The 72,089-nt window shown below is 39.9% G+C and overlaps 1 protein-coding gene across 2 annotated transcripts; it reads left to right on the forward strand.

Annotated features, from left to right (window-relative positions):
- The first annotated feature begins 696 nt into the window (after window positions 1-696).
- Window positions 697-22,058, forward strand: trap1 (TNF receptor-associated protein 1). 2 transcript variants are annotated; one of them, XM_060892371.1, is made up of 18 exons: window positions 697-881; window positions 1,129-1,290; window positions 5,124-5,206; window positions 5,771-5,911; window positions 6,017-6,088; window positions 6,195-6,355; window positions 9,403-9,512; window positions 9,619-9,692; window positions 10,275-10,430; window positions 10,522-10,642; window positions 10,794-10,863; window positions 11,028-11,175; window positions 12,219-12,404; window positions 16,042-16,180; window positions 17,144-17,223; window positions 20,214-20,359; window positions 21,620-21,692; window positions 21,806-22,058. In XM_060892371.1, the coding sequence occupies exons 1-18, from the start codon at window positions 776-778 to the stop codon at window positions 21,905-21,907; spliced, it is 2,130 nt and encodes a 709-aa protein (XP_060748354.1). In that variant the 5' UTR covers window positions 697-775; the 3' UTR covers window positions 21,908-22,058. The 2 variants fall into 2 exon arrangements, with proteins under 2 accessions (XP_060748354.1, XP_060748355.1); XM_060892372.1 differs by having other exon boundaries at window positions 858-999.
- The last annotated feature ends 50,031 nt before the right edge of the window (window positions 22,059-72,089 follow it).

Raw genomic sequence — 72,089 nt, forward strand, 5'->3', positions numbered from 1 at the left:
AACCGCAGTAGGGTCGACAATAAAGTCAGCCTCCTTCTTGTGTTGGATACTTATGTGGAAGGTGTCAAACACTCACAAACAGAGAACTGTTTCAGTTTGAGTGAGTCCCTGATCAAAGTAAAAGCGAAATCCATGATGATGTGTAACTGCACTTTTGCTGCCTTTAGAACAAGCACTTATGCTGAGTTCGCAAGAAAATGAAGTTGTGATCACGAGAAAACAAGAAAGAAAAAATATAATAATGCCTGTCCTCTTAGGACTTCCATACAAACTATAGTAACCGTACATCCTTCTAAATGCAAGCTGAAGTGCGTTTTCTTCCGTGTACAGGTTTTTGGAATGATTTGGAAGTATCTCTGTCTTATCAGAATGTAATAATAGAAAATTACAAGTCTTCCAGTCTTTCATATCATTAACACACTCAGTTAACCTACTGTACACAATTTATATATTTCATCTACTTTTGTTGACTTCTGTCATATTCCTTACTATGCGATGTTGTGTCTAAATAAATAAATACATAAATAAATAAATATGAAGTCGGGAATGCCCTACAATACTTTACAGTCGCACTTTAATTTTTACCACCTTTAAAATATCATCGTTACACGTTTAAGTAAATTTATACTTGAGCTGCAGAAATACGCTTAAGTACAGGCACATTCAAAGCGTCCGATAACGTCATCAGTAAGCGCCACGAGAACGTCCTTGTTTCATGGTATTTTTCCCACACGCCTTTTCTTAGAGTAATAGGTCAAATCGCAACTTAGGAGAGATGTCTCGGTGTTTGACACTACTTAGATTTGTTCAGCACACCCGTGGAAATGCCAGACCTTTCTCATGTAGCCGAAATTGGAGAGGCACAGCGACATTCATTCGAGGTAACGGTGAAATTGGCATCTTGGAGAATTCCGATTAATTACTTGGACATTAATATACCAGTCAACCAAATACAGTTTTAATTAGGCTCGCTTCTTAATTAAGACGTCGCCACCGCAGGTGATATAATTCTCGAATTAGATTTTTATTTTCTATCATAAGAGACAAGTATTATTATCTGTGTAGGATTAGTATAAATATGAAACATTCTGTGCACTATAGTGTGACATGCTGACTTTTGTTTTCTAGGCAATGAAAGACCAAGGATGAAACAGTATAGCACTGAACTCAGACTCTGGAGCCCAAACCATGTTGGTGTGAAGTTAACCTTCCGTTCCCATAGCACTCAAACAGAAAGTGCTGAAGACGAAATTCTCAACAATATTATTAATGACACAGAGAAAATTCAAGGTAACTGTTGATTTACTACTTATATAAGTTGCTGTATTATGTTGTGTGGTGGAAATCTGAGAAAAATAAGTCAAAAAGACCAGGGAGACTGGTAACAGATGAGATAACAGCAAATAAGTTTATTCTCTGCAGAGTAACATCTGCCATACACAAACAATATTGAGCATATGAGAGAGGTGCCTTCCAGTGCATTTCAAAAATAGTCGCTCTTCCATTGTAACTAACTCATCACTGTTCCCATGAGAAACAGGAAACCCACCTATGAGTGAGGTTAGAGAGTAAGGCACGTGACCTGCTGCAGGAAAACAAGGAGTGCAAACTCCACACAATGTTTTTTTTAATATGTATAAGAACATGTTGGTTATTTTTCCCATCACAATGCCTCTTTTTTTAGTATTGATTCCCTCCTTTATCCCGCCACTTCAGTATTGGAAACATAATTACTTACAAATTTACATACAAAGTTCTGCTAATAAAACATTTCTTTATTTTATATATATCCCTGCCTGTCAGCTTTCAGATATGTCCTCACTACCTAAGGATTTTTGAAAAGTTATATTGCTTTTTTGGGGCAGACAGATAACCCTTTATTTAGCCCCTATATATTACTAAGTTAGATATGTTAGATATGTAAATAAAGTGCAAACAATTAATTTACTCTTCCAGCATCAAAAAGAGTAAATTAGGAGGTTTAAGGTAGAAACACTGTTGTTGCTTAAGGCGAGTCTCAGTCCCGCTGACCCATCCCGCTCCATTATAGTGAATTTTTGTCTCTCCTCTGTCAGGGCTGTTTCTGTCAACTTGTTAGTTAGACCTCATGCACATGGAATAACACAACATCCACAGAGATTCAGGACACCAATTAGATAATTGCTGCTACCAAGCCAGAAAGGATCAGTCATTTCCACTTTCCAAACCATGTTTCCAAAAAGTTTGTCAAAGAGTCACCTACACCTGAATTTTCTGCAAGTTTATTGGCTAATGCTGTAAGTCCTTGATGGACCCTGGTTATTGAGCCTTCAGGGGCAGTGTTATTTGGAATGAAGGTACAGCACACAGCGCCAAACATCACAGGTCTATAGCAAATCTATTTTGCCATGCCATGAGGCTTGTGGCATCCAGATGTTTGGCTATACCTTTAAGACCATCTCTGGTGAAATTTATGAATCTTTGCTGATTGTAGTATATGTAGTTGATCCAGTCCACGTTCTTATTTATGGTGACCCACCAGAAGATGGATGATTTGAATCCCAAGGCAATTAGATTTCTTGGTTTAAACTTTGTAGAAATTCAATAGCAGAGTTTATTACTCCTATATTAGTATCAGAACTTGGGGTTAGCTTAAGCGTGTCGTCTTTGCCAAGCATAGGAAAATCTTTACCTCACATTTCTGGACAACTCTCTGCACCCATCAACCACTCTCAAATTAAATTTATTTGAAAAGTGCTTTTAACAATTAATTGTCTCAAAGCAGCATTTACAGAAGTATAGAAACAGATGAGAGAGAGAAAAAATTATAATTTTATATAAAAAATATAACAATGTTTCAGATCATTGAACAATTTTAAATAACACAAGTAAACACAAAATGCAGTTTTTAAATGAAGGTTTTTATTATTAAAGTGAAAACAAAATCCAAACCCACATGGCATTGTGTAAAAAAGTGTTTGCCCCCTGTTAAAACATAACTGTGGATTATCACACCTGAGTTCAATTTCTCTAGGCCTGATTACTGCCACACCTGTTCACAATCAAGAAATCACTTAAATAAGACCTGACTGACAAAGTGAAGTAGACCAAAAGATCCTCAAAAGCTACATATCATGCAGAGATCCAAAGAAATTCAGGAACCAATGAGAGAGAAAATAATTGAGATCTATCAGTCTGGAAAAGGTTATAAAGCCATTTCTAAAGCTTTGGGGCGCCAGCGAACCACAGTGAGAGCCATTATCCACAAATGGCGAACAGTGGTGAACCTTCCCAGGAGTGGCCGGCCGACCAAAATTAGCCCAACAGCACAGCAACGACTCATCCAAGATGTTACAAAAGACCCCACAACAAAATCCAAAGTACTGCCTCAGATAAGGTTTGCCTTACTTGCCTCAGATAACATCAGGGTCCATGACTTCACCATAAGAAAGAAACTAGACAAAAATGGCCTGCATGGCAGAATTCCAAGATGGAATCCGATATGCTGAGCAAAAAAGAACATAAAGGCTCATCTTAGATTTGCCAGAAAACATCTTGATGATCCCCAAGACTTTTAGGAAAATACTCTGTGGACTGACGAGACAAAACTTTTTTGGAAGGTAAAAGTAAGGTCCATCCAGTCCATCACACTACCACCACCATTTTTTACCGTTGGTATGATGTTCTTTTTTCTGAAATGCAGTGTTATTTTTACTTACATAAGTAAAAAATGTAAAACTGTAAGTAAAAAATAATACTGCATTTCAGAAAAAAGAACATCATACCAACGTTAAAAAATGGTGGTGGTAGTGTGATGGACTGGGGCTGTTTTGCTGCTTCAGGACCTGGAAGACATGCTGTGATAAATGGAACCATGAATTCTGCTGTCTACCAAAAAGTCGTGAAGGACAATGACCATCTGTTCGTGACCTCAAGCTGAAGCAAACTTGGGTTCTGCAATCCCTTAATTCTACAAACTTTTTTTGTCAGAGAGATAACTAATAAACACTTTTAAATGTAAGACTATTTTCAACGTATTCCTAGTGACAGAGGACCACACTAGACAAGCTGAAATTTTGCTTTAGTAAGTGTTTATGATAGAGACATGAAACAATAAACATATTACACAACATACCTTAGAAAAATAATATTTTTCGTCTAAGATACTATCTTCCAATTTGGAAGATACATTTATGCTAGTTGTAATTAGACAAAAACAAAAGCATTTTCCAAAATACATAAGGAGAAAATGAAAAGTTCAAATGAAAATGACTGTACATAATCATTGATTGGAAATAAAACTTAATTTACACACTGAAACAGGCAAGAAACATGTGGCAAATGATTCAAAACAAAAATGCAGATTTAGTAACACTTTTCGTTGCACAGGTTGCACAGGAGTGGAACCCAGTGTGGTTGTCTGCTGTTATAGCTCATCCTCCTCAAGGTTCTGTGTAACAGTGACGTAATTTCCAGAAAGAATAATGCATATCTCTGAATGACCTATGGTGATTTCACATAGATTGACCAAATTGAAATTTGCAAAACAACTTTATTCAACAGCTGAACCAGGCATTCTATGGCACTATATATATGGCCTCCTGGTGGTCCAGTGACAGGATCCTGTTATCTCTATCCACGGCCCGGGTCCGAGCTAACCCAGCCATTGAAGTGTGAAAAATGGGAGGGTTGCGTCAGTAAGGGCAGCCGGTGTAAAAACCTGAGAAACTATTATTAAATTGCTCATGTCTACAGCCTAAATAACATTTGATCAGATTTACTTAAATTTTTGTTAGATTTTATAAAGAGCAGAACATTTCAGAATCTTATGCTGGAACACATGAATTTTTTTTTTTAAGTTTAAATGATCATTAAAGAATGACAAGAAACACTGAAAAAAAAATCTGCCCTGGAAATAGCATGCAGCCTGTGGTGTGTTGAGCAGTGGCTACATCTTTTGTTACACTCCAGATAACCAACCAACAGAATACAAGAACAATCTGTCTTGATTGCATCTGTTTTTGTATTCTTTTTGAACTGTTTAGTCTGAATACCGTATATAAAAGGTTTACCTCCCTAATATGGGCTAAATGTTTCCACAAGGCAAAATATTTAGTAACTTTATTTCCCCCCTTTTTTTTAAGGGTCCTATTCTAAGCATGAGTTCCAGGCAGAAACTAAAAAGTTGCTGGACATTGTGGCCAGATCTCTGTACTCTGAGAAAGAGGTAATGAATAAAGCAAACATATTTATCAAAATGCTTTTTTATCTAACAGTATGACGTGTAATAACCCTGTGATAAATTAGGTCTGTGAAACTTCCATTTAACGTCAGCAAAATAGGTCTTTCATAAGGTATGAAAATAAACTTCCCTTGATGTCTTAGAAAAAATGCTTGGTAACACTTTTTTGCATTGAAATTATATAATTATAGATATATACATAAATTATATTGCCCAGTTTTAGGGTCTAAGGTGCTTATCAGTATTGCATAGTGATTACTGACTCAGATTGAAAGAGCACTATTTAAATGATTCTTATTTTAAGACCCTGTGTTTGACCAAAACTAAAAAGTAGTGTTACTAAATTTGTAATAATTTAATAATCAAGAAAGAAATCACTTTATCATCATGAAAATGTATGTTTTAACATTTTCCTAGTTTATTCCAATTTCTAGTAACAAATTTCAAAGTAAAATTTGGATTTGAAATATGTTTAGGTCAATATGCTTTAGCCTTAATTTCATGGCTATGTTTGTAACATGTCAGAATTTAATGACTGCTTCCTTTCAGGTGTTCATAAGAGAGCTTATCTCAAATGGTAGTGATGCGTTGGAGAAGTTGCGATATAAGCTTATTACAGGAGGAGGAGATTCTGAACCTTTGGAAATCCATCTACAGACTGATGTAGCTAGAGGCATTTTAACTATTCAGGTGTGTTTCAACTGTAAAGATGTTTTTTTTCTACAGGTTTTATTAGATTGTTTACTGCATTATGTACAGCTAATTTAATTCGAATGTTGAAAAATATTACTTTAGGACACTGGCATTGGGATGAATGAAGGGGAACTTATAAGAAACCTGGGCACCATTGCATGCTCTGGCTCTAAGGTTTGTCACATTGCACACTGTTGTCTCTAATCAGCAGATATATTTCAAAACCTCCTTGACAATATTATATTATTGTATTATATTGTTCATGTTGTTTGTTCTTCAGGCTTTTCTGGAGACTCTTCAGAGCCAAGCAGAGGCCAAAAGCAACATAATCGGGCAGTTTGGTGTTGGGTTTTACTCTGCATTTATGGTGGCTGACAAAGTAGATGTTTACTCTCAGAGTGCAGAGCCTGGTGTTCCCGGATACAAGTGGTCCTCAGACGGGTAAAATAAAAAATCAAAAATTTATGGTGTAGGGTCTTTTTGATTTTCACTCTAGTTCCTGAATTTCACTGTACACACACACATTTAAGCATTAATTAATTTAAATTGTATTTATATAGCTGTTTTAATAATAAAAATTGCTACAAAGCAGCTTTATAGTCATATATACAGTGCATTCAGAAAGTATTTAGACCACCTTGAAAAGACTGAAATATCACATGTACATAATTGTACATGTACAATGTACATGTACATGTACATAAATGTACATACAGCCTTCAGTCTTTTTGGGTAGAACATTAACAAGCAATGCAGTCCTGGATTTTCTGCCATTCTTTGAAAATTCTCTCAAGCTCGGTAAGGTTGGATAAGGACCGTCATTGGACAGCCATTTTCAGGTCTCTCCAGATATGTTCAAGGCCTTTGGCCCAGTCTGAGGTCTTGAGCATTAGTTTTATTGAATATCTCTGCTGCTGAAAAACACCCCAGAGCATGATTCTGTCACCACCATGCTTTAATGTGGGATGGTATTGGGAAGGTTATGAGCAGAGTCTGATTTCCTCTCGACATAACGCTTAGAATTGAGGCCAAACAGTTTAATCTTGTTTTCAACAGATCAGAGAATCTTGTTCCTAACAACAAGATCTTTCATCTAGCCACTCTGCCATGAAGCCCAGATTGGTGGAGGGCTGCAGTGACTTTTGTCCTTCTGGAACTTTGTTCCCTCTCCACACAGGAACTCTGGAGTTCATTCAGATTGATTGCTCAGTTTGGCCGGGCACCCAGTTTTGGGAAGAGTCCTGGTTGTGAGATTTGAGATTAATTTGAGATTAATGGAGGCCACTGTGCTGCTGGGAATCTTCAGTGCAGCAGAAATTTTTTGTAGCCTTCCCCAGATCTGTGCGGTGCAACAATCCTGTCTCTGAGTTCTGCAGACAGTTCTGTTGACCTCATGGCTTGGTGGTTGTTCTGATATCCAATGTTAGCTCTGAGGAACAATCAGGAGAAATAGGAGGCACCTGAGCATTGCTGCTGAGGGTATAAATATTTATGTACGTGTGATCTTTGTTTTTCTTTTCTCATACATTTGTAGAACACTTCTAGAATCTGTTTTCACTTTGTTCATTATTTTGAACAATCAGGCTGCAACATATGCAAGCCATATGTCGACAAAAGGCTCCTTGAAAAGATCCAGTCCCAAGGAAACCCATCCTTTTCTGAGAAACATAGTGTCTTTATGAATCATTACGAGATTAGGGTCATTTTATTTATTTATTTATTTTTTCAATATAGTTTTGAAGCCATCTACTTTTCAAAGACTGAGACTTGAGTGTAAACTCCTCTTCTTAGCAGGTGCAGTCTTTAGTCTCTTGAATGAAAACTTGTAGAAAGGACATGGTTTACATTATTTGCTGTCCACGGTCACCCAAATGAGGATGGGTTCCATACTGAGACTGGTCCCTCTCAAGGTTTCTTCCTCATATCATCTCTGGGAGTTTTCCCTTGCTACCTTTGCCACGGTCTTGCTCATTAGCGATAGATGTTAGAGATAAATAGTAACTTAATATGTAAGATTTTTTAAGATTTTTTTAAGAAATTGAATTGAATTAGGGAAAGCAGGTATTTTGGGCAGCTGTAACTAACATGTGGTTCAAAAGGGGGTTTAGATGGGAAGAGAAGAGGCGGATTATTATGCACTTTTCCTGTAATGGGTCAATCTGGTTTAAACCTACAGCAAGATTAGCTATAACAGCATAAGTGAAGGAAAAAGTGGCATAATCTTTTTTCTATACAAGATGAAGAAAATGTTTTCCTAATGTAATCTACATGAGGTTTAAATGAGAGATTTGATTCATACTGGAATTATACCAATGTGTTTTAATACTGTGCTTAGTGCAAATTAAAGGCAATCCAGATTTCCCTGGTCTGGGTCCCAGCTTCAGAAATAATTGATCACCTGGTAAATGGTCCTCCCCTTCAGGTGTTTCTGGTTTAACTATAGCCTATGAGTAATATAATTTTTGACATGAGCAAAAATAAGTTTTGTTAATAAAATAAATCATGTACAAGCAAAGATTACAGCATCAATTGTTCACTTGGATTTGTCTCCACCAAATGGTCATACTGACATGCTGTCATTACAGTCCTTGCATGAACTAATTAAAAATACTTGTTCCTAGCTAACAAAAAGGTTTTTTAAACTACTGGCCTATTTTATTTACCATCGCTTGTCATCTGGTTGTGTCTATAATCGCCAAACCTGTCCTTTAGGAAAAAACACTGGTCTCTATCATGCTGAGAATTATTGCAGTACGCCTGAAAGGAGATTCCTTATATGTTGTGATGTCCTTGGATTTTCATGCATTGTGCATTGTGAGATCATGTGGGTGGAAATGTATTGTTGATATGAAAGGTCAGGAAAATGGCCAGGTTGCCAGAGCTGCTAGGAAAGATTTATTTATTGTGGTGAGCAGAAAAGCATCTTAGAATTCTCAAAACATCAAACCTTGGGGCAAGTACAAGAAAAAACTAAGCTTTTTGGTTTATGGTATACTATGATCTGAAACCTAGTGAACCAGTGTTAATGTTTTAATTGATAACTTTTAAAGCACTTTTTTAAAAAGTCTGCTAAATGATGTAAATGTAGATCTGAGGTTATTGGCACACTTACTAAACTAAGCAAATGAGGACTACAAAAATAGTCTGAATGTGATTTTTTTTTTTCTTCTAATCGTCACTTCTTCACTTTCTATGAGTTTTGATGTGTTGTGCATTCTTAGATTCTTTTCTGATCATCATGGTTCTGTAGTGTGTCATTTGGTTGCAGTTGGTAGTAGTGTGTCATTTGGTTGCATTTGGTTCTTGGTGTAAAGTTGAGAAATTTGTGTGTTACTAGCACAAGCTAACTATGCTTTGCTGATATATTTGGCGCAATACATTCAATATACATATGTTAAAAGATAAACACGCATTTTGGTGACATTGGGCAGAAATGAGAGAGAGACATGTGGTTATAGTTAAGTTTTTGAAAGAAAAATTTTCTGCAGCTCAGGAGTGTTCCAAATTGCTGAGGCCAGTGGGGTGAGACAGGGCACTAAGATTGTCTTACACCTGAAAGATGAATGCAAGGAGTTTTCTTCTGAGGACCTTGTTAAAGGTAACCTTCATAAATAAATGATTAGTTGTTATTTATATGCTGTCTTTTTAGCAGCAGTCTTATAATATTGTTTGTGTTTATCATTATTTAAAATTATGTCCTGCAGCGGTTGTGAACAAGTACAGCAACTTTGTCAGTTTCCCCATTTACCTGAATGGCAGAAGACTGAACACACTGCAGGTGAGTAGCTCTACCTAAATATACTCGACCTATTAGGACATACTCTTTATTTCACTTATTTTTTTATGATTTGCTCATGAAAGAAATTATTTAGTGACGATTTTTAATGTCTGGATTACACTGTAATTTTGAGTCATGTTAGGTGCATTATGTTTGCTAATGTTAGATGCATAATAATGAACAAAAATTATTCAAAGTGCATTATTTTTGTATAACACAGGCTGGAGTGTGTTATTTCTTACTTATTATAGCCTAGCCAGTGCTTAATTGCAATTGGAAAGAAGGTGTTGATAAACAGAAAGGGGGATTAGACCAAGAACGCTTGCAAATACAACTTGAATCACAATCAAATTTCATCAAATAATCAACACAAAACAAAAAAAGTCACTACATCAAGGATTATTAGAATTACTTTGTTAAACTTGTTTATAAACCTATAATTCAATTTTGTTTTGTCTTAGCTTATGTGGTGAATTTGCTGTACAAGTCCCTATGAATGACCGAACAATAACAGTTTAGAACAACTGTGTAATGTGAGCTTTATTGTTTGCTTACATTGAAACCTGTGCATTTCCTCTCTAGGCTCTCTGGATGATGGACCCCAAAGAGATCAGTGATTGGCAGCATGAGGAATTTTATCGGTATATAGCTAAGGCATATGATAAACCTCGCTACATACTGCACTACCGTGCTGATGCTCCCCTCAACATACGCAGCATTTTCTATGTTCCTGAGATGGTGAGTTCAGTATGATGTATAGAATTAGCAGCAGCACAATGTTTGATTTCTTGGTTCCATGAAACTTTTGATTGTTCATGTCTGAAAATAGAAACCAAACATGTTTGATGTGAGTCGAGAGATGGGCTCCAGAGTGGCTCTATACAGCCGGAAAGTCTTGATCCAATCCAGTGCTTCAGAAATTTTGCCCAAGTGGCTGCGCTTTATGCAAGGTTTGCCCAGTTCTCATTTCAACAGCTTTCAGTAACCACTCAATTGTACAGTTTTAGTCATTATATGATCCTGCTATTTCTTAAAAAAAGGTATTATTTAAGCAGAAGTACAGTGTGTATGTATGCTTTTATTTGTTTTTGTTTTTTTTAGGAGTGGTGGACAGTGAGGACATCCCCTTGAATCTCAGCAGAGAGTTACTACAGGAAGGCTCTCTCATCAGGTAAAACATATAATCTAATTTACTTCATTTAATGACTGCCACTTAAAGTTTTGTCTGTTGTTAAACATTCCTCATTCCTGACATTTTAAATGTTGCTGTTTAACAAAAAATATTTTTTCCAAAAATATTAGGCCATTATTTGCTCTTTTCTCTCTGTTTGTCAGGAAATTGAGGGATGTATTGCAGCTGCGAATCATCCGTTTCCTGTTGGACCAGAGCAAGAAAGAGCCTGAGAAATATTCTTGCTTCTTCGAAGACTATGGACTTTTTATACGAGAAGGCATCATCACCAGTGCTGAGCAGGACATTAAGGTTGAGCATTTAATTGACCTATAATAATATCTTGTATTAAGAGGTAAATATGAGATGATGAATTAAATTTCAGTTTTAGTTTCCTGATGATTAAACATAGCACCTTTCATTGCAGACCATCTGTTGGTGAGGAAAGTATATAAGGGTATAGTCTTAACACTGCTCTTTGTTGCTTACCTTTTAGTAAGTAGTGTAGCTCATTTTAAAGAAGATTGTAGCACAGCTTCTTTCATTTGTTTGTTTAGCAGTGTTCCTCTTTACAGTTCAAAAGGTCTGGTGATTGATTTGGCCTATCTAAAACCTTCCACTTTCCCCCTTGTCTTCATTTGTTGTGTTGACATTGTCTATCATCTTGTTGAGTAAGGAAGTTTCTCACAATTAGATCAGATGCATTTTCTGTAAATTCTTAATTAATTTTCAAGACTTCTGAATTAATTCTACTGATTAAATCATTCATCATCAATACCGATTAAGATTAGGCCTTTCCACAGGTAACCAGGCAAGCCAAAGCCAAAAGACACTACATCCACTATGCTTTCCTCATGAATCAATAAAGGGCAACAAGAAACACCTGGCAGTCACTTTACATTAATTCCGATTACTTAAAATATAAGTGGGTTCAAACTATTTCTTGCAATGTGCATAAGCAGCTTGGTTATTGTATTTATTATAGTTATCATCTCATTCAACTGACAACTATCATGCCACAGTGTGAGTGGCTTAGTTTCTGTGGTTGGGGTACAACAGTACTTTTGAAATTCTGCTATGACCTATACAAGGTATAGGTCATAGCAGAATTTCAGAATTTCAAAAGTACTGTTTAATTTCAAAAAGAATTTTAAAAAGCATTTCAAAAGTACTGTTTAAGTATTCAGTGAATACTTAAAATAACATTATCCAAGTTAACTAGATAATTAGCACAATTTCTATAGCTAAAACCTATTTAATTATGTCCATTTTGAATACAGTATAATATTTCCCATTCATGTTTAAACATGCTATCCTATCCTATGTTTTAATTAGTTTAATTTACCATTCATCAGGAGGATATAGCAAAGCTGCTTCGTTTTGAGTCCTCAGCATTGCCAGCAGGGCAGCAAACTAGCCTCATGGACTATGCCTCACGCATGAAGGCAGGCACCAGGAACATCTACTACTTGTGTGCTCCCAACCGCCATCTGGCTGAACACTCTCCATACTATGAGGCCATGAAAATGAAGGACATGGAGGTGAGTCCAAAATCTTTCAGGTCAGAAGACATCAAGAATAAATAAAAAATGGTTGTTTAACTATGGGTAAAAAGTAACATTTGTGCATTCCAGTCTTACAGTTTTTACAAAACTTACCTGGGTTAGAATAGCACATAAGAGGTGACAAATGGGGTGAATTCTTTGCAGTGTCTGGGGAGGACAAGAACCTGGAATTTGAGGTATATGTACGTGTATGGCTACATTACTTCCAGCACAATACTTTGGAGGAAAAGGCCCAGTCCAACCAATTGCTTAGTCAAAACGCACCCTGTGTGTGTTTTGACTAAGTTAAATAAGATTTTAACATTGTGTTTTCTCTGCTCAAGTATATCACCCCTGTATGCTTGGTGCATATCTGGAAGATTACCATGTGTCTGTGCATTCAATTGTTAGGCTCAGAGGAGGGTGTTTTAATTATGTAAAAAACAAATATGGCAAACCAAAAAACCCATAAACCCAGGATGGTTGAACTATAAATGATGACTCAGTTACTGGATGTATTTACTCTCAAAAGAGTGAAAACTGGCAGAGATTTATACTCTTATAATTAGGGATGTACCGATCCGATATTTTGGATCGGTATCGACGCCGATCCAAGCATTTTGAGTGGATCGGGTATCCGTGACCGATCCTAATCCGATACCCGTGGTCATGGGCATCAGAACATTATATGTGGGTGGGACAGGACCGACCCATTTTTAAGACCAATAATATTGGACCCACCCACTTTTACCGTCTCTATTCAGCGTATCTGTCTTTTTTTATATTACTTTACAGAGCGCCGCCAGTCGAATCCATTGTGCTTGAGGAATGCCCTAATAAATTAAACTCCATTCCGCGTTTTACCTACAGCATTGACCACGCTCCTGCTTCCTGAAATCCATGGGCGTCGGAACCATTATATGTGGGACAGGACACGCCCACTTTTTATTTGCTTCCGACGCCCGTGGTGGTTGATTAATGAACAACAAACATCATAGACTATTGCTTAAACTAAAAAAAAAAATACACTTGTATATTAAATTGCATTAATGTAAATAAATTTTATGGGTAATATGTTGCACAACTGCCTGTGACAGACAGGCAAATTTAGCAGGCACCCTTTCCATTTACCTCAGCACGTTAAACGTGTCGCTCATTTGGGTGCAAGGTTTACCGTTTAATGCACTTTGCATTGTGTTTCAAGAGTTCTAATTTAAGATTCACTTTAAAATATTGGCTTTTCTTCAAAAAATAATTAAATTTAATAATTGCAGTATATATAGTTTAGATTGTTATACCACTAAAAGTTAAAAGTATTGTTTGCTACTGCATTAATACTTTTTTTAAGGTTTCTTGTGTTTTCATTTTTCATCCAATAATCTGCATTTTTGTATTTCTTTGCCAGAAACAAATAAATCTTAACTAAGCGAGTTGTATAAATTCTTCAGTTTTAAAAGGTAGAAAAGAACACAGATATCGGATCTTTATCGGCCGATACGGGCAAACGCTGTTATTGGAATCGGATCGGAAGAGAAAAAGTGGTATCGGTACATCCCTACTTATAATCACAAGTAACAGACATGCCTCTTACAAAACTATCCCTTTTGCAATACAGAAATGCACTCTAGTCATAGCAGGAACAAGAGGCTTTTTTTAAGAAGCTTTGGTCTGGACAAATCATAGTAGAATGCAAAAAAAAAAAAAAGCCATGCTGAAACAGCTTGTGCACAAACATGCTGGCAGATGTTCAGATAAAGGCTTTTTATAACTGATCACTGAATAGCAGCAATACATAAAGGAGTCATACTAAAGAGCTACATGATATGGAGGAGGATGAAATAACAGGAGAAATAGCTGTACAAGGTGTAATGAAAGAGGATCACTATAAAAAAAATGAACAATTAATTGAGAGAGATACATACATCTTAACGTTTAATGAAGTTCCTCAGGTCCTTCTGAAAAAATTCAGATTGGATATACGAGTGTACCAGTCGGTATTTTTATTCCAAACCTATTAAGATGCTACAAGTCCCAGAAATTTGGCCAAGGCTCTGCCTACCGCAAAGAAAGCAAATTTGCTGCAACTGTGAAGAAGGACATGAAATAGGATGTACAAAACCATCAAAATGTAGCAACTGTTCAGCCAACCACCCAGCTTCAACAAAAGTGTGTCCAACCTGCAAAAAAGAGACCCAAAGAATAAAACCAACTGTTATGTCATATTTCAAATGTGTTTGATGTTAGTCGGTCCTTTGACAAGCATTCAAATAAATTATAAATTGTACCTTCGAAGGGGTGATATGGATGGATGGTAGACAGGCGGATAGGATAGCAGATAGGCAGGCAAGCAAGGTGGCAAACATGAATAAACAAGGATGCTCCAATGGCTTAGAAATGATTAGCAGGCAAGATGATTAAAGTGGTACAAAGTATATCCAATGAGAGATCAAAACAAACAAAAATATCCAAAAGGCTTGTAAAGAACTATATGCCTCAACGTCTTTACTTTGTTCTCTAGATTAAACTAAAAGGTGTGCGGCGGCCATCTTAACTTTAAGGCCCTCTCCAGCTCTATCAAACTAAAAGTCCTATTCAAAATAAAAGTATCAGCTAAAGGGTATGGGTGCTCCTATAGCACATATTACCATTTTACCAAAAAAATGGCTCTTACACCAACAATAATGAGAAACCTCATAATATCAATTGCAGAAGAATTATCAGAATTAAAAAGAGAACCTAGGAACACAAAGTCACATAATGACAAATGAAATAAAAACCAAAGAAGATGAAAGAGCATCAAACGAGCACAACCATTCCTCAAGAGGGAAAAAGATACCAAAATACCAAAACTCAAATGGTAAAACTGAATCAACTTCAAATCAAACTCAGAAGATCGAATTTCCAAAGAATAATGATCATCCAAATGTTTATCAGGAGGACTTTGCAAATATAAGATTCAGCTTGCCATCTCATGTACACGGACAGATCAAAGTCAGACAGGAACGTATGTGCAGTAGTAGTTATTGGAACAAAATGTTTTAGGAAGAGAATCCCAGGACAGCAGAAGCTTATGCATTATCCTTTGCTCTGGAACAATTAGAGAAAGAACAATGGATTAAATCTGTACAGACAAATTTGTTTACAAATCAAGTCTTTGAAAATGGAACATCCTACAATCACCAGAATAATAGCAGCCTGGAGATAAAATTAGCTAACACGGAGTGATCATGGTTTCTTAATTTGTGGTTGTACTACTGCATGCTTAAAGTCAGCAGGTGCCACACCAGAGGATAGACTGCAATTAATAATGTGGAGAACCAACTGCCCTATACAAGGAAAAACCTCTTTGACAGATCTAGGGGGAACATCGTCATGAGGAGAACCTGAAGAATTAATATGAAAAAGCACATCCTCCAAATGTGACATAGTTACTGGTTGAAAACAATCAAACACAGCACAACAAGAATATAAACAGAGGGGACAACAACAGGAGGTGAAATAAAAGCCCTGATAGTGGCAACTATTTGACAGTATTCTGATCATTTTAAATGTAATAAGGCTTGAGTGTAAAGGTGATTCTAAATTGTCCACTGATGCCCGGCTTTCATCCTCTCATTTCTGGCTCACCCTGCAGGTGCTTTTCTGTTATGAGCAATTTGATGAGCTAACGCTGCTCCACCTCAGAGAGTTCGACAGGAAGCTACTCATCTCTGTGGAAACTGACATTGTTGTTGACCACTACAAGGAAGAAAATTTTGAAGCCAGCAAGCCAGGTAAGAGGAATTCAGTAGTATGAACTTAGGACAGAACTGGTCTTTTTATTCTGCAGCCTCTTACTCCTGTAATTGCTGTATGCAATCAGAATCAAATGTAATTTACAACAGGTTATATTGAACACTGTTGTTCCAGTAGCATTACATATTAAATATATAAAATCATGTAAGTACTGGGAAGGGTTCAGTGTTTTCACCAAATTGACCGTCTGTTTAAACATCTTTTTAGAAACATTTGATTAGGAGTACACATCAATTGCCAAATCTGCCATTTTGTTCTAACTATCTGCAGGAAAGTTCTCTTATGCCATAAATGAAGTATGGTTGAAATTCTGGGTAAAGGAATTTTCAGTAAATTTTGTATTCAAATGAAAAGAATGAAAATGGAATCATGAGGAAAAGTATATTGAGGTGTTTGTGGAAAGCTTCTTTAGTACCTGTCTTAGTCAAAAAGAGTACTAATCATTTGACTGAAGTTAAGACATTAAAAGACAATAGCACCAAATACAAAATGTATGACATTTGACCCACTAAATATCAGAAAATTAAAGCTAAATATGTCTTTTCACTATTTTTATTGTGACCTGTTATGATGCCCTAATTGAGGAAACCTATGTCAACTTAAATGTGTTTGAGAAAAAGTTTGAGAAAGATTGAGTTTGAAGTAGCCTTTATGTAAACTTTCAACCTTAACGGTAATATTGAATATTCACCAAAAATCTGATTATAAATACCCTTTATTCATAAATACCCTCTAAAATACCCTTTTTGTCACTTCAGTTACTATCTATATATTGTTTTGAATCATTGGAACAGTTTTCTTTATTCCAAAACAAAAACCTAAGATAAAATAGGAAATAACATCAAATGCCCAGCAGAATATTAAGGATATTCATTAAAAGTCACACCTCAGTTGTTTCTCAGATATTATCTTTATCACTTTACCACCAATGTTTGGATCAGAACAATTATGCGAGCAGCATGCTGAGGATCTAATGGCATGGATGAGGAACTGTCTTGGTCGGAAAGTCACAAACATCAAGGTAAGACAAATAGTTGACACATAACTTGTTCTAAACACTAGAACCTAAAATGTGAAGATTGAAAGCATTTGTCTAACTAGATTTGTAAAGTTCGTCGAGACAAACATTGATGTTGGCTTTGACGGTGCAAGTATTCCGGTGCTTTTTGGAGGTGAGTGGACATAAGGGTCAGTGTTACTTTTGGAGGCAAGCGGACAGAAAGATTGTGAAAGCTACTGGACCGCTAGGGTGCCAATACTTTTGGAGGCGAGCGGACATGAGCATGTGACGTGATCCGAATACCCGTGAGTTCCCCTCATTGTGCTGAGTGTTTTGATATGTCACATGTCCATGTTGTGCAATTTTTTTATTTTCACGTGACGTCACGTGACGTGACCAAAATACACGTGAGGCAGTTCCCCTCATTGTGCTGAGTGTTTTGATATGTCACATGTCCATGTTGTGCAAATTTTTGATTTCGCTTATTTTGGGGGCGGGGCTACACGTGACGTCACGTGACGTGACCAAAATACACGTGAGGCAGCTCCCCTTATTGTGCTGAGTGTTTTGATATGTCACATGTCCATGTTGTGCAAATTTTTTATTTCGCTTATTTTGGGGGCGGGGCTATACACGTGACGTCACGTGACGTGACCAAAATACACGTGAGGCAGTTCCCCTCATTGTGCTGAGTGTTTTGATATGTCACATGTCCATGTTGTGCAAATTTTTGATTTCGCTTATTTTGGGGGCGGGGCTACACGTGACGTCACGTGACGTGACCAAAATACACGTGAGGCAGCTCCCCTTATTGTGCTGAGTGTTTTGATATGTCACATGTCCATGTTGTGCAAATTTTTTATTTCGCTTATTTTGGGGGCGGGGCTATACACGTGACATCACGTGACGTGACCAAAATACACGTGAGGCACTTCCCCTCATTGGGCTGAGTGTTTTGATATATGACAGGTCCATATTGTGCTCATTTTTGATTTCGCTTATTCTGGGGGCGGGGCTACACGTGACGTCACGTGATGTCACCAGTATACCCGGTGGGGTGCCAATACTTTTGGCAAAAAGTGGCTACTGAGGGTTTGGACATTTCATGTCAATACTGCAGTTATTATGGGATTCTACTTATTATACTGCATAGAACACAGGAGAGAAGCCGTGCCTGAGCTCTGCGCACGCTGTGTGTGTGAGAGCTTAGAGGAATTTTAGGAATTCCCCATTCAAGTCTATGGGACGTTCCATCATCGACTACGGGAAAACCGAAAGTTCCGTCGGAACGCCGAGACAAAAACTTCGTCCGGAGTAACGTCCTAAAGAACCTGTCCGAGTTTGGTGTAAATCGCTCGAAAACCTGCCGAGTTATAAACCTCCAAAGTTTATAATGGAAGTGGATATGAAAAAAGGCCATTTTGAGCTTCCGTACCGGGAATGCCGGAATTCCGATCGCTTAGAAAAGTAATAGCAACAAACTTCAGACCAGGGTCTACGACATATCCGAATTTGGTGCATGTGGCTCGAAAGCCCTAGGAGGAGTTACTCTTGATAAATTTTTGTCTAAGAATAATAATAATAATAATAATAATAATAATAATCTTATAAAGGAAAACAGAATGTTGGCTTCTATAAAGCCAACATAATAATAATAATAACTAGAATGTACATTTCCTGAAGAAAATGTGAATGGTGCTTGCACGTGGCAAGTTCCCCTCATCGTGCTGAGTGTTTTGATATATGACATGTCCATGTTGTGCTAACTTTTGATTTCGCTTATTTTGGGGGCGGGGCTACACGTGACGTCACGTGACGTGACTAAAACACGCGTGAGGCAGTTCCCCTCATCGGGCTGAGTGTTTTGATATATGACACATCCATGTTGTGCAAAATTTATGATTTCGCTTATTTTGGGGGCGGAGCTACACGTGACGTCACGTGAATACCCGGTGGGGTGCCAATACTTTTGGACAAAAGTGACTACTAAGTGTTTTGACATTTTAAAAGTGACTACTAAGTGTTTTGAAATTTCATGTAAAAACTGAAGTCATTATGGAATTCTACTTATTATTATACTGCATAGAACAGTATTTTGGGGGCGGGGCTACACGTGACGTCATGTGAATACCCGGTGGGGTGCCAATACTTTTGGACAAAAGTGGCTACTAAGTGTTTTGACATTTTAAAAGTGACTACTAAGTGTTTTGAAATTTCATGTCAAAACTGCAGTCATTATGGAATTCTCCTTAATATTATACTGCATAGAACAGTTTGTTGGGGGCGGGGCTACACATGACGTCATGTGAATACCCGGTGGGGTGCCAATACTTTTGGACAAAAGTGTATTGACTGGGGGCCAATGCTTGTGGAAACATTGGATTGATAGTGTGGAGTTGATACTTACATGTATTGAGAGTGTGCTTTACATCTACAGAGAGAACAAAAGAATTTAAAAAAAAAAACCTTTGAGCTTCCGTTCCCGGGAATTCCGGAATTCCGATCGCTTATAAAAGTCATAGCACACCTGTCCTCAATGAGCCGGTCGATTTGACACCTCATTCATGGGTCTAGGACAAAAGCTGCGATACAAGTTACGCGCCGAATAAGTGTCCGGAAGAAGAATAATAATAATAAGTATGCAGAATAACAATAATGATGCTTTTCAAGCACCATTAATAATAAGCTTATAAAGGAAATCAGAATGTTGGCTTCTACAAAGCCAACATAATAATAATAATAATAATAATAATAATAATAATAATAATAATAATAAGCTTATAAAGGAAATCAGAATTTTGGCTTCTACAAAGCCAACATAATTATTGAATTTAATTAACTAAATTTAATTTCATTTACAGGGACAAAGTAGTTTAATAAAAATTACAAAGTAGGTCGAAAGATATCTCTCTCCCTGTTCAGTCGTTGAACAAAATGTTACGCCCTATAAACACTCTAAAAACAATGTATACATTTAAAAACAAACTTTAACATGCTACATGCTTTATCAGGTGACTCCTCGTCTGAATGCTCACCCCGCCATGATCACAGTGCTGGAGATGGGAGCAGTCCGTCATTTCCTTCGCACTCAGCAGCTGGCACGTAGTGAGGAGGAGAGGACGCAAATCCTTCAGCCAACCCTGGAGATCAATGCTGGGTAAGAGAATTTTGAGCTGTGGATGGAAATGAGCCCTTAAGACAGGGTATAGCAACTAGTCTTAAACTAGTGTTGGTTTAACATTAATCTTTAAAAATTAACAAAAACATGTCTCTCTGACTGGCAGGTTGGCATTAATGTCTCATCACAAACTCATAAACCCTTTATCACAGGGAACTGTGACTTTTGAAATGTGTTATATAACAAGGGATAAACATGTTTATCTGCTAAAATTTTTCAGTTTAAATTCAAATTTTTTAAGTTCAAATTTAAAAAAAAATCAGTTTAAATGTAAAAAAATTTAAAAACAAAACATGGAAGGACAGGTTGAAAGGACAATTAATACATTACAATCCTAACAGATGCTCTATCCACACCTAACACTTACCAACAAAGTATCATGTTTTTGTCTTGATGCTGACAGAGGAACTATACTTGGAATAATAGAAAGGAATTTTGAATTTGGCCATAACACCAACATAAAACTCAACATTTCACCATGCACAGAAAAAGTTTACAGAAATCATTATATACAATACATTCTGTCTGCATATTTCGCTATACATAATGCTTTGAGGTTAATGAAATATGAGAGCACAGAACACAACTTCAAACTTAATTTCCTGATATTTACAACTAGATGTGTTAAAAGATGCCATTTTAAGTCATTTGTTTGAGCCCGTCTAATTTTGGACCATGTCATAGACAAGTGTCTCTTATTGCCCAAATGTTTCCTGTTAGATTGATTGTTTAAGCTCAGTTAATAGCTCTGAATGCCTATTCCTTGTTTGAGCTCTGGGTTTTGCCTGTGAGGATTGCATTTGTTATTCCAAAAGGATAAAATCAGCAGTTAATGACAAACATTGTTAAAGCTATGAAGCCAATGTCAAAAAGTCATTGACTTCAGCAAAAAGTTTTAAAGGGCAGGGGAGAATTCATCAAAGTTTTAAGAAGTCTTTGATAGCAGAAATATAGAGGCTATACCACAAAATGCAAACCACTCAGCAGTAAGACTCTGAAGACCTGTTTGGAATTGGTTCATGATCCAAAACATAAGCTCATCACTTAATACATTGCTTGGGTACATGGACAGTGTGTGTGTGTGTGTATGTGTCAGTGTATATGGTATTTTTACCTTATTATTATAGTGAGCAGTGGTGTGAGCAAAATGATTCCTGCCAATTTTCTTATAAGAGCGTTCTTAATGAAGTGTTCTATATAACTCTGTTGAAGGTTGAGTATTTTTACCTTTTTTTGAAGGCATGACCTCATCAAGAAGCTTTATGTGTTGAAAGACTCAAATCCTGACCTTGCACGGCTGCTTCTTGAGCAGGTTGGTCAGAATTTAGAAGTTAAACTTCAACAAATATTTATACAAACCTCCTTCCTCCATTACACATGTAAATGTGCTGTTACCAGTCATCCCTTTAATTTTTGACATTTCAGATTTTTGACAATGCTATGATCACAGCTGGTCTGAATGATGACCCTCGACCAATGATCTCTCGCCTAAATGATCTGCTGACCAAAGCCATGGCGAAACACTGAGACCATGACTGGAGAGACTTGTCTTAAGGAATACTTTATATCCATCATCAAACATTTAGCCGTGGATTCAGCACAATTCTCCACTGAAATGAATGCAATGTGGTACAATAATTTTGCTAGTTGACATGTAACATTAAAACTGTTAAATCAGCCTTTGTTGAGCTCTTACTTATTATTGTGACATTGTCATATTGTCTGTACTTTTTTATTTCCTCGGCAGGGTATTAATGGTCATTCCCATGGAATTTGTTTACATTTCATACTGTATCTCATGAACACCCTTATATACACTTACCCTTTCATACACACTCCTGAACAAAAAGACTGGGGGAAACATTCCAAGTATTTTCATTTTGTGCTGGTGGATCATAACCAGGTTGTAAGATCTGCTTCAAAATGTCAAAAGAAAAAAAAGCAAGAGACAAAAAAAACAGAGATTGGCAATTTATTGAAAACTGCATTTAAACTTACTCTATTGATCAGCTGATGAACAGCCTGTTTTAGACCAAAATACCCATAACAGAACTAACAGTGTCAAAAACGTATTCAGTAACGGGTAGCCTGTTTCCAACAGGGTTGCTCCATGTGTTAAAGATGGCTTTACACAGTCTGGAACTGATGTCTGTTTGTGTAAACTTTCTTTGCCATCTATACCCAAATATTTTCAAGGGGATTTAGATCAGGGGCCTATTGCACAAAACTAGGATAAGGGATTAAGCCGGGATATCTTGGTGATCCTGGCTCAATTTATCCGTGATCCGGTTGCACTAAAGCTGGACTGGGGGCAGGAGGATGTTATGGTATAAATTACCATGGAGATTTATTCTGTGGAGCTAGCCTGTATAAATATAAAAACACAAAGTGTAACATTACAGTATGTTCCTTTATTGAATAAGGATAAAACAATGCAGGTAAACTATCAGCTCCTTTCGAAACTAAAGTCACACAGTCACAAAGCATATTATACATCAAAAGGATAAATACACATTCAAAGGTCTGTATATAACACACCCCGCATGTCTGCACACTGAAATAAATGCAGGACAAACCCATACACATCAACTGAACAGACAAATGAATGGATGCAGTAGCCTCCCTGCAAGCTTGTATTACACACAGTATACAGCACAAACATCATAAGAGACCAAATCAATTTAAAAAAATGTTGAAAATATTGAACACAAAAAACCCCCAAATTCCTCTGCCACCCCAGGACACATTTAACCAAAATTGAAAGCACACATACTAACTAAAATAATTCCTCTGTCGTCATCAGGGAAGATTGCCGGATTGTCCCAGTCCATGGCTGGGGGCCCTCTCCTTCCTCTGTCACATGCCCTCACAGGGCTGACTCTTAATTTGTGAAGGCAGTGAAAGTGTGCCTTCAGGAGGCCAAAGATCATTTCAACTCTGGCCCTGGTCCTGGGCCTGCTGTGCTTCCTGCGGTCTGTAAAAGGTGTCAGGAGAAAATGCTGGCAGCCATACCCCCTGTCTCCCAGAAAAACAATAGAGAATTCACCTTTTAACACAAAATCTCGTCATTTGTACCTCATAAACACAGCGATATTCTTGACACAGCCATGATCTAAAAAGTTGTTATTCATAGGGGTTGTGTGGCTCACCTCGTGATAGGCGCTGATAGCCGTCATGTGCTGTTGCTGCTGCACTGGGGCCTTCACCAGTTACACGTCACCTTTTACATTTAATTGGATTCATATTGAAGCTAATAGACAAGACATGCCAGACCTACACAGTGTTTTTCCTACATTAAAAATTTTTGGCGGCCGCCAAAACGATTTTTTGTCCCGCCAAAGCCTTATTTGATCTGTAATTGGGTTTTGTGAAGCAGGCTACTGACGGAGTGACGGAGAGTAGGAGCACAGCGCCCTCCACCCCCACGCAGGCACTCTCCGTCTTCAGTTCTGTCTTTGTGCTCTCTCCCTTGCATCAAAATCAACTGATCCTAAAGGTCAGAAGACTGAATCCATGTTTCACGTGGTGCATTCGGAGAATATTTTTGCTGAATTACCACTGGGTGTGAATTGCAGTCAAAAAAAAAGTTGCCTTATCTTCTCTTACAACTTGTGACAAGCATTCCGCAGATGCAGCTGACATAACTCTGAATAAATGCTTTTTTGTTAGACACAGACTCTGTACTACATTTAACAATTATTAAAAACAGGCACGTGCAACCTAGCTAGCAGGTGAACAACTCAAACAACAAAATCGCCAGCTAACTTACTTTAAGCTTGCAAGAACTATTGACTAATACAATAACAGGCTTAAATAAACCCGAAATATAAGTACACTTACAGTTCTCACGGACAAGCGTTTTATCAACTGGCTAGTTATCCTCCAGACAGTGACAGACCACGTCTTTCTCTCATTTCGGCCGTGTGGTGCGCGTGCCCGCTCGCGGTGTGAAGCGCGTCCGCGCTATTCTCCGAGATGTGCTTGATGGCCTTTTGTGCAGCGGAATTTTTAGGGTAGGGTTTCCCAGCTTAGGCGGGCCGCCCGAACTGCAAAGTTCTGCGGGAAACCCTGACTTCTTAGAACAACATACACATCTGAAATGAGAAAGTAAGTGTGCTTACCCCATTTAGTGTTTAGTAAAATTTAGCATTAATAATCCACAGTATGCATAGGCCTATGACAATGTGTAGTAAATTACCTATAAAATCATTTAGTTTAAAATTAGACTGGAGTGAGATGAAACTAGATCAAACACAAAGCAAGTTGTTGCTAGCTAGCTGCTAATTTTATAAAATTTTATATGGTTAAAAATTACACTATTACACCTTTTAACGCTACGTTTTTAATGCTACTTTTTAATTGATATGATTATACTAAAATAATTATCAAGTCTATCAAAAAAGGATTTTATCTTTCAAAACTATGAAATGCTTGCGGATCATGTGGGTACTAGGGTACTCTTTGCTGTGTGTGGATGACCATGTTGGTCAGCCACCACCGAAGACCAATTTTTGACCCAGGAAAAACCCTGCTACAGTACTCTGATGGAGTACTCACTGGATCAGCATCATCTGGTGCTTGTGCTGGTGGCTCTAACAGTAACACAGTGCTGCCAGACACTGCAAGGCAATAGGCAAACCAAAGTCAGACAGTCCAAATGGATTCAATATGAATGTGGTTGTGTCCCATATATGCTTGCGCATTGTTAAGTATTAGTCAGGGTCCTTACCATTCTGCAGAATGTTCTTGTATTTGATTTTGACTTGCTGCCATGTCTGTTTTGGCCCGGTCATGTTTTATCTACATCACACACACACACACACACACACACACCACACCACACATGAAAAGAGACACTTTATCACACAAGAACATTCAATGGAGTCAGTGAGCAAGCAACCTTGGGTCCTTTGAAAGGTGCTACAGTATATAAATTAAAGCGATTATTATTATTAGCTCATCTATTTATTCAATTGAATTCACTTTTATTTTTATAGTGCTTTTCACAATTGTTTCATTGTTTCAAAGCAGCTTTACATTAACAAAAGCAGGAGAACACACAGAAAAATCGGTGGACAACATAAGAAGCGGAGTACAACAGCTAAGATTAAACCGTACAAGTGAGCATAGTAATAATGTAAGGCTTTGGTAATTTATCAAAGCCTTATACAGTGTGATGGAGTTACTTTACACAATTTCACTCATATCTGCAGTCCATTTCAATTAAAAATTCAACTGTTTCATAATCAGAGTAACTATTTGTATTGTAATTGTGATGTTTCAGCGGAGCGGTGCGTGAGTAATTGTGAACTACTTACGCATTCAGGCGGTCTGCAATACTTTGCCATGCTTTTTCTCTTTGTTTTATCACTGTGGCGGTGTTGCCTTTCTTCTTAATTATGTCTTTTACCTTCTCGTATGCCTCCATGAGGATTTGTGCCTCCGATGGGGAAAAGTACGCCGCTCTAGTTGCCATGGTGAATCAGTGAATCTGTGATCGGTGGCGGGTCTGTTTGAGCGAGCCGTGAGCACGCACCTATCTAGGATTGGTTTCACCTGGCTTGATGAATCAGTGTCTGCTCATCCTGGCTTGGTCTTTGTGCATCCAATTAAACCTGGACGCACTTGTTTTGAATTCATTGAGCTCAGCTCAGTCATTTATCCTGGATGTCTTAATTCTACTTTTGTGCAACAGGTCCCAGGTCATAAACACACAGGATGGTCCTGGAAGAAGTCCTTCATCAGGTGGGCATTGTGAATTGCAATGTTGTACTGTTGAAAGACCCAGTCATTACAGAAGAGGGCCCTCGCTCAAAAGGGGGCACGCCTAGTGCAACATGTCCACATAGCCAGCCACCATTTGATGCCCTTGCACAACCTGAAGCGCCATTTTCCCATTGAAGGAAACACCCCAGATTATGATGGAGCCTCCTCCACTGTGCTGGGAAGAAAACATCTCCAGTGGGATCTCCTTGTCATTTCAGTATCATTGGAATAAATTGGCTAATCCCTATTTTTTTGTATCTTGCTCTTCATTCTTCTTTTATCATTTTGAAGAATTTCTTACAACCTGGTTACTATCCATCAGTGTGAAGTGTGAATACTTGTAATATTTTTTCTGTCTTAATATTTTGTTCAGGAGTGTATCATGAACAGTTTTTAGCACCCGTGTGGCTGTTTAGCAGTAAAAAATGTAGTTTCAAATATCCTAAATACATAGGGAATGAATTGGTGCATTGATGGTAAAAAAAAAACTTAAATGTCTATTAATAAAAAGCCATTATTTTGGTATTACGGTGTAGATTGTGTTTGATGAAAGCAACTGCCAAAAATTAGAATATAGAATATATTATATAATATATTACCAGAATATAACCCATTAAGTATACTAGCTATTTTCAGCACAACTTAAAATACTTTCATCACATATCTCTAAAAATATTTAGAAGCCAATTTTGTTTGTCGACTACTTTTCTGCCCGGTTTCTGGTTCTTGTATGGTACAAGTCCTGGGGAGTGGGCAGGGGGGGCACCAGTTATTTTTTTCTGCTGTTTTTACTGTGTTGCAGTCTTTTCTGTTTTGTTGCTGCGCCATACCAGATGATGATGGATGTGCACAGGACAGATTCAATGACTGCAGTGTAGAACTGCATCAACAGCTCCTGTGGCAGACCATACTTCCTTAATTGATGTAGAAAGTACATCCTCTGCTGGGCCTTTTTGATAATGGAGTTTATGTTGCACTCCTATTTCAGTTCTTGGGAAATGGCAGTGCCCAGGAACTTGAAGGACTCCACAGATGACACAGGGCTGTTAGATATTGTGAGGGAGAGTAGTGTTGAGAGGTCTTTTTAAAAGTCGACTATCATCTCCACAATTTTGAGGGTGTTTAGTTCTAGGGTGTTCTGACTGCACCATAGCACCAGCCGCTTCACCTCCTGCTGGTATGTAGAATCCTGAATGAATGTAGAATTCATAGTATCATCATCAAATTTCAGGAGTTTAACAATTGGGTCACTTGAAGTGCAGTCATTGGTATAGAGGGAGAACAGCAGTGGGAAGAGGACACAGCCCTGAGGAGCGCCAGTGCTGATTGTCCGAATACTGGAGGTAACACCTCCCAGTCTCAAATGTTGTTTCCTGCCTGCCAGGAAGCTGGTGATCCAATGACAGATGGCAGGTGGTATAGTGATTTAGGAGTTGAGTCCACTGATCTGTTTGCTTGGAAGGCAAACTGTAGAGGATCCAGCATCTGTTCTGTTACAGTCTTTAGGTAGGCCAATACCAGCTGTTCAAAGGTCTTCATGATGACAGATGCCAGGCCTTGTAGGCGTTCAGCCCAGTGATTGAGGGTTTCTTGGGGACCAGGATGAGAGTTTAAAGCAGGAGGAAACCTCACACAGCTCCAGTGATCTGTTGAAGATATGGGTGAAAATAGGAGCCAGTTGGTCAGTGTATAATATTCTCTATATTCTCTTATTGAACACGCAGCACACATTCATGTATAACTCACATGGTGAATGCCATTTTATTATTTCTCCTCCCTTTGCGCTCTCACGCCTCACGGGTAATGAAGTCCCTACCATTACACCTTCTCCTTTTAGCTAAGTAACGCCTCTTCAAAAACATATATCAACATTTTCTTTTCCAAAGAACACGTTATAACCTTATCTTTCTCAACACAATATAACAGTTTCTTTTTTAAAACTGTATTATACTATTGAACCTATAATAACTCAACATTTTAACATGTCTTTAACGTTTTTTTTAATATAACACTCATTCATCCATCTGTCCTTGTGTTTAGTCCCTTACTCAGTTGAACTATAAATTCAGTCTTTCTGGGGCTTTGTAAACCCTGCCATGCTCACCTCCAATGGGACGAAGGTGTTTTCTATTTCTCCGCAGCATAATTTCTATAATGTACAATCTTTGGGTCTGAGCAGGTTCGCATACAGTTCCATAGATCTTCACTGTGGCAATCCACACTTTTTGATCTTTCTGCAGGGGGGGCAAGGAGTGAGATTTATGGTGCGATTGTAGTACATCGCCTGACGTTTTCTTGCGTCCTCTTGTTGTTTTCTAAATTCTTGAAAGTCTGGCCATTCTGGATCTAGTTTTCTCTGTATTTGTGGAAGAGTGGGCAGTTGAGAGCTGCCCGTAAGCTGCCCGTAAGCAGTTGAGAAGGGGAAAACCCATGCTCCAAAGGTGTTGCTCTGTACATGAGCAAGGCTTTGTTGTAGTCGGGTTCTTTACTCCACAATCCTTTAATTGTGCTTACAGCTCGTTCAGACTCTCCATTTGCTTGAGGATAGCGGGAGCTGCTTGTTTGTCGGAATGTATGTGATACAAACTATGGTCCATTGTCGGAGATGACCTCTTCTGGAATGCCATGACGAGCAAAAACCTCTTTGACTGCTTTGACCATGACCTCTGCAGATGTGATGATATTCAGATGTGCAACCTCCATATTTCTGGAAAAATAGTCCACAATGAGAATGTAAGTTTTCTTTTCCATTCAAACAGATCTATCCCCACTATCTGCCACAGACGTGATGCAAATGGAGTAGGTAAGAGTGGTTCGCCGTGAACTATTCTGTGATGACTACATGTGTGACACTGTTATCCTGTATCCTGACGAATGTGTGATGAGATACAAGGCCACCATATGGAGAGTTGAGCTCTGGCCTGGCACTTTGTTATTCCCAGGTGCCCTTCATGAATTTTTTTCAGGATATCGTTCTGCAGTGTCTCTGGAATGACCAGTCTATCACCCTTCAACAGAATGTTGTTCGGTACAGTCAGTTCTTCTCTCACATGCCTATAGGCATCAGTTCTCTGTTTAATGCAAGTTTTTCTGGCCATCCAGCTAAACAGTGTTCTTTTATCTTTTTGCAGGTGACATCCTCAGATTGAGCTTGCTTTATCTGTTCCAGTCTGCTGTCCGTTACTGGGACTTCCAGGTGTAAGTCTGCTTGTGATGGACCCACCTCCCGTGGTGCACGTGAGAGTGTGTCTGCTGTGATCATGTTTTTACCTGGAACGTGCTGCATGTCAAAACTACATTGCAGCAAACGAAGGCAAAAATCTAAGAACCCTAGGTGGGAGTTTGTTTAGTCCTTTGCCTCCCAGCAGTGGTATGAGATATTTGTGGTCAGTGAGAATCATGTAGTGCAGTCCTTGTAGGTATGAAACCAGTCTCTCACTCCTCCATATCACTGCGAGCGCTTCCTTTTCAATTGCACATAGTGCTTCTCTTTGCCTGTTAAACTCTGGGATATGTATGTCACCGGTTTCCACATTCTGTCTTTTTGTTTATGTGAAAAAATGGCACCTATGCCGTAAGAAGACGCATCTGCAGTGACTTTCGTTGCTCTTTCAGGTGAATATGCAGCCAGCACTTTTGGTCAACTCAATTCTTGTCGCAATCTGTTAAACGTTTGTCTCTGTGGCTCATCCCAAAGCCATTCGTTTCTCATTTTTAGCAGTTCCTTCAGAGGGGTGGTGACTGAAGCAAGCTGTGGTAGGAATGTACAAGATAACTTGCCATTCGTAGGACTTTGCGTACATCTGTGTTACAGCCCGTGAAAATGGGGTATTGTATTGTGTTCTGTACATGTCTGTGTGCAGGTTGATTCCAGGCCAGAGTTTCCAGTCTGCCCTAACCTGCCCTGATCCAGCCCCCATATCGATGACATCATCACTAATCGACTATATAAAGAGGAAGCAGAAGAAGAAGGAGGAGGGTGTTAGTAGTGGTGGTTGATTGTTGTGTTAAGAGAGTTTGATTATTGTTGTTTTGTGATAGTTCTTGTTCCGGTTTTGACTTCTGCTTGTCTTTGACTCTGAGCTTGGTTTACCCTTGGATTTGTTGCTGTGTTTACACTTTGTAAACACAGCAACAAATCCAAGGGTAAACCAAGCATCTATTTCACTGTATATTGTTCACTGTTTCACTGGCAGTAGGGGTGTCTCCCTCTTCTTTGGGAGTGGGTTCCTTTTTCCCCTGTGTGTTGTGGTAGGGAGTTAGGGATGTTCCACTGTATTTTTCTGTTCTTTGCTTTCAGGTAAGGATAGTTATCTCACTATTAGACCTTTTTGTTTATTATTTTGGCCTGGGCCCACCTTGAAGAGACGCCAGTGTACTGTTGGCTGTAAATATTATTTATATTTGTAAATATATAAATACATTTACCTAGAAATTCTACTTTGTGTTGTCTACTGGGTTGTAACATCTGCCACACACTTTGTTCTGGCATGTGTAGAATAGCACTGACTTTGCTTGGGTCCGCCTCTTGCCCTTTTGCTGTGACTGTGTCCGACGTAAAGTATTTCAGCCTTAGCAAACTCACATTATTCATTCAGCATGAGTCCCATTTCTTGGAGTTACCTTGTTCATGCTCAAGTTTGTCTCCGCCAAAAACAAGAATGTCGTTCGCATGACATAACACCACTGAAATCCTTCAGTGTAGTTAGTACATTGTTGTGTGATTGTTTCAATTCGATGAATGAGATTCACAGCCTCTATGGCAGGAAAATCCAGAAGAGATTTTGTGAGTTTATTTACAACATAAACGTCTTGGATGCTGTTTGTGCTGTTTAACACTCAATATACACTGGAAACATCCCTTTACATCCAGTATATTGTGCAATGGACCATACAGTACTCACCAAACTTGTCCATTTTGAAGATGCTCTCTAGAATCGCAGACACAGCTGCTCCTGTGTCTGTGCAGTACAGGCGATCACAGCATACAGGCAATCACGAACTACAAGACAGCTTCACCTGCCTGTGATAGTGATGCCTCCCTCCTAGATGCTCTGAATGACTTCTATGCTCGGTTTGAGGCACTGAACAGCGTATGGGCATCGGGTGGAAGACCATCCTTCCCCCCGATGACCAGGTACTCTGTCTATCCACGGCCGACGTGAGGAGAACTCTATGAAGAGTTAACCCATGGAAGTCTGCTGGACCAGACAACATTCCTGGCAGGGTGCTCAGGGACTGCTAGCGGATCACTGGACCCCCTACAGTTCGCGTAGCGTCCAAACCGCTCCACAGACGATACCATTGCCACAGCCCTTCACCCACCTGGACAAAAAAGACACTTATGTACAAATGCTGTTCATAGACTTTAGTTCAGCATTCAATACAATCATCCCTCAGCATCTGATTGGGAAGCTGAGCCTGCTGGGACTGAACACCTCCCTACACAACTGGATCCTGGACTTCCTGACTGGGAAACCTCAGTCAGACTGGATCGGGGACAGCATCTCCAGCACCACCACACTGAACACTGGAGCCCCTCAGGGCTGCATGCTCGGTCCACTGCTGTTTACCTTGCTGACTCACGACTGTGCAGCAATGCACAGATCAAACCATATTATCAAGTTTGCCGATGACACGACCGTGGTGGGTCTCATCAAGAACGAGTCAGCATACAGGGAGGAGGTGCAACAGCTAACTACCTGGTGTAGAGCCAACAGCCTGTTGACTACAGAAGAGCGCAAAGCAGCCATTCTCCACTGAACATCGACGGATCATCTGTAGAGATCATCAAGAGCACCAAATTTCTTGGTGTTCATCTAGCGGAGAACTTCACCTGGTCACTCAACACCAGCTCCATCTTTACTTCTTACAAAAGCTGAGAAAAGCACATCTCCCTCCCCCCATCCTGAATACTTTTTACAGAGGGACCACTGAGAGCATTCTGAGCAGCTGCATCACTGTCTGGTTTGGGAACTGTACCATCTCGGATTGCAAGACCCTGCAGCGGATAGTGAGGACAGCTGAGAAGATCATTGTAGTCTCTCTTCTGTCTATCATGGACATTTACACCACAAGCTGCATCTGCAAAGCCAACAGCATTGTGGATGACAACACACACCCCTTACACACACTCTTCACCCTCCTGCCGTCTGGAAAAAAGTACCGAAGCATTCGGGCCCTCACAACCAAACTGTATAACAGTTTCTTCCCACAAGCCATCAGACTCCTTAATAACTGAACTGAACTGTTCTGAGCACAACATACTGCATAAAAACAGTAACTGCAGTTACAAGCAGTAACTGCATATAATGCATGAGTTTTGGTTCATTGCATACTGTAAAACAAAAGAGATACAGTGTATCTGAAGAGATACAGTGCAAAAATCTTTCCACTTTTGTTTTAATGGCAACAGCCTTCCAGAAGCCTTAAGGGCTGTGATTTTATCTTCTACAGCTGGATCCTCCTGAATTGCAGCAGCACATTGTATAGCAAATGCACTAAGTTTAATTTGACTGCTTGACATCTTCCCATACTTTTTTCCGTTTCCCTTCCTTTTCAGTCTCTTTTCTATCTGTTCCCATCTGATGAAGATGTCTTAGAGGATTCAGACATAGTATCAGAGGATGATTCAGCTGAGCTGTCACTAGAGGGATTTGAAGACATGGGTGTTACTTGGATGAAACTTGCTGCCCCTCTGTTAAGAGCTGTTGAAATTGATACAAATAGATACAAATACATACATAAGACTTGCAGCTAACAGCACATGGCACACAGGATCACAAAGCTAAACTCACATATAATAAGGACACTGTACTATAATCTCAATACTTGTGTCACCCATATGAGGATAGGTTCCCCTTTGAGTCTGGTTCCACTCAAGGTTTCTTCCTTCCATTCAAGGGAGTTTTTCCTTGCCACTACTGCCTGAGTCACCTCAGACTTGCTCATTGGGGATACATACAAACACATTTAAATATATGTAATATTAATCTTGAATTTTGTATTCTATTAATCTTTATATTATTCTTTATAATAATCTGTAGAGGCTATCTTACGTTGTTAAAAGCCGCTGAGAGGCTGAAGCAGGAACTCAAGGCATTTGCGACGCATATGAAGTATCAGTGAGGCAAACAGATGTTAATAGTCCCTTTTTATTGCACAGACATATATTTCTTCATGTTTGAAAGTTGTATATATGTGTATATGGTCAACAAAGAATACATCCTCCTGACTCACCCCCTCTCTCTCTCACTAAGTGAACAGGTGACTAATATTCCTATTCCCAGGTAATCCCGTGACCCTCCACCACGGTCAAATGACATTAATTTAACTCTTTCATGTCCCTTTCATAATCATTTGTTCTATGTTTATGTTCTGTAAAGATGCTTAGAGACAATGTCAATTGTAAAATACAAATAAATATATAATATACAAATAAACTTGAATTGAATTGAATGTTGTCTGTAGGTAGACTTCTCTCTCACTCTCGCTCATTTTCTACCGCTTATCCGAACTACCTCGGGTCACGAGGAGCCTGTGCCTATCTCAGGCGTCATCGGGCATCAAGGCAGGATACACCCTGGACGGAGTGCCGACCCATCGCAGGGCACACACACACTCTCATTCACTCATGCAATCACACACTACGGACAATTTTTCCAGAGATGCCAATCAACCTACCATGCATGTCTTTGGACCGGGGAGGAAACCGGAGTACCCGGAGGAAACCCCCGAGGCACGGGGAGAACATGCAAACTCCACACACACAAGGCGGAGGTGGGAATCGAACCCCCAACCCTGGAGGTGTGAGGCGAACGTGCTATCCACTAAGCCACCGTGCCCCCTGTAGGTAGACTTACCTGATGCCAATTGCTCTTTTAGATGGTCTCTTTCTTTGGTCAGCTCATCAATGTTCTCCTTTTGCCACTCTACTCTGAGCTTACACATTTACAACTCATGGGATTGTCTTTTGTCTGTCAGATGTGCTGTGACGACCATGGACACACCTGGGATTCAATAGATATAGAAGGTTCTGTTAACTTTACTGTTGTTTAACAAACTCTCATAATGCCCCACCCCTGTATATTACTCAAAAAGAGTCGTAAATAAAACAACAATAGTCCCCTGTTGACAGATAGGCTTCTCCGTCCCTGAGAATGCATAGCGGACATCTAGCTAACCATTATCCAATGTGTGGCAATAAAACAAGTAACATCCTCCCCACTAATGCCACTGATGGACGTTTCATCCAATGTGTCCATCTCCCTGCGGGAATTCTTTTTGGCTCTGGTCCGCACGCCCTTTTATTTTGGTCAGAGGTCTCCATGTCCTAAACGCACTGCTGTATCATTCCTTTCTTCCACTGATGATGTTTTAAAGTCCCACTTTGATTACGTAAGATAGTGGGAGTGCAGTATCTCCCACCAGTCACATCACAAACTAGCTGGATGTCAATAATAACTACCATCTAAATTAAATATGTATTAAAATAAAAATGAGAAAAATTCAGATAAAGAAGCTTATTAATCAGCGCAGTTCCCTGAATACCCTGAAGCTGAATAAGTGACTTCAGAAAATAAAAATGCTAAATAAATAAATAAATGCAGCATATGCCATCAGGACATGGAAATGAAGAAAACATAAAACAGTGGAGATCGATATGCTTCGTAAGAAATATATAAAAAATTATGTAAAAGTATACTGTCTATAAGTAATAATGTTGGTAGGCATTACAGCATAATCATACCATTGCATAAAGCCTCTTTCTAAAAATAACTGTTGTATGTTTTCTCTCACTTACTCTCTCATTTTCTACCTCGGGTCACGGGGAGCCTGTGCCTATCTCAGGCGTCATCGGGCATCAAGGCAGGATACACCCTGGACGGAGTGCCGACCCATCGCAGGGCACACACACACTCTCATTCACGCACGCAATCACACACTACGGATAATTTTCCAGAGATGCCAATCTACCTACCATGCGTCTTTGGACCCGGGGAGGAAAGCGGAGTACCCGGAGGAAACCCCCGAGGCATGGGGAGAACATGCATACTCCACACACAAGGCGAAGGCGGGAATCAAACCCCGACCCTGGAGGTGTGAGGTGAACGTGCAAACCACTAAGCCACTGTGCCCGCCTTGTTATATGTTTTCTTTTTATTTATTTTTTATTTTTTATAATAAGATTTGTCAACAAGCAGCACATGAGGGAAGGGCAAAACAAATTTCTATCAGGTACAAATCAGTGTTCAGTGCATCAAAGGTCTCCTTCAGTAAGTGGATCCAATCATGTACAGGTAGGCAAGCAATGAGAGTAGTAACATAAACGTGTTTATCATAAACTCAGTTTATTTTACATAAAGGCCTACATAAACATTACATCGACATGATGGATGATAACATTTCAGGCAGTTCAGCAACTCTTAGTAAAATGGCAAAGAAAATCAGAGAAGTCTGTGTGAAGTCTGTTGAAAAGATGAGAAGGTTGAAGGAGGGAGTTTGTTGTGAATGATGGAAGCCATTTCGGTACAAAAGAAAAGTATGTTATAGTAATATCAACTTTAAATAAATGTCAAATATAGTTACAGTTTAGTTTGTCATGTTAAATTTATGTTAATGAACATCCATCCATCCATTTTCTACCGCTTATCCGGGGCCGGGTCAGTAGTCTAAGCAGGGACTCCCAGACTTCCCTCTCCCCAGACACTTCCTCCAGCTCTTCCGGGGGAATACCGAGGCATTCCTAGGCCAGCCGAGAGACATAGTCCCTCCAGCGTGTCCTAGGTCTTCCCTGGGGCCTCCTCCCAGTTGGACACGCCTGGAACACCTCCCCAGGGATGCGTCCAGGAGGCATCCGGAACAGATGCCCGAGGCACCTGAGCTGACTCCTCTCGCTGTGGAAGAGCAGCAGCTCTACTCTGAGCTCCTCCCGAGTGACCGAGCTCCTCACCCTACCTCTAAGGGAGCGCCCAGCCACCCTGCGGAGGAAATTCATTTCGGCCTCCTGTATCCGGGATCTTGTCCTTTCAGTCATGACCCAAAGCCATGACCATAGGTGAGGGTAGGAACGTAGATCGACTGGTAAATAGAGAACTTCGCCTTGCGGCTCACTCTTTCTTCACCACAACAGACCGGTATATCGACCGCATCACTGCAGAAGATACACCGATCCGCCAGTCGATCTCCCACTCCATCCTTCCCTCACTCGTGAACAAGACCCCAAGATACTTAAACTCCTCCACTTGAGGCAGGAGCTCTCCACCAACCTGAAGGGGGCAAGCCACCCCCTGTTAATGAACATTTTAGTTCTAATCATTCTAATTAAGGTAAAGGGATGCAAACTTTACTATAATCTTATAATCTGCATATTAAGCCAGTAAAAATGTAGCAGAAGTAAAAAAAATGGTAAAAAGTTATCATAAAATAATAAAAATTACAAAATAAAAATTTAAGCTGTGCCTAAATATCACATTAATGAAAAAAATGGCTTTACTCTGTTTAATGTGTTAAAATGTGGGGATGCAAACTTTTGCGCTTAACTGTACCAAAGTTTACTGTTAATATGATATTTCTGTTTAGGCCTTTGTTTGTTGTTTGTCTCAATCAGTATGGTAGAGGAAGAATGGCTGGAGGGTGGAAAAGAAAGAAGTGGGTCTTTGGGATCTTAGGTTTGACGCATCATCCACAGCAAAAATCTGCTAAAACTATTCTACGTCTTCTTGTATGCCCATACCCAGAAAATTGAGAGAGCCTGGAGATCCTACAAGGAACAGATATGGAGGCTTAGGGGAAATCAGACTAAGAAGTTTGCTTTCTTGCTTTCTTTGCTTTCTAATATAATTAGGATATATATTAAGATAATTTATATTAAGATATGTAATATGTGCTTATAAAGCACTCATCTTAATAATTACTTACATTTTCTAAATTATCTTATAAACCACTGTATTAACCATTGAGTAAATACTTTATAAAAACTAATTTATTCTTCAACAAAAAACCAATCATCATGTGCTTAATAATTACATTTAAACATACAAACGTATGTTGATCTGTAATTGGGTTTTGTGAGTGAAGCAGGCTACTGACTGAGTGACGGAGAGAACAAGCACAGCAACCCCCCACCCCACCCCCGCGCGGGCACTCTCCATCTTCAGTTCTGTCTTTTTGCTTGCTCCCTCGCATCAAAATCAACTGATCCTAAAGGTCGGAAGACCGAATCCATGTTTCACGTGGTGCATTTGGAGAATATTTTTGCTGAATGGGTGTGGGCTGGGTGTGAATTGCAGTCAAAAAAAGTTGCCTTATCTTCTCTTACAACTTGTGACAAGCATTCTGCACATGCAGCTGACATAACTCTAACTCTGTCGTTAGAACTCGGGTGAAGTTTCCCTCTGGTGGCGGTCGGGAGACGAGGCAGGTGCTTCATTCATAACACTGAGACTGCAGGAAACGCGTTTTCAGGTCCTGAGAAGCACTTTTGTACATGCATGCAGGGATTCACTCAAAACACATGCTGATACCTAATAGTGCATGAAAAAGATCATACCACACACAAATCATCAGAATTTCGAGTTCAAATCATATTTTCTTCAACATATTGGCCTTTAATATGAACTATTATATTTTATATTATTTAGCATAAAATAACATAAAAAAAAAACTTTTTTTTGAGATTTCGGACATAAACACACTGTGTCCTATGATGTTTCATCGAAACAAGGTGAAACAGCTATTTTCAAGCTTGTCAGATGTGTGCTTATATTAGGTTGCATGAAAAACCACTAAACGAAGGCGCTAGAGTGCTGAGACTGCGGGAAACGCGTTTTCAGCGCCTGAGAAGCACTTTTGTACATGCATGCAGGGATTCACTCAATAGAGTTGGGTCCGAGTCCACCTTTGTCGAGTACGACTCAAGACCAAGTCCTTAAACATCAAGTCCATGTCCGAGACCGAGTCAAAAAGGGCTCGAGTTGGACTCAAGTCCGAGTTCTTAAAGGCCGAGTCCGAGTCGAGTCCGCCCGAGTCCAGAAAGTAATTACTGTAAATTAAAAAAGATTATAAATTAGTATTGTAAATTTTTACATTTTACATATATTTTAACCTTTCAATCCATTAAATCAATGGCAATATAAAAATGTAGGTTAGTTTTGACATTTTGGCAAGTGCTGAAGAAAAGGCCTTGGCTTCTTTCATTCCATCATTTACAACTAATTGTAGAGAGTGTACAAAACATGGCAGTATTTGTCTTGTTCTCACCATGATAGTCTCGTCTTCCTAGGTCACATCCTCTCAAAGACTCTCATCATCTAAGTTTATCTCTTCTGCATCACTGCCAGCACTGTGCTGCTCTTCCTGTGGTAGCTTGTCTTTGAATGCACACTTCATATTGGCTGCATTATCAGTAATAATGTACCTGACTTTACTTGCTATGTTATATTCATCAATGATCTCATCAAATGCCATGGCTATGTTGTCTCCACTGTGTCTGCCACAAAACTGGACAGCACTAGCATTAATATGCTGTCTTTGGTACTCTCTCATTCTGGGAAAAATTTAACAATACTTTTAACAATACTTGCTAATTCAAAAACAGAAGGTACATGCAAAACAAATCATAATTTGTTATGATTTGTTTGTCTAATGTGCCTAAAACATTTTTTTTGCAAAGTTTTGTTTAAGCTATTATAGTTATTGCAATTCAGATCACATTAAGTAATTGACAGTAAATAATTAAATTACATTAAGAGCAAATCATTTTAAATTTAAAGGGACTATATTTACAGACCCTGCATTTCTGTGGTGATATGTTAATTTCCTTACTAAAATGTAAAAAACAAATCTCAATCAGCAGGGTTTATATTATTTCCCAAGTTAACATTGAGTTTCCTGACACGTACAGTGAATTTGGTGAAAATCGGATTTGGGGAAGATTTTGGCCCATAAAAACGTTGACCCGCCGGCTTAGCATTTTGAGTGCCTTTTTGACCAAAAAATTTACGTTCTCTGATCTTCTTTAAACTTGCAGTATGTGAAAAGGGGGGTTAACACTAACATTTTGGTATGATTAATGTGCATCTATCATGCTCCAGAGCTGAGATTTTAGCTGGAATGCTTTTCATACCCAAGTACAGTATCGGCAATGATTTTGAAATGCCATATCGCAGAATCTATGCACAATAGGCTAAAAATAATCTTCACCCCAAGTTAACATTGAGTTTGCTGACACGTACAGTGAATTTGGTGAAAATCTGATTTGAGGGAAATTTTGGCCCAAAAAAACATTGACCCGCCGGCTTAGCATTTTGAGTGCTTTTTTGAACAAAAATTTACGTTCTCTGATCTTCTTTAAACTTGCAGTATGTGAAAAGGGAAGTTAAACTAACAGTTTGGTATAATTAATATGTAGCTATCATGCTACAGAGCTGAGATTTTAGCTGGAATGCTTTTCATACCCAAGTACAGTATCGGCAATGATTTTGAAATGCCATATCGCAGAATCGATGCACAATAGGCTAAAAATAATCTTGACCCCAAGTTAACATTGAGTTTCCTGACACGTACAGTGAATTTGTTGAGAATCAGATTTGGGGGAAATTTTGGCCCAAAAAAATGTTGACCCGCCGGCTTAGCATTTTGAGTGCTTTTTTGACCAAAAAATTACGTTCTTTGATCTTTTATAAACTTGCAGTATGTGAAAAGGGGGGTTAAAACTAACATTTTGGTATGATTAATGTGCATCTATCATGCTCCAGGGCTGAGATTTTAGCTGGAATGCTTTTCATACCCCAGTAGTTTAATCACTAAATGCTAATGTTTAGGAGTGGCCGATACTAAAATCTTATTTCACGATAATTGTTTTCTCAAGTAGGTCAAAGTAGTATTCAAGTAAGAATAAATATTACTGGAATTAAATAAAGCAGTTAAATGTAAAATAAAACAGACTTCACTGTATGACATGCACATTGATTCTCATTACATTTAATAAAGTTAGTTATCAGTAGAATGAGTGAGTGATTTTGTTAACATTACGGCAACAGATTTATTTGACTGATATGACTATTTTTCCCAACTGTTTGTTTACAGTCACTTAAGACATCTTAGCAATGTATATTAATCGACTGTTTACATGAATACTCGGCCATACTTACATTTTGACGTGAATTTATTTGACCGTGCAAGTGTAACTTCATCACTGATGATGCACATTGAGGCGGCCTCATTTCTGTCTGCATGATTTAAATTTAAGTACACAGATCCGATATATATTTAGCGTCATATCGCCCAGCCCTAACAATGTTATTTGGATTTAAATTGGTATAAAAGTTATAATAAGCAACTTACCTTTCTTTATGTTTTCTCAAAAGAGTTGTTTTGCAAAATTTGCAATCCGCAGAGTGCTTCTTTTTATCGGATGTCTTGCAAATAAATTCTTTATGATTTTCGTAAGCAAAACAAATTATTGCTGACTTTGAAGACATCGTCCTAGCCACACATTGATATCCAGTGAGTGATCTGTGTGTTTTGACTGCATCTCAATCTTATGCTGGTTTTATTGTTGCACATGACACGGACTCGACTCTACTCGGAATATTTTCCGAGTCCAAAATGTTCAAGTCCGAGTACAAATTCACCCGAGTGCGTGACAAGTCCGAGTTCATTCAAAATTGGACTCGAGTGCGGACTCGAGTCCGAGTCCGAGTTCGAGTACCCAAACTCTATCAATCAAAACACATGCTGATACCTAAGATTGCATGAAAATGATCAAATCATCAGATTTTCGAACTTAAATCATATGTTTCATCGAAACAAGGTGAAACAGCCCTTTTCAAGCTTGTCAGATGTGTGCTTATATTAGGTTACACGAAAAACCACTAAAGGAAGCCGCAAGAGCGCTGAGACTGCGGGAAACGTGTTTTCAGCTTCTGAGAAGCACTTTTCTACATGCATGCAGGGATTGACTCAAAACACATGCTGATACCTACGATTGCATGAAAATCATCAGATTTTCGAGGTTGAATCATATTTTCTTCAACATATTGGCCGTTAATATGAAATGTTATATTTTATATTATTTAACATAAAATAATGTAAAAAAGCTTTTTTCCGAGATTTCAGACATAAACACACTGTGTCCTATCATGTTTCATAGAAACAAGGTGAAACAGCGCTTTTCAAGCTTGTCAGATGTGTGCTTATATTAGGTTACACGAACAACCACTAAAGGAAGCCGCAAGAGCGTTGAGACTGTGGGAAACGCGTTTTCAGCTTCTGAGAAGCACTTTTCTACATGCATGCAGGGATTGACTCAAAACACATGCTGATACCTAAAATTGCACGAAAATGATCATACCACACACAAATCATCAGATTTTAGAGGTTGAATCATATTTTCTTCAACATATTGGCCTTTAATATGAACTATTATATTTTATATTATTTAGCATAAAATAATGTAAAAAAAGCTTTTTTCCGAGATTTCGGACATAAACACACTGTGTCCTATCATCAGTTTTCTACATGCATGCAGGGATTCACTCAATAGAGTTGGGCCCGAGTCCACCTTTGTCGAATAAACATCAAGTCCAAGTCCGAGACCGAGTCCAAAAGGGCCCGAGTTGGACTCAAGTCTGAGTTCTTAAAGGCCGAGTCTAGAAAGTAATTAAATTAAAAAAGATTATAAACTGGTATTGTAAATTTTTACATTCTATTAATATTTTAACCTTTCAACCCATTAAATCAATGGCAATATAAAAATGTAATAAAAAAATACCACTATTACATCTTGTCATTGCCATTGAACATTTTTATTTTATGTCAACAGAACTAGTTTCCTATCAAAAAAGGTTTCAAAGAAAAGAAGGTTATATGTAGAACTCATTGTAGTACAAGTGCATGAAAATACAAATGAACCTGTTTTACTATTGCATCACACTATATTGTCCTCCAGTTAAAGCTGACATTTCAATTATTTTATGCCTCTCACCCACATTTAAATAGGCTGAGGAAATACTCAGCTCTCTGGTCTTGTAACATGAGTTGTAATGAACACTGAACATGAAATGTACTATAGTGCACAGTCAAGCACTAAACCAGGGCCATACTGCTTTTCAAAAATACAAGCGCTGTGACCATTTTATGAGTTAAGCGTGCATGATGTGGTCTCACGATGAGGCCACCTTTGCTAAAGACACGCTCTACTTGTGCAGAGGATGCTGGAATAGACAGCACTTTTACAACCAGAGAGTTAAGCTGTGGGAACCTCTCCCTGTGTGTCGACCAAAATTCAAGTGCTGTATTTGTGTCTGTATGAATGGCATCAAAGTACTTGTGTATCTGAGCTGAAATGCATGCATGCTTAGCTGAGTGGCTCAGGTGCTTGTGGGAGCTAGCGAGCTAGAAGTCGTGGGCATTTGCCAGGAGGAGAATCTGAGGTTTCTGAGGTCTGCACACTTTTAATGCTCTGCAGTATATAGTAGATAAATAAGAAGTTTGCTTCAGAACAAAATGCAGACAAATCATTTTTAGGATATTAAAGCAAATAAAATGAATTACCTATAAGTGTGAGGAGATCCTTAATGATGGCATTATGAATTTCTTGTTGTCTTGGAGAACTTGCATCATAAAGTTGCACTACTTGTTTGGTCAATTCTTGTCTTGCAAATCCTGCAATGCTGGGCTGTTGGTTGCTGCTGCTGACTTTGGTACTCTCTTATTCTGGGAAAAAAGGAGAAACTTTTAACAATACTTGCTAATTCAAAAACAGAAGGTACTGATGTTGTGAAAAATCAATGTTGTGCAAAATCTTACACTATAGAAGTGCCCCAAAGGAGTAGGGATCATACTTTAAGAGTATTATGATTGGTATCATAAGATACATGAGAATAGATCTCAGATGTCATAATAAGAGTAAAGTAATATATAACTAATACATAAATAAACCACACAGGACTCAGAAGGTATAGGGAAAGAAGGAGTTTATTACAAATAAACTTAATAATAATAGTGAGACCCAGAACTATCAGGCCTGGGAGAAGTAGGAGTGTAGTCTGGAGACCCAGGCCTAGGAAAGGGGGAAGAAGGAACATAGCCTGGAGAGCCAGGCTCAGAATTGGAGGGAGAAGAAGCCAAAGGGGGAGAGAGAGGGCGAATATAGGCGAAGGGAGGAGATGAGGAACGAGGAGGGGAGGCAGGAGTTGTCAGCCCAGGGCAGCAGGGTTCAGCGTGAGGACAACCATCAGTTTGTGTCCTTTGGTCCACTAGAACAGGAGGCAGAAGTGTCTGAGTAGAGAATGACCGGTTCATAGGCGGTTGCACAATGTGAAAAGGCGAGAGAGGCTGCTCAGGAAGTGTAGGGGAACACAGTCGTTCCAGGAAGGAGCAGAGCTCATGAGACAGATGATTCAGGTGATAGCGACGGAAAGTGGTTCAGCAGGACACTTCAGCAGGAACTGGCCTCCTATAGGGAGTAGGCCGAGAAACCCAAATGGTGTGACCAGGACGAATTGGCTGACCCTGAGGTTAGGGGAAAAAGGGGAAAAGAGAGTAGCCTTCAACAGAAATAGAGGAACTATAGAAATAGAGGAACTATAGAAAATAGAGGAACTAAAGCTTAAAGTACGCAAGAAGCAAGCCCAGTCTGAAGGTCAGACTGAGATCATAATAAAGTTCAAAAAGTCAGCAAAGCTTAAGGGAGTCAGGAGCTCATTGTAGCTGAAACAGAGGAGTACTCCACGAAGCGTCCGTCATGAAAGGCTGAGCAACAAATGTGGTACCAACTAGGAAGTAGAGCTCTCTTGAGCATATTTTTTTAATAACAGTGGCGAATAAGGCCGATAATAAGGCGAATAAGGCGAATAATAGGAAATTAAGAAAAGAGGAAAACCCATATATGGGCATATGAGCAAACATCAGCTAATGATTCTGGGAAATAAGGGGAATTCAGAAAGGCAGGTTATTAGGTCACTGAGGAGGTGTATGAGGTAATTTCGGGGAAATAAGGGGATTTCAGAAGAAAAGATTAAGAAAGGAGGCGCCTAGAGGCGCCAGGGTATATATTGAGGAGAAATTTCACTGAAAGGACAGTTCCTTTTTCGTGGGGAGAGTAGTTCGTTTGGACGGCGAAGACATCTTTTGAAAGCTGCAGCTCTTTTATTTTTTTGATACTTTGTTTTGCAAAGCAGATATTCTGGGTTACCTGTGAATACTCTTTTGGGTTTTTCATGTGTTCTTTTTGACTTATTGATTTTTGTTTGCCTTGAGTTCAATGGAATGGATGATTGACTGACTGCAATAAAGAAGGTTTTGCTCATTCTCATCCAGGTCTGAGGAGTTTTCTCACTATTTTATTAATATTAGATATAGTATAATTAGGAGGATTTGGCTAAAGTAGATGACAAAACAGTTATAGTTATAAGTATATATCACCCTTGTGATATGTCAGCTTGGAGGCGGGCTCTAAGTTCCGACATATTTAATGGCGCCCAACGTGGGGCTCGATAAGGGGACAGCGTGACCTGCATCCGGAACTGGGACCACTCTCTCAGGAGGGCTACAGAGGCCGGCCATAATATAAGGTAAGCAGACGCCTGTTATATTCAAAAGTCTGTGTATAGTGTATCTGTGGCCTAACAGGGGAGGGGTGGCCCTGGTGAAGGAGGTAGACAGCTGCCCTCGAGCTCGAGAACCCCTAAGGGTGAGATAAGAGAGCTGGATGAGAAATAGTAAAAAGGGAAATCCCCACATGTGATTGAGGGTTATTGATGATTGAGTACAAGAAAGTCTCATGAGTGGATATTGTCATTTACATTAGATATAGTGTTGTGTAGTGTTGTGAATAGGCCTGGTTAAGAGAAGATCTTGAAATAAAATTCCTGCGGATACCGGCGGGGTGTGAGTGCTATTAAACTCACGCACCGTGGCTGCACGGGCAGGTGTGGAAAAAGTTAATCCCTAGATACCGCTGTCGGGTGAGACAGGTCTGCTTGGTAGGGCTGGGGGGCCCCCGGTGAATAGTATACGGTGAATAGTATACGGGAAAGGATATATGTGTGTGAAATTGTTGTTGTGTATATGTAAGTTGCTGAGTCGAGTGACGGAAATTTTATTTGAAGTGGTGGCGAAGTATTGTTAATCCCACAACCTGAATGGAGGAAGAATTGCTTTTTGTCCTAGAAGTAATTATTGCTGTAGGAGTAGTGTGTGGACAAATTGAGTGGGATTTAGGCGTCGGATTGTGGGCACTTAAGTGCTTTATGGGACTTATGAGATAAGTTGGAGCGGGGTAAGTAACACAATACAACACAACAGACAGAACAAGACACATAAGGGACCAGGTGGCATGCTGAAAATTATATTAGTGAATGGGAGATATAGGTTTAAGGTGTGTTGAAGAATTAGGTTCATACTCGGACTTCGAGGGAGAAACAGACTTGGAGATAGAAACTAGAGGGGTAAGGACACACTTCCGGGACGAACGAGTGTATAAAGTCAGGAACGATGTAGAAAGGCACCAGTCTGACGTGCAGATAGCAACTAAGTTGTGATCCCTAACAAGGTTTGACGGGTTGAGAACATTACAAACTCTTTTTCCGTATAACAATTGGCGTGAAAGAATAAAAGCAATCTGGAAGCCTCGGCTGTTAAGCCCAGTATTGAGAGCCCTAGTAGACACCCCAGGTAACCAACAGGCAGAAATACCGCTGTGTGAGTTTTAACAGAGGCAGTTGATGAAGACGACGAACCAGTGGTAGAGTTATTTAAGGAACGTCCACGTCAGATTAACTAATTGCTCAGGATTGACGGCACTGGTGTCGGTAGAGAAATGTCTGGTGCAGTGGGAGAGAGGGTTTGCAATATCTATCCTCTTAAATAATATAAATCCGTTTGTGAGCCAAACTAGGAAAAATCCAGTACAACCGCGACTAACAGCAAAAAAGAATAAACGTCCAGCTAAAGTGGGCAACAAGTGACCCCACAACCACGTGATAGTGCAGCAAGGGCAAGACAGGGGTACATGATGGAGAAGGAAAAAGGCTTGTTCACTCCAGCTGCAAAAATAATAATAAAGCACAAGGATGCTGAGAAGGAAATCAAAAAGTACATGAAGAAGTGGCAAGACCGGACAAAGGGAGAGCTGCAATGGCCAGAAGGAGGGACATTTGACGAAGGAAGGTGTAAAAATATGAAAGAACGAGTAGAGTGTTGGGGGAGCTGAAGAAAGAAAACAAAGAGAAGACAATGAGGAAATGGGAGATAGTGGACTGGTTTGAGCAGGAAGGAAAAAGAAGAAGAGCAGAAAAGCTGAAAGGAAAGCAGGAGAAAGAGCAGGAGAAAGAGAGAATGTTGATGAGGGAACAAAAGAAAGAGGAGGCAACAGCCCCACCATCAGGTGAATGTGTGGAGCAGCTCCAACCCCCACCCTACAATGAACAATACAAACCCAGGTATCACGGCATATACCCAGTGCTACCAACAGGAAATGATGGACAAGAAATAGAACTGGAGATAACTGGAGGACAAGTTAAAGGAATCATAAGACAAATGTCAACGGGAGAAAGAGAAACTGAGGGAAGAAGCGAATAATCATATGCCCACTCCTCAGGGGAGAGCGAACAGCAAGAGGAAGAGAAAGAGGAAAGACGAAAGGATGGACAACCCAAAAGCCCAGAGCGCCCACGAGCAGAGGCTGAAGGAAGAAAAGGGGAGTATCGGTTTGACCATCTGTGTTGGGAGAATGAACCAGAGCAATACAATACGCGATGGGTGGAGGAGTACCCCCACCAGCCGCGCCCACGGCCGCACAGTAGTACCCCAGCCCAGTGGGAAAATCCCTAGGAAAGGAACAGAAAACCCGCCCTGGCCGATTGAGGAAGGGTGGGAACAGGTGAACATGCTAAAAAATATGGAGGAACTACACGGCTCCCTTACACAGATAGAAGAACGCTCACGGAAAGCCCTTGTGGAAGACCACCAACACCAAAAGGATGGGGAGACAACTGATGAAAGGGCGAGAAAACAAAGCAGCCGGCGAACGATCGTCTCGATGGACATAATAAAAAACGGAGAAGAAACCTCAAGGACAGCCTCAGAAGAGGAAGAACACCAGTACGGTGCAGGAAAAGTGAAAGTAAGACTGGAAGGAGAAGTGCAGTTAACTCCTCTAGACGCAGAAGGCTTGCAGCTTGGCAGAAGACAAGACAGAGCACTCGAAGAAGCCCTGGAGCGCAGCCAGGCAGCAGAAGAAACGGCAAATGAGCTGAGAACTCAAATAAGCTTGAGGGTGGAAGAGCTAAGAGAAGAACTGAAAGAGGAAAAGAAGCGTGTTGAACGATTGCGAAGCCAACAATATGAAAGGGGAGAAGCTACACGGGCTATGTGCAGAGGTCTGGAGAGGAGGTTGACGGACCAAGATGATAAGCTGAACAAAGTCATGAGAGGCATAGGCCAAGGAAAAGGAGCCGGCCCCTTTATGAGGAAAAAGAGAGACAAAATGAAGTGGGAACAAGTGCAAGGGCAGCGTCACATGACCACACGATCGCAAAATCAGAATCGATACAGAGATGAGGAAGAAAACGAGGACCATCTCAGGGGCTCCGAGGAAGAAGAAGAGGAACAAGGCAGATTTGAGGAACTAAGCAAGCCTGGTCGGCTGAGGACAACAACAACAGACGTGGCGGATGAACCTTCAGGACCAGAAGAAGTGTTACAGTGCCCTCTGATAGTTAAAGGGAGGGATGTACATTATGTGCCATGTTCATTCATGGACATGACCGGACTAATAAAAAGACTACCGAACGTATGTGAAGGAGCGCAGAGGTGGATCACGAAGTTCGAAGAACAAACAATGGGACAGAACCTGGCCCTGGGTGACCTCAAGGCAATCCTATGCCAGACAGTCGGGAAAGCGAAAATGACCGATATATTTGATCTCGCAGGACTAAAGAAGGAAGCGGAGGATTCGAGAGCAGACAGAATGACTCTCAATCCGTACAGGAGCCTCCTGTGGAATCAGTTAAGGGACGCATACCCAACAAAAGCAGACCCAGGGAAGGTGGAAAAGATAAAGCTGGAGGAAGAGGACGGAGTGGCCCAGTTTATTCTGAGGCTCCAGGAATCTTGGAGAGAGGAAATGGGAGCCTCATGGGACGAAACACCGGCAAGTGTGACACTGTTCAAACTCATGTTGAAAAGGGCACTCCCAGTTGAAGTACAAGACCAGCTGGAAACAGTAGTAGGACTGAATACTATGCCATGGGCAACGTTCGAGGCCAACGTGATACATCACACAGAGCTACACAGAAAAAGAAAAAGGGAAGCGAAGAAGGCTGCAGAAGATCTACTGGTGCAGCTCCATAAAGCACAGCTGGGAGAGCTGGCAAGGAATAAACAAGAGAACCATGAGAAGAAGAAAAAGGAAGATAAAGAATATACTTCAAAGCAAGCAGCAGTTATGGTGGCTCCAGCTGCTGTACAGGCTGCACCGCCTCAGAATGGAGGAGCACCACAAGTAATGATGACACAGCCACAGCTGCCGCCTCCAGCTATGATGCAATACCCAATGGGATACCCGATGAATTATCCCATGAATCCCCAGTATGTTCCTCAACAGCGTGGCTGGGGACCAGGCAGAGGTCGAGGAAGAGGAGGCCCAGGGAGACAGCCTCCACAAAGATCCGCCTGGGGATCAGGGGGACAAGGAGGAAGCTGCTGGAATTGCAATAACCCAGGCCATTTGAAGAGAGATTGTCCCTACCTCCAGTACGGGGCACCAGGAGGAGCCATGGGGAATCAAGGGAGACAACAGATGCCGGCACAAATGCCCGCTCCAATGTTTCAACAAGGGACAGGACAACCCGGAATGCAACAGGCACCTGTGGCAACACAACAAGGGGCTGGGAACTGGGCAGGCCAGTGGATGGGACCAGGACTTCAAGGACAGACCCCAATCCCACCTGGAGGGAGCCCAATGGGCCCAGCTCCAGGGGGAATGTGAAGAGGCCTAGAGAAGCCAGAGGGGGAGCTGGTGCAGTGTACCACCTCATTGCACCCTGCACAAGAACCAACAATTATGGTGGGAATTGGAAACAAAGTACAGGCCCCATTCCTGATTGACACAGGAGAAACATTTACAAGCATTGGAAAAGAAGGCTCAAAGCTTCCCCTCACACGTAGAGCAATAAAAACAGTGGGCTTCTCAGGAAAAACTCAGACTCTACGATTTACCGAGCCACAATGGATTACTGTAGAAGGAATAGTAGTCCAAGCTCCATTACTTTATTCTCCAGATACTCCAGCCAACCTTCTCGGACGAGATGTACTCTGCAAGTTAGGAGCCAAAATACACTGTGGGCCAACAGTGGTGTGGATAACAATCCCAGAGATGTTGGCTCAATAGTACCTAGTAGTAAGCCAAGAAGAAGAAATAACAGAATTGGACAAGGTATATTGGATGGAAATTAAAGACAAAGATATGTCAAAAATATGGCACGAATACTCTGAATGGAAGCCATGGCTGGATCACATCCGTCCGGATTGCTGTGAAGCCAAAGGACCATGGCATTGTACCCTAAAATATTATGGAGGGGGGAAAGACGAAGAATATGCAGCACTATGGGAGGAGCGACTAGAAGGAGGAAAGTTCGACATTAATACAGGCAGCATAATAATTGGCAAACAAGGAGTAGCTGCAAACGTCATACTCCCAGAACAGATCCAAGGGTGGTACCAAGTTGAGGATGCAGTCTCCCACATCTCCCTGATGATCGGGCAGGGTTTTGAATCTAAAGACTTGATGACTATGATGAAAGAAACAGGAAAGGTAACAAAGTGGAACGCAACTAGGAACCCTAGGATGCATGTGTCAGAAGATAGAAAATTCTTGAAAATAGACTATGCAGGAATAGAGCAGGTAGAAGCTACTACTATGCTAGTAAGTCAGCAGACAAAAATACAAGTAAGAGTAGAAGTAGAGGTACAAATGCCACAAATGACAGGTGAGGGAGAGTTAACAGAGAAATAAGTAGAAGAAGCACTAAGTAAAGTCTCAGAGCAGTTATGGACTAAACATTCAACAGATGTAGGGTTAGTCAAATCAGCAGGACTAGCAAAAATACAGGTTAGACCTAACGCTCCTTTACCTTATCAGAGACAATACCAATTGTCCAAACAGGCAGAGGAAGGGATAGGACCAACTATCAAAGGGCTAGTGGAAGCAGGGGTTCTGATCCCCACAAGGAGTCAGTGCAACACTCCAATTTTTCCGGTCAGAAAGCCTAACTCAGATAAGTGGAGATTGGTCCATGACTTGAGACCAGTTAATCAGATAGTAATAGCTGAGACCCCAGTGGTCCCAGATCCACACACTTTGTTATCAAACGTTCCGGAAGGGACAAAATGGTACACAGTAATCGATCTGTGTTCAGCATTTTTCAGCGTCCCTCTGCACCCTGACTCTCAGCACTTGTTCGCCTTTACTTACAGAGGGCAACAATATACATACACGAGGTTGCCCCAAGGATACTGTGAGAGTCCGTCAATATTCAATCAAGTACTGACTAGAGATCTGGTGAATTTACAAATGGAAAGCCTCATGGTACAATATGTTGATGATCTACTGATCTGTAGCCAAACCAAGGAACAGTGCTTGAAGGACTCAATAAAGGTACTAAAAGCCCTGGCAAACAATGGGCATAAAGTGAGTAAGGAAAAACTGCAGTTCTGCAGGAAAAAGGTGGAATATTTAGGAAGAGTTCTAGAAGGGACATCACGAAAAATACTACCGGCTCATGTACAGGCTATACGCGAGGCACCACGACCTCAGACCGTACGACAGATGTTGTCATTCCTGGGTATGGCAGGAATTATAGATATAGATTATAGATATAGCTCCAATAGGTCACATCCCAGAACCTAGAGGCCCTTTCAGACATTTAATGATGGACTTTGTAGATATGGCAGAAAAGGCAGAAGGAAAGCAGTATATCCTAGTAGTAATTGATGTGTTCAGCAGATGGGTTGAGGCAGTGGCCTGTGCCAGAAATGATGCCAAGTCAGTGGCTAAATTCCTATGTAGAGAAGTGATCCCTAGGTTCGGCATCCCGGACCTACTGAGTTCAGACAACGAACCTCACTTTGTAAACAAGGTGATTAAGTCCTTGGCCCAGGCATTGTGCATTAAACAAAAGTTGGGATGTGTGTACCACCCTAGCTCCCAAGGCAAGGTAGAGAGAGCGAATGGAACCCTAAAAGAGAAAATCGCCAAGATATGCCATAGTACTAACTTGAATTGTGTACAAGCGTTGCCACTAGCACTGATGAAAATGCGCTCTCAAACAAACCGCATAACACACATGACACCTCATGAGATGCTCACAGGAAGGCCAATGCCTGGGGCATATACGCGAGGACCCTATAAGGGTCCATCGCTGGAGCAGATGGAAGGCGAAATGTCAAGTTATGTAAAGGACTTAACCCAAATACACAGACTCTAAAAAAAAAACACAAAAAAGCCCGCAAAGCCACCATCCAAGTCAAGAGGGCAACAACCAATTGATCAAGAACAACCCTCGACGTCCAGGGCAGGGCAACAGCCAACGAGACAGACGCCAAGGTCAGGAAAGGACTGGGAAACCCTATTATCAACTGAAGGGCAACTATACTCCGACGACGAGGACGAGCCTGACCCGTATGGACCAACACCAGTGACAGGCCCAGCTGGTGGAACACGTGCCAAAGCTAGAGCACGGTCACAACGAGAGGCCGCCCACTTGCAACAAGAAGCCGCCGGCATCCCGTCCCTAGAAGATATCCTAACACCGCCCTCAGTTCCCGTAGAAGACATAGTTGATGTAACCCCGCGAGTTTACACAGGCCCAGCAGGAGGTTCAGACACCTCACTAGACGACGTACATTCAGATCACTCATACGCAGTTGACCCAAACATACCCCCGGGTCCTTTTGACACCATAGATTTCGAGGAGCTCTTGTCCATATTGAACGACTAGGGAAGTAAACGGTATCCGTGTACACCATGGTGCAAATATCCCCACCCCGTAGCAAAGACATACAAAAGAAGCCACCCGGTCAATCTGGCGGAACTGGCAAAAAAATAAAGACGAGCTAACGACACGACTTTTCTATGTAGCCTGCGTAATAGGATTATGTTTAAATGTGGCAATCGCAGTAGGGTTCCTAGCGGCACGTGCTCAGGCTCATGACTCACAGCTGGGGACCAACCACACCCACAATAAATTGGAATCATATAACACCTCCAAAATAGGCACACGACCCAAACGTAGTACAGGAGTAGGTTCCGCCACCATTAATGGACAGACAGTTTTCCGGGGGAAAGGGTTCTACCCATCACTGGCAGGAGTTAACAACAATACGGCCCAGACGGCCGTAGAGGGACACATGAAATGCGCTTTAGGTTTACTTGCTCATGCTAGTGTAAGGCAGAAAATTCAAAACAATACAATTTATTTCGTGATGTACTCATTCGATTATACGGGTCCCTTTCCGGCATCAGTCTCCAACCCAGTGAAATGGGCCACTAACCAATCATCGTCTTACTACACTCGGACTCTAGAGATCCGCATTATGCAACCAGGCGACATGACAATGGATCCAATAACTAGCATCATAGTCACAGGACGCCCTGCAGATGGTGATGACGGTGGTCACTGCAGGCTGATCCATGCATTATGGTATTATAGTCTCCATGCTGCAGCCACCTATCCTTCATCAACACAGAAAACTACATTTGTTGAGGATTATAAAGCTCGGGTCTACGTCCCAGCGTGGAGCCCAGGCTTTCAGTTCCGTCAGGCCAGCATAGACTTTTGGGCCAAATGTAGTGATAGCGAGAGCAATAAGTGTGAGTCCCGTGGCTCTTCCCTTCTAGGTGACTATGAGGATATTCTATCATATATCACAGTAATAGGTATCACCCAGCACAACACAATGGTTGATACTGGCAGGGGCAACTTGTACCGCCAGTGGCTGATAGACTCTGCCCATCAGGTCATCACTAACACTACGTGTGTGGTGTGTCATGACAGGTCCAAACAGATGCCCTATATAATGCCTGTTAGGGGGGTAAGGGAATGTGATAAGCCACCATACAATGACACCCATCTATGCCCAGCACTTTGTCTATTAGGATCAGCGGCCAGAACACATGGGCCGAAATGGATGGGCAACATAAGTAGATCCTGCACGTATCAACCCGTAGCCTCTCCAATCCCAACAGATATGACAGTTAGGACACGCCCTAACCAAGAGTATCCCCTGTGCATACGTTCGAAGGGAGCTGTATGGGTGGGATTCCTCCCTAAGGTGGCCTGTAAAGATACGTTAGATGCTCATCATCCTATAGTAAATGTGCTCCCGCCGTGTAACACATCAGCGTATGGGTGTGAAGAGGCCATCCCAGGATTAATGACCGTTCCCAGCCTTAGATTTGTCACCCTACAAATTAGCAGATATTTTTTGGTACTGTGGAGACGGCACAGCCCTCCAAATGCTCCCCCGAATGTGGCATGGCCTGTGTGCCCCGGTTATACTAGAAGGGGGCCTTACAGTAATGGCGTTAAATGACACCCTCTTAGACCATCTCCTGACTCAACCTCCTGCCCATGCCTCACGTATTCAGCGTGATACCTCACGATATCTAAAACACACCAATTCTTCTGTGCTCCCAGTCTGGTCACAAGACCCGGAGATATATATAAACTGGAAGGGAGAGCCGGTGGGTGTTCCAGAGGAGCACAGAGCCCTGTCTGATGGCTCGTCAACTGCGTGGGCCGTCCTGCTTCCGCGTGTACAAGTAACCAGGAACATGAGATGGATAAATTATGTATGGTACAATCAGCAGCGTTTTATAAACCATACGATCGCCGCTTTAGGGCTCATTTCAGAACAACTACATGCTACCACACTGATGACTGTAGAGAACCGCTTTGCTATAGATCAGATGCGTGGACCAGAGCAAGGCGTATGTGATATGATTGGTACTGAGTGTTGCACCATCATCCCGTTGCACACAGGTCCTATGGGACCACTATCCGTGCTACTAACCCGTATGAAGGCAGCCCGAGACCAGATGGTCCGGAACTCGGGCGCACCAGATCCTGCATGGTATAAATGGTTGCTCTCAGGGGATTGGATGGCGGGACTGATGCGCATAGGCATGACAATTCTTGTAGTATTGTTAGTCGTAGCTTTCATTGCTTGCTGTGGAATACCACTACTGCGTGCTTTGATTGATAAGACAGTCCACTCTCTCTTCGGACAGTACATGCAGATGCAGATGTTAGATGCAGACACAGAGCCGGATCTGTTTCCACTGTTGGATGAGAACAATAACAATCCGTACGAGAATTGATTGCACTCGAACTACCTTAATGTATGTTATGTCCCATGTCTGTTGTCCCTGTTTTGTCCATGTCCCCCATGTCCCTGTGTGTACAGAATAATGGATTGTCTCCCGTTTCGGCGTCCTCCACGCCAGCCAGCTCGCCGCCACTACTCATGTGCCTACCTTGACTCCGACTCTAATGGCCAGGCGTACCGCTTTTACAACGCATCCAATGCCCCCCACCTTTTTTGCTGTTTTTCGTGCCGTAAGCTGGCCATGGAGATAGACCTGTCTGCCTATCGCTGGTGGCTGTATCTTAAACTCGACAGAGAGCCGCAACGGACCTGGAGGTCATACCCACCCCGCTCCTCACAGGATCAGTGGGTCCCTCTTCAGGAGGATGCACGTCCTATCCCACTGATACTCTCACACGCAGATATAATGATCGAAGAAGGGTCATGGATAGCTTGGCATCGGCCTGGTGAGGACTACTGTCTCGCGGACAGATTGGTCATGCGTGTCCACGCTTATGAACTCCGACGATGCATTGCGGTAGCGTCACTGTATGGGCCTAAGACGAGACACGCATATCTTCTATCACGCAATATTCAGCAGAGCACAGTTCGACAGTATTACACCCTATTCTTTTGCGGATATCCAATCTGGACCACCAACACTCGTGAAGCACTAGAGAACCTGGCACGCCTCCCGCCACAGCCTGCTTGGCTGCATCCAATCTTACGGAAAAACAGTGACTCGGAAGCCGTGGTCATTCTGCCAAAGACATATTCAGACTTTCTCGGACATTTGGTACTCACTGCAAAATAAACGACAGATTAAGGCTCCTTTGCCATGCTGGATTTATTCCGTACACCACAATCACTATTGGTGGTGGCCGTAGTCATGTACACTCTTAGACTGTTAATATGCCGTTGCAATTGTGACTACACTGTATATATGCTTGAGAAAGGGATTACTGGGACCCCCAGTCCTGTTGTCTTTGTGTCTGTTTGTGTGTGTGTTTGTGTCTCTGTAATTGTTGTGTGCAGGGCCATGCTGCGCTTGCCTCCCAGACAAACCCCAGACCAGTACCCCAGGGCATGTGGGCACCTGGAGGTCACCCCTAGGGGCTTCGCCTGTCGGGTCGATGACGTCTTACCCCCTAACCGCTGCCACACCTGCAACCAGCTGTCGTCGGAAATAGCTGTGTCTGACTACGTGTGGAGGGATTTCGACTTGGGGGTGGCGCCGTATCGCACCTGGCTGACGTATCCTCCGCCACCCACGGCGGACACATGGTACACACTGCTGGAAGATTCACGCCCCGTTACCCTCATCCTGGACCACGCAGATCTGTTCCTCCCAGAAGGACTTTGGGTCCACGTGTACCACATGAACGAGTACGCTCTTGAGACAGGGTTCCGGCTGGAGGTACACAGCTATGAAATACGACGTTCCTTTTGCGTTGCCTCCACGTACGGTCGTGGCAGCAGACATGCTTACATTTTCTCCCGCCACATCGTACAGACTACCACACGCCAGTACTGCACCTTGTTCTTTTGTGGATATAAACTCTGGACATCTCACACAAACTATGTACGCCGCGGACTGCAAGCAACGGTCGGTCCGCCTACGTTTATGTACTCATGGAAAGGGGGCTCCTCGGACGCGGTGGCCAACTCGGACAGTGACTACGCTTGCGGCCGGTTTCGAGACATTTGGGGGGCCCTTCGCGTGGGCCGACGTGTCCGGGCCCCACTACCGCTGTGGATAAGGTCAATGCATCGGAATCATCATTGGTGGTGGAAGTAACAGGGCCATTCACCATCATACAAACTGACTGTTTGCCGCGATATGTGCTATATGTTTTTCTTGTGCACAAACGGTGACCTTGGTGATATTGACTTCACTGTCGCGCTATGTGCGGGTAGAGTGAGAATTTTCCCTCATATTGGACTCCGGAGGGTTTTTCGCTCACTCCTTGTTCACCTTACTTTGAGAATGGGTGCCTTAATGGGAAGTTGTGTTGTGTGTGGGGGAGTGATGGGGACGTTATGTTGTGTGTGTTGTTTTCTTTGTTTTTGTTGTTTTCTTGTTTTCTTGTTTGTGATGGGGACGTTATGTTGTGTGTGTTGTTTTCTTTGTTTTTGTTGTCTTCTTGTTTTCTTGTTTTCTTGTTTTCTGATTTTGTTTTCTTGTTTTCTGATTTTGTTTTCTTGTTTTATTTTCATCGTTTGTTGAACAGTTTTGTCGTTCAAGTTTTGTGCAGCACGAGTTTTGTTGAAACTTTCCAGTTTCAAAGGGGGGAGTGATGTTGTGAAAAATCGATGTTGTGCAAAATCTTACACTATAGAAGTGCCCCAAAGGAGTAGGGATCATACTTTAAGAGTATTATGATTGGGTTCATAAGATACATGAGAATAGATCTCAGATGTCATAATGAGTAAAGTAATATTTAACTAATACATAAATAAACCACACAGGACTCAGAAGGTATAGGGAAAGAAGGAGTTTATTACAAATAAACTTAATAATAATAGTGAGACCCAGAACTATCAGGCCTGGGAGAAGTAGGAGTGTAGTCTGGAGACCCAGGCCTAGGAAAGGGGGAAGAAGGAACATAGCCTGGGGAGCCAGGCTCCTCAGAATTGGAGGGAGAAGAAGCCAAAGGGGGAGAGAGAGGGCGAATATAGGCGAAGGGAGGAGATGAGGAACGAGGAGGGGAGGCAGGAGTTGTCAGCCCAGGGCAGCAGGGTTCAGCGTGAGGACAACCATCAGTTTGTGTCCTTTGGTCCACTAGAACAGGAGGCAGAAGCGTCTGAGTAGAGAATGACCGGGTCATAGGCGGTTGCACAATGTGAAAAGGCGAGAGAGGCTGCTCAGGAAGTGTAGGGGAACACAGTCGTTCCAGGAAGGAGCAGAGCTCATGAGACAGATGATTCAGGTGATAGCGACGGAAAGTGGCTAACACTTCAGCAGGAACTGGCCTCCTATAGGGAGTAGGCCGAGAAACCCAAATGGTGTGACCAGGACGAATTGGCTGACCCTGAGGTTAGGGGAGAAAGGGGAAAAGAGAGTAGCCTTCAACAGAAATAGAGGAACTATAGAAATAGAGGAACTATAGAAAATAGAGGAACTAAAGCTTAAAGTACGCAAGAAGCAAGCCCAGTCTTAAGGTCAGACTGAGATCATAATAAAGTTCAAAAAGTCAGCAAAGCTTAAGGGAGTCAGGACTCTAATATAACACACAAAGTAACATTACAGCAATAAAGCTTAGCAACAGTAACAATATAATATAACCAAGTAGAGGTTAGACAAAGTTAATCTCATATAACTAAACATATAATCAGTAACGTATAATCAAGTAAAATAAAAAAAAAATAATGAAAGAAATGAGAAAAAAACTTACTCATTGTAGCTGAAACAGAGGAGTACTCCACGAAGCGTCCGTCATGAAAGGCTGAGCAACAAATGTGGTACCAACTAGGAAGTAGAGCTCTCTTGAGCATATTTTTTAATAACAGTGGCGAATAAGGCCGAAAATAATAGGAAATTAAGAAAAGAGGAAAACCCATATATGGGCATATGAGCAAACATCAGCTAATGATTCTGGGAAATAAGGGGAATTCAGAAAGGCAGGTTATTAGGTCATTGAGGAGGTGTATGAGGTAATTTCGGGGAAATAAGGGGATTTCAGAAGAAAAGTACGCAGATTAAGAAAGGAGGCGCCTAGAGGCGCCAGGGTATATATTGAGGAGAAATTTCACTGAAAGGACAGTTCCTTTTTCGTGGGGAGAGCAGTTCGTTTGGACGGCGAAGACATCTTTTGAAAGCTGCAGCTCTTTTATTCTTTTGATACTTTGTTTTGCAAAGGAGATATTCTGGGTTACCTGTGAATACTCTTTTGGGTTTTTCATGTGTTCTTTTTGACTTATTGATTTTTGTTTGCCTTGAGTTCAATGGGATGGATGATTGACTGACTGCAATAAAGAAGGTTTTGCTCATTCTCATCCAGGTCTGAGGAGTTTTCTCACTATTTTATTAATATTAGATATAGTATAATTAGGAGGATTTGGCTAAAGTAGATGACAAAACAGTTATAGTTATAAGTATATATCACCCTTGTGATATGTCAGCTTGGAGGCGGGCTCTAAGTTCCGACAGTACATGCAAAACAAGGGTATTTGTCTAATGTGCCTAAAACATTTTTTTTGCAAAGTTTTGTTTAAGCTATTTTACTAGTTATTGCAACTCAGATCACATTACGTAATTGACAGTAAATAATTACATTACATTAATCATTTTAAATTTAAAAGGACTATATTTACAGTACCTGCATTTCTGTGGTGATATGTTAATTTCCTTAGTAAAATGTAAAAAAACAAATCTCAATCAGCAGGGTTTATATTGTTTCCCACATTAACATTGAGTTTCCTGACACGTACAGTGAATTTGGTGAGAATCGGATTTGGGGGAAATTTTGGCCCAAAAAAACGTTTACCCGCCGGCTAAGCATTTTGAGTGCTTTTTTGACCAAAACATTTACGTGGTCTGATCTTTTTAAATTTTCACTATGTGAAAAGGGGGGTTAAAACTAGCATTTAGGTATAATTAATATGTACCTGTCATGCTACAGAGCTGAGATTTTAGCTGGAATGCTTTTCATACCCCAGTACAGTATCGGCAATGATTTTGAAATGCCATATCGCAGAATCTATGCACAATAGGCTAAAAATAATCTTCACCCCAAGTTAACATTGAGTTTCCTGATACATACAGTGAATTTGGTGAGAATCAGATTTGCGGGAATTTTTGGCCCAAAAAAACGTTGACCCGCTGGCTTAGCATTTTGAGTGCTTTTTGATCATAAAATTTACGTTCTCTGATCTTCTTTAAACTTGCAGTATGTGAAAAGGGGGGTTTAAAATAACATTTTGGTATAATTAATATGTACCTATCATGCTACAGAGCTGAGATTTTAGCTGGAATGCTTTTCATACCCAAGTACAGTAACGGCCACTGTTACATATGCACAATAGGCTAAAAATAATCTTCACCCCAAGTTAACATTGAGTTTCCTGACACGTAGAGTGAATTTGTTGAGAATCGGATTTGGGGGAAATTTTGCCCCAAAAAAACGTTGACCCGCCGGCTTAGCATTTTGAGTGCTTTTTTGACCAAAACATTTACGTGGTCTGAGCTTTTTAAATTTTCACTATGTGAAAGGGGGGGTTAAATCTAGCATTTTGGTATAATTAATATGTACCTGTCATGCTCCAGAGCTGAGATTTTAGCTGGAATGCTTTTCATACCCCAGTACAGTATCGGCAATGATTTTGAAATGCCATATCGCAGAATCTATGCACAATATTCTAAAAATAATCTTCACCTCAAGTGAACATTGAGTTTCCTGACACGTACAGTGAATTTGTTGAGAATCGGATTTGGGGGAAATTTTGGCCCAAAAAAACGTTGACCCGCCGGCTTAGCATTTTGAGGGCTTTTTTGATCATAAAATGTACGTTGTCTGATCTTTTTAAATTTTCACTATGTGAAAAGGGGGGTTAAAACTAGCATTTAGGTATAATTAATATGTACCTATCATGCTACAGAGCTGAGATTTTAGCTGGAATGCTTTTCATACTCAAGTACAGTATCGGCCACTGATTTTAAAATGCCATATCGCAGAATCTATGCGCAATAGGCTAAAAATAATCTTCACCCCATGTTAACATTGAGTTTCCTGACAAGTACAGTGAATTTGGTGAAAATCGGATTTGGGGAAAATTTTGGCCCAAAAAAACCTTGACCCGCCGGCTTAGCATTTTGAGTGCTTTTTGATCATAAAATCTACGTTCTCTGATCTTCTTTAAACTTGCAGTATGTGAAAAGGGGGGTTAAAAATAACATTTTGGTATAATTAATATGTACCTATCATGCTACAGAGCTGAGATTTTAGCTGGAATGCTTTTCATACCCAAGTACAGTAACGGCCACTGTTACATATGCACAATAGGCTAAAAATAATCTTCACCCCAAGTTAACATTGAGTTTCCTGACACGTACAGTGAATTTGTTGAGAATCGGATTTGGGGGAAATTTTGCCCCAAAAAAACGTTGACCCGCCGGCTTAGCATTTTGAGTGCTTTTATGACCAAAAAATTTACGTTCTCTGATCTTCTTTAAACTTGCAGTATGTGAAAAGGGGGGTTACAACTAAAATTTTGGTATGATTAATGTGCATCTATCATGCTCCAGAGCTGAGATTTTAGCTGGAATGCTTTTCATACCCAAGTAGTTTAATCACTAAATGCTAATGTTTAGGAGTGGCCGATACTAAAATCTTATTTCACAATAATTGTTTTCTCAAGTAGGTCAAAGTAGTATTCAAGTAAGAATAAATATTACTGGAATTAAATAAAGCAGTTAAATGTAAAATAAAACAGACTTCACTGTATGACATGCACATTGATTCTCATTACATTTAATAAAGTTAGTTATCAGTAGAATGAGTGAGTGATTTTGTTAACATTACGGCAACAGATTTATTTGACTGATATGACTATTTTTCCCAACTGTTTGTTTACAGTCACTTAAGACATCTTAGCAATGTATATTAACCGACTGTTTACATGAATACTCGGCTATACTTACATTTTGACATGATGTGTGTGAATTTATTTGACCGTGCAAGTGTAATTCATCACTGATGATGCACATTGAGGCGGCCTCATTTCTGTCTGCATGATTTAAATTTAAGTACACAGATCCGATATATATTTAGCGTCATATCACCCAACCCTAACAATGTTATTTGGATTTAAATTGGTATAAAAGTTATAATAAGCAACTTACCTTTCTTTATGTTTTCTCAAAAGAGTTGTTTTGCAAAATTTGCAATCCGCAGAGTGCTTCTTTTTACCGGATGTCTTGCAAATAAATTCTTTATGATTTTCTTAAGCAAAACAAATTATTGCTGACTTTGAAGACATCGTCCTAGCCACACATTGATATCCAGTGAGTGATGTGTGTGTTTTGACTGCAAGCATAAATTGATGCTACTGCTGCCTGCCGGTGTGGTGCAGTAAAATGACAAACGGGGAGACATTAATTAATTTCTCATCTCAATTTTATGCTGGTTTTATTGTTACACATGACGCGGACTCGACTCTACTCGGAATATTTTCCGAGTCCAAAATGTTCAAGTCCGTGTCAAGTCCGAGTACAAATTCACCCGAGTGCGTGACAAGTCCGAGTTCATTCAAAATTGGACTCGAGTGCGGACTCGAGTTCGAGTCCGAGTTCGAGTACCCAAACTCTATCAATCAAAACACATGCTGATACCTAAGATTGCATGAAAATCATCAGATTTTCAAGGTTGAATCATATTTTCTTCAACATATTGGCCTTTAATATGAACTATTATATTTTATATTATTTAGCATAAAATAATGTAAAAAAGCTTTTTTCCGAGATTTCGGACATAAACACACTGTGTCCTATCATGTTTCATAGAAACAAGGTGAAACAGCGCTTGTCAGATGTGTGCTTTTATTAGGTTGCACGAAAAATCACTAAAGGAAGCCGGAAGTGCGCTGAGACTGCGGGAAAGGTGGTTTCAGCTTCTGAGAAGCACTTTTCTACATGCATGCAGGGATTGACGCAAAACACATGCTGATACCTAAGATTGCATGAAAATCATCAGATTTTCGAGATTGAATCATCAGATATTCGAGGTTGAATCATATTTTCTGCAACATATTGGCCTTTAATATGAACTATTATATTTTATATTATTTAGCATAAAATAATGTAAAAAAGTTTTTTTCCGAGATTTCGGACATAAACACACTGTGTCCTATCATGTTTCATAGAAACAAGGTGAAACAGTGCTTTTCAAGCTTGTCAGATGTGTGCTTATATTAGGTTACACGAAAAACCACTAAAGGAAGCCGCAAGAGCGCTGAAACTGCGTGAAACGCGTTTTCAGCTTCTGAGAAGCACTTTTCTACATGCATGCAGGAATTCACGCAAAACACATGCTGATACCTAAGATTGCATGAAAATCATCAGATTCTCGAGGTTGAATCATATTTTCTTCAAAATATTGGCCTTTAATATGAACAATTATATTTTATATTATTTAGCATAAAATAATGTAAAAAAGCTTTTTTCCGAGATTTCGGACATAAACACACTGTGTCCTATCATGTTTCATAGAAACAAGGTGAAACAGCGCTTGTCAGATGTGTGCTTTTATTAGGTTACACGAAAAACCACTAAAGGAATCCGCAAGAGCGCTGAAACTGCGTGAAACGCGTTTTCAGCTTCTGAGAAGCACTTTTCTACATGCATGCAGGGATTGACGCAAAACACATGCTGATACCTAAGATTGCATGAAAATCATCAGATTCTCGAGTTTGAATCATCAGATTTTCGAGGTTGAATCATATTTTCTTCAAAATATTGGCCTTTAATATGAACTATTATATTTTATATTATTTAGCATAAAATAATGTAAAAAAGCTTTTTTCCGAGATTTCGGATATAAACACACTGTGTCCGATCATGTTTCATAGAAACAAGGTGAAACAGCCCTTGTCAGATGTGTGCTTATATTAGGTTACACGAAAAACCACTAAAGGAAGGCGCTAGAGCGCTGAGACTGCGGGAAAGGCGTTTTCAGCTTCTGAGAAGCACTTTTCTACATGCATGCAGGGATTCACGCAAAACACATGCTGATACCTAAAATTGCACGAAAATGATCATACCACACACAAATCATCAGATTTTAGAGTTTGAATCATATTTTTATCAACATATTGACCTTTAAAATGAACTATTATTATTTAGCATAAAATAATGTAAAAAAGCTTTTTTCCGAGATTTCGGACATAAGCACACTGTGTCCTATCATGTTTCATAGAAACAAGGTGAAACAGCGCTTTTCAAGCTTGTCATATGTGTGCTTATATTAGGTTACACGAAAAACCACTAAAGGAAGCCGCAAGAGCGCTGAAACTGCGTGAAACGCGTTTTCAGCTTCTGAGAAGCACTTTTCTACATGCATGCAGGGATTGACGCAAAACACATGCTGATACCTAAGATTGCATGAAAATCATCAGATTTTCGAGGTTGAATCATATTTCTTCAACATATTGGCCTTTAATATGAACTATTATATTTTATATTATTTAGCATAAAATAATGTAAAAAAGCTTTTTTCCGAGATTTCGGACATAAACACACTGTGTCCTATCATGTTTCATTGAAACAAGGTGAAACAGCCCTTTTCAAGCTTGGCAGATGTCTGCTTTTATTAGGTTGCACGAAAAACCACTAAAGGAAGGCGCTAGAGCGCTGATACTGCGGGAAACGCGTTTTCAGCTTCTGAGAAGCACTTTTCTACATGCATGCAGGGATTGACGCAAAACACATGCTGATAGCTAAAATTGCACGAAAATGATCATACCACACACAAATCATCAGATTTTCGATTTTGAATCATATTTTTATCAACATATTGGCCTTTAATATGAACTATTATTATTTAGCATAAAATAATGTAAAAAAGCTTTTTTCCGAGATTTCGGACATAAACACACTGTGTCCTATCATGTTTCATTGAAACAAGGTGAAACAGCGCTTGACAGATGTGAGCTTTTATTAGGTTGCACGAAAAACCACTAAAGGAAGCCGCAAGAGCGCTGAAACTGCGTGAAACGCGTTTTCAGCATCTAAGAAGCACTTTTCTACATGCATGCAGGGATTGACGCAAAACACATGCTGATACCTAAAATTGCACGAAAATGATCATACCACACACAAATCATCAGATTTTCGATTTTGAATCATATTTTTATCAACATATTGGCCTTTAATATGAACTATTAATATTTAGCATAAAATAATGTAAAAAAGCTTTTTACCGAGATTTCGGACATAAACACACTGTGTCCTATCATGTTTCATAGAAACAAGGTGAAACAGCGCTTTTCAAGCTTGTCAGATGTGTGCTTATATTAGGTTACACGAAAAACCACTAAAGGAAGCCGCAAGAGCGCTGAAACTGCGTGAAACGCGTTTTCAGCTTCTGAGAAGCACTTTTCTACATGCATGCAGGGATTGACGCAAAACACATGCTGATACCTAAAATTGCACGAAAATGATCATACCACACACAAATCATCATATTTTCGATTTTGAATCATATTTTTATCAACATATTGGCCTTTAATATGAACTATTATTATTTAGCATAAAATAATGTAAAAAAGCTTTTTTCCGAGATTTCGGACATAAACACACTGTGTCCTATCATGTTTCATAGAAACAAGGTGAAACAGCGCTTTTCAAGCTTGTCAGATGTGTGCTTATATTAGGTTACACGAAAAACCACTAAAGGAAGCCGCAAGAGCGCTGAAACTGCGTGAAACGCGTTTTCAGCTTCTGAGAAGCACTTTTCTACATGCATGCAGGAATTCACGCAAAACACATGCTGATACCTAAGATTGCATGAAAATCATCAGATTCTCGAGGTTGAATCATATTTTCTTCAAAATATTGGCCTTTAAAATGAACTATTATATTTTATATTATTTAGCATAAAATAATGTAAAAAAGCTTTTTTCCGAGATTTCGGACATAAACACACTGTGTCCTATCATGTTTCATTGAAACAAGGTGAAACTGCCCTTTTCAAGCTTGGCAGATGTCTGCTTTTATTAGGTTGCACGAAAAACCACTAAAGGAAGCCGCAAGAGCGCTGAAACTGCGTGAAACGCGTTTTCAGCTTCTGAGAAGCACTTTTCTACATGCATGCAGGAATTCACGCAAAACACATGCTGATACCTAAAATTGCACGAAAATGATCATACCACACACAAATCATCAGATTTTAGAGTTTGAATCATATTTTTATCAACATATTGACCTTTAATATGAACTATTATTATTTAGCATAAAATAATGTAAAAAAGCTTTTTTCCGAGATTTCGGACATAAACACACTGTGTCCTATCATGTTTCATAGAAACAAGGTGAAACAGTGCTTTTCAAGCTTGTCAGATGTGTGCTTATATTAGGTTACACGAAAAACCACTAAAGGAATCCGCAAGAGCGCTGAAACTGCGTGAAACGCGTTTTCAGCTTCTGAGAAGCACTTTTCTACATGCATGCAGGGATTGACGCAAAACACATGCTGATACCTAAAATTGCACAAAAATGATCATACCACACACAAATCATCAGATTTTCGAGTTTGAATCATATTTTTATCAACATATTGGCCTTTAATATGAACTATTATATTTTATATTATTTAGCATAAAATAATGTAAAAAAGCTTTTTTCCGAGATTTCGGATATAAACACACTGTGTCCGATCATGTTTCATAGAAACAAGGTGAAACATCGCTTGTCAGATGTGTGCTTATATTAGGTCACACGAAAAACCACTAAAGGAAGGCGCTAGAGCGCCGAGACTGCGGGAAAGGCGTTTTCAGCTTCTGAGAAGCACTTTTCTACATGCATGCAGGGATTGACGCAAAAAACATGCTGATACCTAAGATTGCATGAAAATCATCAGATTTTCGAGTTTGAATCATCAGATTTTCGAGGTTGAATCATATTTTCTTCAACATATTGGCCTTTAATATGAACTATTATATTTTATATTATTTAGCATAAAATAATGTAAAAAAGCTGTTTTCCGAGATTTCGGATATAAACACACTGTGTCCGATCATGTTTCATAGAAACAAGGTGAAACAGCGCTTGACAGATGTGAGCTTTTATTAGGTTACACGAAAAACCACTAAAGGAAGGCGCTAGAGCGCCGAGACTGCGGGAAAGGCGTTTTCAGCTTCTGAGAAGCACTTTTCTACATGCATGCAGGGATTGACGCAAAACACATGCTGATACCTAAAATTACACAAAAATGATCATACCACACACAAATCATCAGATTTTCGAGTATGAATCATATTTTTATCAACATATTGGCCTTTAATATGAACTATTAATATTTAGCATAAAATAATGTAAAAAAGCTTTTTACCGAGATTTCGGACATAAACACACTGTGTCCTATCATGTTTCATAGAAACAAGGTGAAACAGCGCTTTTCAAGCTTGTCAGATGTGTGCTTATATTAGGTTACACGAAAAACCACTAAAGGAAGCCGCAAGAGCCCTGAAACTGCGTGAAACGCGTTTTCAGCTTCTGAGAAGCACTTTTCTACATGCATGCAGGGATTGACGCAAAACACATGCTGATAGCTAAAATTGCACGAAAATGATCATACCACACACAAATCATCAGATTTTCGATTTTGAATCATATTTTTATCAACATATTGGCCTTTAATATGAACTATTATTATTTAGCATAAAATAATGTAAAAAAGCTTTTTTCCGAGATTTCGGATATAAACACACTGTGTCCGATCATGTTTCATAGAAACAAGGTGAAACAGCGCTTGTCAGATGTGTGCTTATATTAGGTTACACGAAAAACCACTAAAGGAAGGCGCTAGAGCGCCGAGACTGCGGGAAAGGCGTTTTCAGCTTCTGAGAAGCACTTTTCTACATGCATGCAGGGATAGACGCAAAACACATGCTGATACCTAAGATTGCATGAAAATCATCAGATTTTCGAGTTTGAATCATCAGATTTTCGAGGTTGAATCATATTTTCTTCAACATATTGGCCTTTAATATGAACTATTATATTTTATATTATTTAGCATAAAATAATGTAAAAAAGCTTTTTTCCGAGATTTCGGACATAAACACACTGTGTCCTATCATGTTTCTTAGAAACAAGGTGAAACAGTGCTTTTCAAGCTTGTCAGATGTGTGCTTATATTAGGTTACACGAAAAACCACTAAAGGAAGCCGCAAGAGCGCTGAAACTGCGTGAAACGCGTTTTCAGCTTCTGAGAAGCACTTTTCTACATGCATGCAGGAATTCACGCAAAACACATGCTGATACCTAAAATTGCACGAAAATGATCATACCACACACAAATCATCAGATTTTAGAGTTTGAATCATATTTTTATCAACATATTGACCTTTAATATGAACTATTATTATTTAGCATAAAATAATGTAAAAAAGCTTTTTTCCGAGATTTCGGACATAAACACACTGTGTCCTATCATGTTTCATAGAAACAAGGTGAAACAGTGCTTTTCAAGCTTGTCAGATGTGTGCTTATATTAGGTTACACGAAAAACCACTAAAGGAATCCGCAAGAGCGCTGAAACTGCGTGAAACGCGTTTTCAGCTTCTGAGAAGCACTTTTCTACATGCATGCAGGGATTGACGCAAAACACATGCTGATACCTAAAATTGCACAAAAATGATCATACCACACACAAATCATCAGATTTTCGAGTTTGAATCATATTTTTATCAACATATTGGCCTTTAATATGAACTATTATATTTTATATTATTTAGCATAAAATAATGTAAAAAAGCTTTTTTCCGAGATTTCGGATATAAACACACTGTGTCCGATCATGTTTCATAGAAACAAGGTGAAACATCGCTTGTCAGATGTGTGCTTATATTAGGTCACACGAAAAACCACTAAAGGAAGGCGCTAGAGCGCCGAGACTGCGGGAAAGGCGTTTTCAGCTTCTGAGAAGCACTTTTCTACATGCATGCAGGGATTGACGCAAAAAACATGCTGATACCTAAGATTGCATGAAAATCATCAGATTTTCGAGTTTGAATCATCAGATTTTCGAGGTTGAATCATATTTTCTTCAACATATTGGCCTTTAATATGAACTATTATATTTTATATTATTTAGCATAAAATAATGTAAAAAAGCTTTTTTCCGAGATTTCGGACATAAACACACTGTGTCCTATCATGTTTCATTGAAACAAGGTGAAACTGCCCTTTTCAAGCTTGGCAGATGTCTGCTTTTATTAGGTTGCACGAAAAACCACTAAAGGAAGTCGCTAGAGCGCTGATACTGCGTGAAACGCGTTTTCAGCTTCTGAGAAGCACTTTTCTACATGCATGCAGGGATTGACGCAAAACACATGCTGATACCTAAAATTACACAAAAATGATCATACCACACACAAATCATCAGATTTTCGAGTATGAATCATATTTTTATCAACATATTGGCCTTTAATATGAACTATTATATTTTATATTATTTAGCATAAAATAATGTAAAAAAGCTTTTTTCCGAGATTTCGGACATAAACACACTGTGTCAGATCATGTTTCATAGAAACAAGGTGAAACAGCCCTTGTCAGATGTGTGCTTATATTAGGTTACACGAAAAACCACTAAAGGAAGGCGCTAGAGCGCTGAGACTGCGGGAAAGGCGTTTTCAGCTTCTGAGAAGCACTTTTCTACATGCATGCAGGGATTCACGCAAAACACATGCTGATACCTAAAATTGCACGAAAATGATCATACCACACACAAATCATCAGATTTTAGAGTTTGAATCATATTTTTATCAACATATTGACCTTTAATATGAACTATTATTATTTAGCATAAAATAATGTAAAAAAGCTTTTTTCCGAGATTTCGGACATAAACACACTGTGTCCTATCATGTTTCATAGAAACAAGGTGAAACAGTGCTTTTCAAGCTTGTCAGATGTGTGCTTATATTAGGTTACACGAAAAACCACTAAAGGAATCCGCAAGAGCGCTGAAACTGCGTGAAACGCGTTTTCAGCTTCTGAGAAGCACTTTTCTACATGCATGCAGGGATTGACGCAAAACACATGCTGATACCTAAAATTGCACAAAAATGATCATACCACACACAAATCATCAGATTTTCGAGTTTGAATCATATTTTTATCAACATATTGGCCTTTAATATGAACTATTATATTTTATATTATTTAGCATAAAATAATGTAAAAAAGCTTTTTTCCGAGATTTCGGATATAAACACACTGTGTCCGATCATGTTTCATAGAAACAAGGTGAAACATCGCTTGTCAGATGTGTGCTTATATTAGGTTACACGAAAAACCACTAAAGGAAGGCGCTAGAGCGCCGAGACTGCGGGAAAGGCGTTTTCAGCTTCTGAGAAGCACTTTTCTACATGCATGCAGGGATTGACGCAAAAAACATGCTGATACCTAAGATTGCATGAAAATCATCAGATTTTCGAGTTTGAATCATCAGATTTTCGAGGTTGAATCATATTTTCTTCAACATATTGGCCTTTAATATGAACTATTATATTTTATATTATTTAGCATAAAATAATGTAAAAAAGCTTTTTTCCGAGATTTCGGACATAAACACACTGTGTCCTATCATGTTTCATTGAAACAAGGTGAAACTGCCCTTTTCAAGCTTGGCAGATGTCTGCTTTTATTAGGTTGCACGAAAAACCACTAAAGGAAGTCGCTAGAGCGCTGATACTGCGTGAAACGCGTTTTCAGCTTCTGAGAAGCACTTTTCTACATGCATGCAGGGATTGACGCAAAACACATGCTGATACCTAAAATTACACAAAAATGATCATACCACACACAAATCATCAGATTTTCGAGTATGAATCATATTTTTATCAACATATTGGCCTTTAATATGAACTATTATATTTTATATTATTTAGCATAAAATAATGTAAAAAAGCTTTTTTCCGAGATTTCGGATATAAACACACTGTGTCAGATCATGTTTCATAGAAACAAGGTGAAACAGCCCTTGTCAGATGTGTGCTTATATTAGGTTACACGAAAAACCACTAAAGGAAGGCGCTAGAGCGCTGAGACTGCGGGAAAGGCGTTTTCAGCTTCTGAGAAGCACTTTTCTACATGCATGCAGGGATTCACGCAAAACACATGCTGATACCTAAAATTGCACGAAAATGATCATACCACACACAAATCATCAGATTTTAGAGTTTGAATCATATTTTTATCAACATATTGACCTTTAATATGAACTATTATTATTTAGCATAAAATAATGTAAAAAAGCTTTTTTCCGAGATTTCGGACATAAACACACTGTGTCCTATCATGTTTCATAGAAACAAGGTGAAACAGTGCTTTTCAAGCTTGTCAGATGTGTGCTTATATTAGGTTACACGAAAAACCACTAAAGGAATCCGCAAGAGCGCTGAAACTGCGTGAAACGCGTTTTCAGCTTCTGAGAAGCACTTTTCTACATGCATGCAGGGATTGACGCAAAACACATGCTGATACCTAAAATTGCACAAAAATGATCATACCACACACAAATCATCAGATTTTCGAGTTTGAATCATATTTTTATCAACATATTGGCCTTTAATATGAACTATTATATTTTATATTATTTAGCATAAAATAATGTAAAAAAGCTTTTTTCCGAGATTTCGGACATAAACACACTGTGTCCTATCATGTTTCATTGAAACAAGGTGAAACTGCCCTTTTCAAGCTTGGCAGATGTCTGCTTTTATTAGGTTGCACGAAAAACCACTAAAGGAAGTCGCTAGAGCGCTGATACTGCGGGAAACGCGTTTTCAGCTTCTGAGAAGCACTTTTCTACATGCATGCAGGGATTGACGCAAAACACATGCTGATACCTAAAATTGCACGAAAATGATCATACCACACACAAATCATCAGATTTTCGAGTTTGAATCATATTTTTATCAACATATTGACCTTTAATATGAACTATTATTATTTAGCATAAAATAATGTAAAAAAGCTTTTTTCCGAGATTTCGGATATAAACACACTGTGTCCGATCATGTTTCATAGAAACAAGGTGAAACATCGCTTGTCAGATGTGTGCTTATATTAGGTTACACGAAAAACCACTAAAGGAAGGCGCTAGAGCGCCGAGACTGCGGGAAAGGCGTTTTCAGCTTCTGAGAAGCACTTTTCTACATGCATGCAGGGATTGACGCAAAACACATGCTGATACCTAAGATTGCATGAAAATCATCAGATTTTCGAGTTTGAATCATCAGATTTTCGAGGTTGAATCATATTTTCTTCAACATATTGGCCTTTAATATGAACTATTATATTTTATATTATTTAGCATAAAATAATGTAAAAAAGCTTTTTTCCGAGATTTCGGACATAAACACACTGTGTCCTATCATGTTTCATAGAAACAAGGTGAAACAGTGCTTTTCAAGCTTGTCAGATGTGTGCTTATATTAGGTTACACGAAAAACCACTAAAGGAAGCCGCAAGAGCGCTGAAACTGCGTGAAACGCGTTTTCAGCTTCTGAGAAGCACTTTTCTACATGCATGCAGGGATTGACGCAAAACACATGCTGATACCTAAAATTGCACGAAAATGATCATACCACACACAAATCATCAGATTTTAGAGTTTGAATCATATTTTTATCAACATATTGACCTTTAATATGAACTATTATTATTTAGCATAAAATAATGTAAAAAAGCTTTTTTCCGAGATTTCGGACATAAACACACTGTGTCCTATCATGTTTCATAGAAACAAGGTGAAACAGTGCTTTTCAAGCTTGTCAGATGTGTGCTTATATTAGGTTACACGAAAAACCACTAAAGGAATCCGCAAGAGCGCTGAAACTGCGT

Source organism: Tachysurus vachellii, chromosome 18, assembly GCF_030014155.1.
Source record: "Tachysurus vachellii isolate PV-2020 chromosome 18, HZAU_Pvac_v1, whole genome shotgun sequence".
In the NCBI taxonomy this organism is placed as follows: Eukaryota; Metazoa; Chordata; class Actinopteri; order Siluriformes; family Bagridae; genus Tachysurus; species Tachysurus vachellii.

Excerpts from the sequence above, each read along its gene's own strand:
- trap1 (XM_060892371.1), top strand. The coding sequence starts at position 776 with ATGTCTCGGTGTTTGACACTACTTAGATTTGTTCAGCACACCCGTGGA. Across the intron at positions 5,207-5,770 it reads CTCTGTACTCTGAGAAAGAG|GTGTTCATAAGAGAGCTTAT; the intron begins GTAATGAATAAA and ends GCTTCCTTTCAG. Across the intron at positions 12,405-16,041 it reads TGAAAATGAAGGACATGGAG|GTGCTTTTCTGTTATGAGCA; the intron begins GTGAGTCCAAAA and ends CTCACCCTGCAG.